Below are 71,253 nucleotides of genomic sequence, written 5' to 3'. Positions count from 1 at the left end.
GCTCTGACAAGCAGCACAGACTGCAGATATTAACACTGACCACAAGAGGGAGCCAGAGCACCACTGCTCTTCATAATTATTCAATCAATCAATCAATTTTTATTTTATATAGCGCCTTTCATAGTGGACCACCATCACAAAGCGCTTTTCAAGACTGTGAGGAACAATGCATAAAACATTAAATACAGTGAAATACAGGGCATAGTACATTAAATACAAACAGTAAAAAACAATGCAAATGCATTAAATACAAGCATATTACATTAAATACAAGGCTAGGATGTGATTTCTAACCCTTTGCAGTCCATTTATTGTGCGGCTGTCAGGCTGGTCAGGTCCAATTAATTTTTATGAACAAAATAAAATTTCAGACCATGTGCAGTTTAAATTGAAATAAAGTGACTTTATTTGCTTAAAACAAGGAATAAGCATTGCAAATCCAAAGGGTACCCTATACAAAGACACCAGTAGCAAAAAACAAAAAACATGTTTTTATTATTTTTATATATATATATATATATATATATATATATATATATATATATATATATATATATATATATATATATATATATATATATATATATATATATCAGGCGAACATTGAAAAAAAAAGTAACAAAATTTCACAAAATTTTTGTTTCTGCTTGATTATAGTACCTTTAGAATAATCAGACAGGTGCAGCACTTTTTACAAATCAATTACACACTATTGCCAAACAAAAAAACAAACAAAAAAAAAACTAAAAACAATTTTTCAACAATTTTATAACTATTTATATCAGGCGAGGTCTGCAAACAAAAAAGCATTTACACTGACAGAAATTATCTGTATGTGTCCATGGTATGGTACCTTTCAAAGCAGTCACCTGGGTGCAACCCTGGCTGCCTTGAGCAGGTTCTGCAGAACCATACAGTCTCTCTCCTCCCCCCTTTTGTCTTTCTGTCACTGCACACTGCACAGTCTTTGGTGCTCTTTCCTTCATATTTTGCGATGAAATGTGGCTTTTCATTCAGTCTTTCCTCTCTGTCTGTGGATGATGGACGATCATGTTTTCTGGAGCCAGGGTTGCGCACATTTCCCACCATTTGTACCAGTAAGTCCTTTCTGAAGGTTTTATGGCGAACAGGTAGCTGTCCTGATTCCACCTTCATCAAATTGAACAGGATAGCACTGTTCACAATTGCTACTTCCAGCAGCCAAAAGAACATCTTCCTCCACCACTTCAGAGATTTCCTTGTAAAAGCATAGCTGGCACAGTAGTGATCCGCCCGGTCCACTGCACCCATCTTGCTGGTGTAATCACAGATCACTGAAGGCTTTCCAGCTCTTGAATTTCTCCTCGCTTGATGGTGCGTTGTACCTTCTCACAGTCACTGCCATGGAAGGTGCTCAACATGAGCACTAGCCGTTTGTCCTTCCATCCTAGCACCATGACATTGTTGTCCTTGCTGAATGAAACCGACTCATTTTTTTCACTTTGAGGCCTTGCTTCACTAGTGCTGGCAATCCTCTTCTATTGGCCATTACTGTTCCAGTAAGATGGATTTTGATTTTGAGCAGTTCCATGGCCAGGTCGTAACCTGTGTAAAACCTGTCTGTAAACAAATGAAAGCCATGTCCATTTGTTGTCTGCAGCAATGTTTCACACAGGTGAAGAACAATCCTTGATGAAAACAGCATGTCTGGTCTCAGCAGGGAGTCTGTTGTTGGGCTGCCAAAGTAAGGAACAATAGCAGAGACATAACCAGTTTCACAGTCAGCTAAAACAAACACACGCATCCCCCACTTGGTAGGCTTCTGAGGATTGTAACATTTGAAGATAATCCTTCCTTTGAAACAAACGGTGCTCTCATCTATGCAAATGTCTCTGCCTGGAATGAATAGCTCACTGCATTTTGCGTCTATGTAGCTGACCACATTCCTCACCTTTTGTCCTCTGCTAACAAAAGCAGTCTGAGGCACCTGGGTGGGGGAGGGGAAAGGTGCAGCATCCAAAAGATCTGCAAGAAACGCGATCTCTTGAATACATCTTTGAAAAACGGCATTCTGTCGGTCCATTCCTCAGAGAAATATTCTTTTATGTCTGTTTTTACATTCAGTCCCATATTCAGCAAAACACCAAAAAATGCCTTCATCTCAGGTAATGTAACAGGCTTCCAGGTGTTCCAAATAGAATTGTGACGCCGCGGTCCTGTTGGCTTTACGCTCGCATGTCTATTCGTCTCATTCACAATTTCAGTAAACAAAATGTCAGTAAAAAAAGTTGAAAAAACTCCAGTGCGGTTCTCAAAGTATTACTACCTTGAAATCCCTTATTTCTCACAGTAAAAGGGATTTTTGTGAAAGCATCTGCCCCTACAGATGCGCGTCTCCATTCGCCCTCCGGTTGTGCGTCTGGTTCTTGGTCACTTTCCTCCGATTCCTGAGATTCATCAGAGTCCTCAGTAAGAGAAAAATGTACTTCCTCGTCACTAGATTCTTCAAAATCATCCTCCAAACTGCTTTCATCTGTACTTTCTTCTTGCTCCATCATCTGTGCAAGCTCTTCAGGCTGCATTGCTTTTCTCTGTCTCCTCTGCGCCATTATCACTTTGTGCGTCTTTTCTCCGTCTGTTCAATTCGGCTTTGTTCAGCCTGTATATAGTCTATTCGGCTGTCTCCGCCTTCTTTCCGATCAAAGACGATTAGGGAACGCCTTGTCTCGGTTTTTTCCGGCTTAAACGCAACACAGGCTGTGTTAGATCATGGTTTTCGGCAATGTCGGACTGAGTCCGACAATGGACTGGAATGGAATTTTCGCGATTTCGGACCAGGTCTGACATAGGACCGCAAAGGTCTAAACATTGTGGATGCATGTGTCATACAGAATTATACAAATATGGTGGAGTGAAAAACCTGAAATAGCAATTTAGACAACAATTAATAACAGATATCAGGCTTGAAGAGCATTGAAAGGCAGAGAGAACATGGGGATGAATAATGTAATAACACAGTAAAAAGACAATTGAAATAGGCAGCAGTTACCTCCCCAGCTCTCCCATTGTTAACACAAGGCTCCTCACACCCAGTCATCTAAACACAACAGCATGGGAAGGGATTTTACTGCAATTCCACAGACCAACAGCTCAGATTGCACTACACTCTGTGACCACAAGAGGGAGAGAGAGAGTAATAAAATGATGCTCTTTAATCCAGAGCAGTGGTTCTTAACCTGGGGTCCTCAGAGACAGTCCAGGGGGTCCACAGGAAAAAAATGGAAACTTTTCACTCAACATTAGCAATGTGCAAAATCAAAATGTTTGCTTCTTGAATGGATTTGATTTCACAAAGTTTATGATGGATATCTTTACCTGCAGCTCAGATTTTAATATTTTACAATTAATAATTATTTATACTGTGTAACAAAGCTACATAATCACAGCTGTGGCTAAGATGAATTGTTTGCGAGAAGGAAGAAGAGAGAGAAATAGCTGTGTTTGTACAAACTCAACACAAAGAAAACTATAAGCTATTTTTTTTTCCGAGTGGCAAATAAACTGCATCAGTTAAATGAGTTTAAACTTAAGAGCACTGCTTGGCTAGAAGTGGCTGCTGTGCCGAGGAAGACAATTTGCATAGAAAAGACACTTTGCATTGGCAGCACATGCTTCAGTGCTCTGGGAGTGTTTATAGCCCTGTGAGTTTAACACTTCATGATTGAGAGCTGCCCTTCATGGCAACAGAATCCACAACAACAATGACTTTTATCAGCATCTTCATCTGGGCACTTGTCATCTGCACTCAGGGTAAGAATCATTTAGAAAATGTATTTTACAAAGAATATATGTTTCTGGGACAATTCTTACATAAGTGTTAAAAGTAAAATTGGTGAAATGAAAAAAAAGGTTTGCAATTTATTGTGTTTCATCATTTAATTAAATATTTTATTATAATATTCTATATTTTTATTTATTATTTTCAGAATCCAGTGGACAGTATACTGTGACTCAGACTCCAGCAGTGAAAACTGTTCTCCCAGGAGACACAGTCGCTCTGAGCTGTAAAGTCAGCAGCGCAGTGTACGGTAACAACGTACTAGCCTGGTACCAACAGAAACCTGGAGAAGCTCCCAAACTCCTGATCTATTTGGCAAGTACCCTTCAGTCTGGGATCCCAACTCGTTTCAGTGGCAGTGGATCTGGGACTGACTTCACTCTGACCATCAGTGGAGTCCAGGCTGAAGATGCAGGAGATTACTACTGTAAAAGTAACCACTACACCAGCAGTAGAAATGTGTTCACACAGTGCAACACACTCGTACAAAAACCTCCCTCAGTAGGACTGCACAGCGACTGCACTACTGCAACTGGGACCTACTGCAGGTGCTGAGGGTGAAGGCAATGAAACGGGACACGGCCTGTGGAGGAGCTCAACTGCACACAAACACACTGAGCTCAATAACAAGGGCTCAAAATAAAAGACAAGATCAATCTGGTAAATATCTTGATTATTCATGTATTCTGATACATTGCAGAGGCTGAAGGGCTGTCATCGGATTTATATTTACTAATTTCCCTTAAAGGAAATAAATAAATAAATAATGCAGAGAATTTGACTCGATGTGATTCTGCGTTCATCCCACTACAGGTAAACGTTTCAAGATTAAATCTCATATTACATGCACCAGTACTAATGTGCTTCACTTGTTGTCATGCCCGTGTGGGAAAGAATATGTTGGGAAAACTTCAACAATTAAAAATTCATCTGAGTGAGCACAAGAGTGCAATTAGACAAAAAGATGAAACTTCACCTGCAGCAAAACATTTCATGGAGAGAAGCCATAACGTCCCTGCTTTCAGATGGATTGGCATTGAAAAAGTGATTGTGAATCGTAGAGGTGGAGACCTACATACAAAATGACTTCAATGGGAGTCTTTTTGGACACACCCCCTGAATACACTGTCACCAATTGGGATGAGCGAAGAACTGGATTTGGCAGCTTTTTATCATTTAGAATTTGGCCTCCTTTATAATTTGGTTGTTTTTTCATTAATGTATGTAATATTTTGTTCAGTTATTTATAATCTATTTCATTAATAGTGATGCATTTAGAATGAGTTACTGATAACCAATGAAAGGCGATTGATGCTTTGTTTAATACAGTATTGATGGCAGTGTTGTTGTATATGTTATGATCCACTAGACAGCATATTAAACAAGAACAGTAAAGCCTGAATCACAATATTGCAGAGATGTGTATTATATACATTTTCAGCCTGATGTTCAAAAGCAGCAAACTAATAATTAAATTACAATGTGATTTCAATGTTTCCATGTCACTTTATTTCGATGTGTTGAAGGTTCACTAAGTGTTTACACGACTCGTTTGATAGAAACCCATTGAAAGCCATAAACTCAGTGCCCCACATCAGCTTTTGGAAATCACTGCGGTACCTAGTTCTTATTTTGCCTCTTTTAAAATCAGGCTGTTTGTGTGTGTGTGGAGTCTGGCTTTATATTTTTGACTGTGCAAAGCCACAGGACTTGTGTGAGCGGGGCCTCCGTTTAGAGGAGCAGCGCACGCCGCCTTCACTGGAACTTTCATTTGGAGTTTCTGGATGTTTTGCTTTGCTTCTTGTACACTGGGCTGTATGTCCTCCATGAGTTCCCATAGCTGGTAGCGTCACGTGAGTGTGTGTGTGAATAAATCCTGAGTGCCTGTGTCTCTGTGCCTCCCTCTCTGCCTCTCACCTGCCTGCCTGCCTGTCTCAACCACTGGGAAACACACACTTCTCACACACTAGATTGAGAGAACTGACTTTTTATCTTGCTTGAAATAAAATGAAAGGAAAGTACATCTGATTGTGCAACCATTCTTTAAATTCAATTGTATATATTAACATGCTATGCACCTCAGATAGATGGAAGATTGAGTTTGTGAGGCTTCTTTATCTAACTCAGGTTTTAACTTATAATAATAAAAATGAAGTTATCTCAATTTAAGACACATTGTTTAAATGAGGAATTAATACATTTCTGAGTGAGTTCTTATTTTTTATTAAGGAGCAGCACATCAGCGTTATTGAAGGCAGTTTATTCTTCATTGTGTTGCCTCCTGTGTCATCCTTGTTACACGCCTGGTTTCCTTCATTCCTTATGTGTGCAGCAGCTCCCTGGCACACATGTCTCAACACTTATGGACCAGTTCATTCTGAACAGGCAGATTTCTAATGCCCGTCCTAGAGAGCAGGAAAGCACTGAGAGGCTAAACATAAAACTACAGGAAGGATAATCTAACTGTACTGTGAGTCACCCAACCCTATCAAGTCCCACCTGTGTTCACAGCTCAGATCTCATAGAACTGTCTGTGACACTTATTGAAACAGAAGTGCAGCGCTTAGAACACATATACAAATAGAACTAATCCACTCTTCTATTAAACTGTGAACTTAGTGTTTGATTGAATCCCTCTCTGTGTTTGTATAGCCTGGAAACAGGCATCAGTGCCCTGCCAAGCTGCACACACTGCCATCATTCACACTGACCACAAGAGGGAGTCAGAGCACCACTGCTGTCCATAATATAATAACAAGGTAATATGACAATTAAAATAGGCAGCAGTTCCCTCCCCAGTCAGCCCAGGTCTCCCATTGTTAACACAAGGCTCCTCACACACAGTCATCTAAACACTACAGTGTGGTCTGTGTCTGGAGGAAGGAGATGCTCTCAGTGATGCATGCTGGGAAACACTGACTCTAATATCTCATATATTCATTTCCCTTTGATTCCAGTAATATGGTTATTACACCAGAACTGTGTAGGCCTACTGAAGGCTTTTCTTAAGTTAAAGTGAGTACTAATCATGGGATTATGAAATAGAGCTTTTGTTAAACAAAGCAAGGACCGCACCAACTAGTGTTGAATAGTTACCCACAACATAGAAATGTTTGTTAATAAGTACACTCGTAAATGCAGCATGGTGGAAAATAAAGCTGCCTCTATTTGGCGAGCTCATTTCAAACAAGAAAACATGACATTGTTTCCAGTTCATTCGTATGCACACACATTTACACAGACACAGCACAAGCACAAACATGAGGCTTCCAAATTAAAACACAGACATAACGAAACACCAACAGTGCTCTGCTTTTGACAACAAACCTGCACCCATCAAATGTTTGTACCATCAATACAGAATTAATAAGGTATGACATTTTACAGGTCTGAGATTCTGACAAACTTCCAACATGTGATGTTTATCGGTACCAAATGTTGAAATGTTGACGGTTGTGTGCAATGAGACATGGTTAAGGCTGGGCGCTCGAAGGGTCGTCAGTAGGGATATTTGATACCTTGGAGTAGGGGGAGTGACACAACGTCCATCTTCCATTACATGGTATAGTGGTTAGCACTCTGAACTCTGAATCCAGAGATCCCAGTTCAAATCTCTGTGGGACCTGAGGTTTTACCTTCTTGAAAAAAATCAAGTGAATTTGCCAGTAATGTTTGTGGAACTGAAGCGTGCGCTTGAACAAATGAAATGAATGCAGATTTCCATGTCTGAGGTGGGATATGCATGTTTTGTTTCATTTGCAGAAATGTCCCGTAGTTCATTTTGGAGTGGTGCATGGTATGGGAAATACATTACCATGGTGAAAGCCTCTGCCGCAGGTTTGAAGTGACGCGGGGCACCGTGGCTTAGATGGGCAAAGTGTAACTGAGCAAAAAATGTATGTTTCTTGATCTCAAACAGTACTACCTAAAGTGAGATTGGCCAAACTAGTGTAGTTTTACCCATGGATAATCCTAGCATGCATATATTCAAGTAAATATGACATTAGAAATAATCAGTAAATAATTTTATTAAAACAGAGACATTTTATTTGGTAACTGACATATCATAAAATTGACATTAACAAAATAAGCCTTGTGAAATAAAGAGGCAATTATACATGTTGAACTGCACAAAATAATGAACAGTGTCTGCTCCTCAAATGTAAGGAAACACTTGACACCACTCCTACTCTACCCTCTACTAGAACCCCAAACATGACGTGCCTGACATAACCAGGTCCAGTAACTGACGTAACCACTGTGAAAAATGCATGGATGTGAACACAGCGCAAGCTGAAGCACTCACACAGTGACGTGTTTGCAGAGTTTGTAATGATTTCTTGAAAGGCATATACTTCCCGGGTATTCACAAGTACTGGAGCATCAATCCTTTTGAGAACAGATGAAGCAAGGCACCACGTTACATCCTTTTGTGTCAGCCACTTCCAGCCCCCTTTGCATGGATGCAAAACACTGAGGAGCTCCTCTGGCAGGGCCGGTATGGTTTCTTCAGCTATGCCAGGGGAACACTTGCCTTCATACATAACAATGCAGTACTCTTTTACTGCCAGTTCAATGCTTTTGAATGGATTCTTTGCCATAGCTGTTGCTTGATCCACAATGCCAAACACACTGACCACTTTCCAGTCAGGCTGAATTTCTTTCACAAATGGACCTACTGTGCTGAGCTCAAGTTCAGTGTTGCTAAGCGTTCTAGCATAGTGAATGCTGTGCGTGTTTGGGGTTTTCTTTGGACAGTTCTGTTCCCACCTGTTTGCCCATTCATCTTGTGCCTTCTTTACCACATGCTTTGTAATATAAATTATGCTCACATTTGGGCATGCTTCTTTTGCCACCTTAGCAAATTCTTCTGCTGTGTTGACAACAGCATGCTTTTGCAGAATGCGCCTCCAAACTGCACGCTTTACTTTACCTGCAACTCCAGCAACTGGCCCTTTGCCGTGTGCTGTGGCAAAAAAGCTCCAATCAACTCGATGCAGACTACAGAGTACACTGCTCAGCATGGTAAGGGTGGACAAGATGAATCTGTTTTTAAATTGGCTCGCAGCACCATCAGAAAAGATGTGCAAGTTAGAGATGTTGACTGAAGTTGAGGCTTCATCAAGAACAGCCCGATTGTAGCAAACAACTGCAAATGTGTCATGTTGCCGTTCATCACGGAGCACAACATAAGAAGTACTAACAGACTGAGCTGTGAGAACTGGTGGAAACAGAGGCACTCCTGTGATCCAGGGAGCTCACATAATTTCAGCTTGCTGCTTTATAGGGAAGTGTTCTGAGAAATCTTCCTGAAGTATAGCTTCACATTCATTTCAATTCATCTTCAGTGTTTTGATTTGGTGAAGTTGCACCTTGGTAATAAAATTGTGGCTCCGCAGAATGGTCCGCTGGGTTTGAGCTCCTCCGTGGCATCGTGTAATGTTGACTCAAGCAGTTCCTTTTTATTGTTAGCCATCTTTTGGTAGTTGTGTACAATTGTATCTTCATTATCATTGCCTTATATTACCTGATTGATAGAACTAGCAAGGTCTTGGCATGTGTCACACTGGCCAAGGCAGCATTTCATCTGCCAGTTGCAAAGTGACCCAATGACCAGGAGATTTCCATTGGGGATATTTTGGCAACCCTTTTACAAACCATCTAGTAGCATCTCTGTGTTCTCATGGTAACGACAGACAGACAGGTTGAACGTGCACAGGGCGCAATGCTGCAGACTTTTTTTGATGTTGTGATTTTTCCATCAGGATATTCATTCTTGAAGAGGCGGTGAGCTTCAAGAACCGTCATCAGGAGCACTTTTTTGTGCATTCTTTTTTTTGTGCATCCTCTCTTCTGATAGTGATGCAGTCTTTTCATCCAGGCAGCTGACGGGACACACAATCAATCTCATAGAATGCACAAACCTGACATTCTGTTTCACTAACTTCAGCTCTTTGTGTGGAAGCGTGCTTATCTACCAGAGCCAAACCAAATTGAGTTGCCAGTTTCTTTCCCACGACACTTTTCTTCCTGGGGCTCTTTGGAAGTGCCCGGTTTACTCCACTTACTGCCTTCCCTAGTGACTGAGCTGAAAAGAGAACTTTTGACGGTGAGTTTGTCAAATGATTCTCATTAAGTTGTGGTTCTGGTTCATGTCATTTTGAAAGATTTCTCCTATACTTTCTCATTGTTTCTTTGCTCTTTTCTGCTTCCCTTTTCTTCCTCCCTATACTCCACTTGCATGCTTTCTGCTGCTCTCTGTTCCTCTGTTTCATCCCTACTCTTTTCTCTTCTCACATCCTTGCATGATATGCACGCATTCTTTCTGCTGCAGGTCCTGGAAGCATTTTCCAACTTTAATCTAGATAAAAGAAAAGCAGAGGGCTGATTCAGCCAATTGAAACACTGAATTCAATACATCTTTTAGAGGATTTTTTCATGATCTTTATTTCAAATATTCACAGTAAGTTGAGACAGCTGATCTTCTAATGGTATGATAATCTTTAGCAGCACAGACTGCACTACAATCTGTGACCACAAGAGGGAGAGAGAGAGAGTAATAAAATGATGCTCTTTAATCCAGAGCAGTGGTTCTTAACCTGGGGTCCTCAGAGACAGTCCAGGGGGTCCAAAGGAAAAAATCTGGAAACTTTTCACTCACCATTAGCAATGTGCAAAATCAAAATGTTTGCTTCTTGAATGGATTTGATTTCACAAAGTTTATTATGGATCTGTTAACCTGCAGGTTTGATTTTAATAATTGACAATTAATAATTATTATACTATGTAACAAAGCTACATAATCACAGCTGTGGCTAAGATGAATTGTTTGAGAGAAGGGAGAAGAGAGCGAAATAGCTGTGTTTGTACAAACTCAACACAAAGAAAACTATAAGCTATTATTTTTCTTTTTGCTTGAAAAATAACTTTTTCCTGTTTTTTTCCTGAAAGCAGAAAAACTGCATCATCTGAAAATGAGTTTAAACTTAAGAGCACTGCTTGGCTAGAAGTGGCTGCTGTGCCAAGGAAGACAATTTGCATAGAAAAGACACTTTGCATTGGCAGCACATGCTTCAGTGCTCTGGGAGTGTTTATAGCCCTGTGAGTTTAACACTTCATGATTGAGAGCTGCCCTTCATGGCAACAGAATCCACAACAACAATGACTTTTATCAGCATCTTCATCTGGGCACTTGTCATCTACACTCAGGGTAAGAATCATTTAGAAAAACACTTTAAAAAAACTATTTATGGGACAATTCTTAATATATAAGTATTAAAAGTAAAACATGCAAACTGGAAAAAAGGCTTGAAATGTAATGTGATTTAATCATTTAATTCAATCATTTACTTTAATTTTCTATTTTATTATTTTCAGAATCCAGTGGACAGTATACTGTGACTCAGACTCCAGCAGTGAAATCTGTTCTCCCAGGAGACACAGTCGCTCTGAGCTGTAAAGTCAGTAGCGCAGTGTACAATAACAACTACCTAGCCTGGTACCAACAGAAACCTGGAGAAGCTCCCAAACTCCTGATCTATGCTGCAAGTACCCTTCAGTCTGGGATCCCAACTCGTTTCAGTGGCAGTGGATCTGGGACTGACTTCACTCTGACCATCAGTGGAGTCCAGGCTGAAGATGCAGGAGATTACTACTGTCAGAGTGAACACTACCCCAGCAGTAGATATGTGTTCACACAGTGCTACACACCCGTACAAAAACCTCCCTCAGCAGGACTGCACAGCGACTGCACTGCTGCAGCTGGGACCTACTGCAGGTGCTGAGGGTGAAGGCAATGAAACGGGACACGGCCTGTGGAGGAGCTCAACTGCACACAAACACACTGAGCTCAATAACAAGGGCTCCAAATAAAAGACAAGATCAATCTGGTAAATATCTTCATTATTCATGTATTCTAATACATTGCAGAGGCTGAAGGGCTGTCATTGGATTTATATTTACTAATTTAGTTTCAAATGAAAATGAAAATATAATTATTGATTTATCTGCAGGATGGAAAAGATAAAGGTACTGAAACTAAAATACAAAGTGAAAATAAAGAAAATCACACACTGTATTTCCCTTAAAGGAAATAAATAAATAAATAATGCAGAGAATTTGACTCGATGTGATTCTGCGTTCATCCCACTACAGGTAAACGTTTCAAGATTAAATCTCGTATTACATGCACCAGTACTAATGTGCTTTACTTGTTGTCATGCCCGTGTGGGAAAGGATATGTGGGGAAAACTTCAACAATTAAAAATGCATCTAAGTGAGCACAAGAGTGCAATTAGACAAAAAGATGAAACTTCACCTGCAGCAAAACATTTCATGGAGAGAAGCCATAACATCCCTGCTTTCAGATGGATTGGCATTGAAAAAGTGATTGTGAATCGTAGAGGTGGAGACCTACATACAAAATGACTTCAATGGGAGTCTTTTTGGACACACCCCCTGAATACACCGTCACCAATTGGGATGAGCAAGGAACTGGATTTGGCAGCTTTTTATCATTTAGAATTTGGCCTCCTTTATAATTTGGTTGTTTTTTCATTAATGTATGTAATATTTTGTTCAGTTATTTATAATCTATTTCACTAATAGTGATGCATTTAGAATGAGTTATTGATAACCAATGAAAGGTGATCGATGCTTTGTTTAATACAGTATTGATGGCAGTGTTGTTGTATATGTTATGATCGACTAGACAACATATTAAACAAGAACAGTAAAGCCTGAATCACAATATTGCAGATATGTGTATTATATACACTTTCAGCCTGATGTTCAAAAGCAGCAAACTAATAATTAAATCACAAAGTGATTTCAATGTTTCCAGATCCCTTTATTTCGATGTGTTGAAGGTTCACTAAGTGTTTACACGACTCGTTTAATAGAAACCCATTGAAAGCCATAAACTCAGTGCCCCACATCAGCTTTTGGAAATCACTGCGGGACCTACTGTAGTTCTTATTGTGCCTCTTTTAAAATCAGTCTGTTTGTGTCTGTGTGGAGTCTTTATATTTTTGACTGTGCAAAGCCACAGGACTTGTGTGAGCGGGGCCTCCGTTTAGAGGAGCAGCGCACGCCGCCTTCACTGGAACTTTGATTTGGAGTTTCTGGATGTTTTGCTTTGCTTTTTGTACACTGTATGTCCTCCATGAGTTCCCATAGCTGGTAGCGTCACGTGAGTGTGTGTGTGAATAAATCCTGAGTGCCTGTGTCTCTGTGCCTCCCTCTCTGCCTCTCACCTGCCTGCCTGCCTGTCTAAACCGCTGTGAAACACACACTTCTCACACACTGGATTGAGAGAACTGACTTTTTATCTTGCTTGAAATAAAATGAAAGGAAAGTACTTCTGATTGTGCAACCATTCTTTAAATTCAATTGTATATATTAACATGGTATGCACCTCAAATAGATGGAAGATTGAGTTTGTGAGGCTTCTTTATCTAACTCAGGTTTTAACTTATTATTATTATTTATTTCTTAGCAGACGCCCTTATCCAGGGCGACTTACAATCGCAAGCAAATACAAATACATTCAAGTGTTACAATATAAGTCATACAATAAGAACAAGAAATACAATAATTCTCAAGTGTGACAAACCACAATTCAATAATACAGCAGATAATAGTGAAAGTTACATCAGGATATGATTAAATAGTGATAGTTACATCAGGATATGATTAAGTACAAAATACTACAGATTAATCACTTGGCAGATTACAATATTCTGAGGTACAGGATTAAATGCAGTAAAATAGGGGGCAGATAAGAGCAAAATAAAGCATATTTAAATGAAGGGTGATAGTGTCCCAGGATACAACAGAGGAGTTCTACAGGTGCTGTTTGAAGAGGTGAGTCTTAAGGAGGCGCCGGAACTTATAATAAATTATAATTAACTTATAATAAAGATAAAGTTATCTCAATTTAAGACACATTTTTTAAATAAGCAATTCATACATTTCTGAGTGAATTCTTATTTTTTATTAAGGAGCAGCACATCAGCGTTATTGAAGGCAGTTTATTGTTCATTGTCTTTCCTCCTGTGTCATCCTTGTTACCCACCTGGTCTCCTTCATTCCTTATGTGTGCAGCAGCTCCCTGGCACACATGTCTCAACACTTATGGGCCAGTTCATTGTGAACAGGCAGATTTCTAATGCCCCTCCTAGACAGCAGGAAAGCACTGAGAGGCTAAACATAAAACTACAGGAAGGATAATCTAACTGTACTGTGAGTCACCCAACCCTATCAAGTCCCACCTGTGTTCACAGCTCACATCTCATAGAACTGTCTTATTGAAACACAAGTGCAGCGCTTAGAACACAGATACAAAGAGAACTAATCCACTCTTCTATTAAACTGTGAACTTAGTGTTTGATTGAATCCCTCTCTGTGTTTGTATAGCCTGGAAACAGGCATCAGTGCCCTGCCAAGCTCACACACTGCCATCATTCACACTGGCCACAAGAGGGAGCCAGAGCACCACTGCTGTCCATAATGTTTACTTGCTCTTATCTACACCCTATTTTACTGCAATTAATTCTGTACTTTTGAGTACTGTAAGATGTCACAAGTGTTATTTAATCTGTAGTATTTTGTATTTAATTATATCCTGATGTAACTATCACTGACACTGTTATCTGCTCCGTTATTGAATCGTATTTTGTCATATACTTGTACTTGCTAGAACCAAAGTCATTGTATTTTTTATCTTGCTCTTAATTGTATTAATACTTGTACTGTGATTCTTGAAATGTATTTTTGTTTACGACTGTAAGTCGCCCTGGATAAGGGCTTCTGCTAAGAAATAAATAATAACAATAATACACACACACACACAGACACACACGCACTGACACACACACACACACTGACACACACACACATACACACATACACACACACACACAAACACTCTGACACACACACACACACTGACACACACACACACACTGACACACACATACACACACACACACACACACGCACGCGTTGGCAGCACGAGAGGGAAGGTAGAGAGAGCGCGCGAGAGGACGAGCAGAGCGAGGGTGCAACACGAGCCGTCATACCGGTGCAGCGTTTGAATTTTTATTGTTGTCAATTCATTTTAATCAAGTCCCAAGTCAAGTCTCAAGTTAATTCATTCACATCTCAAGTCGTCTCAAGTTCACAAAAATGCGACTCGAGTGCACAGCTCTGCCTAAAGGGACCTCGCAGTAGAATCGAGGTTGTTCAGCACAAGAAAGAATATCAAGGCGACGGAACAAGCCTGCTTGCTGCTACAAAAGCGGCGCTATACTAAACTTTACCGATGCGTTAGGAATAGACACCATTCATTTATTCATGCTTTTACATATCAGCTAATTCCATTGCGCATTTACAGAAAATACATGATTATCGTGAACATTTGATAAAATCAAAAAATCAAAAAATTCCACTGACTCACACTGCTTTCACTTTTTACCATTTACTTCTCGCCCTTAGCTTGCGTCTCAATGCGTGATGACGTTTGTTTTGTTGACTCGGTTGCCATAGGAACGTTTAAAACTCTGCGACAAACTTTACTGAAATGCACAGCTGAACAGAACACCCCCCCTCAGACATGTGCTGTCTATTCACGGGAACACACCACTGAACCAGTTAGTTCAGATGAGCGCTGGATACACAAGAAACAATCTGACAATTTCACAAATAAACCCGTTTGTGTTCAAACCTATGAGAGGTGGAATGTAACAAAAATGTTAACTGCAAAAGCCGGAGCGTCAAACATCAACGACAAAGTTCAACATTTGAATTGAAATAACAGCTGTCAAATAGACAAAGCACAACACTCGAATATAATGTGCCAAATTGAAAATGCTCAACACACTAATTGAATTAATTATACATAAAATAATGAATGTAATTAAGCTCAAAAATTGAAATGGGAACTTCAAATCTTAAATAAATTGATTACAATTCAAATTTCCAGCACGCCATCCGATTTGTGTTTAGTCTGTTCTAAATCAATACTGCGCGTTGTATTTCAGGTTAAGCGCTGTGCTTTCCATTTGCCACTTGGTCATTCTATTCCCCGGGACTGCCCCTGTCATGGCAAATCTGACATGCTAAAGAGATGCTTTGCACTGTTTCTTAAATCAAGTGGCCTCAAATAAATTGTCTACATTAATGTCTGCTTAGCCTACCTATCAGTCTGGTGAAATTGTAAAGATGGGTAATTGACTTGTGGATGTTCACATCAGAACTCGAGCTGTCATTCTCGTCCCGTCAAACTGGCGCAGGCAACACATCTGCCTGGATTCCTGCTTGATATAAATGTGTTTCTTCATTTGCGCGGCCTGCTTTTTATTATTCATTGGGGTTTGTTTACTACACGCCTCCATCGCTGAGCCTTTAATCAGACAGTCCTTGTAGGTGACAGTCCAGTTTGATCCGCACGTACTTCTGACGAACTTAAATTCAAAGTACAATCTAAATGGGTTGTAATATAATTTCAAAAGTATTATTTATTTATTTATTTATTTATTTTAATTAACGTACTGATTTAAAATTAGAGGACTAATATGAAAGAGGTGCGCGCATCAATTGCAGCAAATCAGCTCCCATTAACACCTGAACCTCTTTATAAACCCATTGCGCACTAAGGAACACCAAACTCAGCTACTGGCGGTTTTGTTTTTATTATTGTGTCTTTATAACGGAGAAAGAAGTTCACGGTTGGGGCTGCCTTGGATTTAATGATGCCGTGTTGTCTTAGATTTGGGTAATTGTTGATCTTTTCTCTTCTTTAGAAACGTTCATTTTATTGTGTGTTTCTCACTTGCGTGTTTTTTTTTTCAATGCAGAATAACATTGCTGTTAGCAGTGTTAGTCACTGAAGTTTGGACGCAGAACCCCCCTCTAGGTACGATAACGGTCGCTTCAGCAGAGCTGTTCTTTTAGTTTCCTGTTTATTTGCCGGTTGTGTGTTTTCAAGTATCGTTGTCTTCTGCAGGCTCGGTGAGGACAGAATGTCAAGGGAGTGTTATGATGATGATGTTGGAGAAGTCTTTTGTTGGAAAGTATTTTCGCATCAATGTGATTGGTGAGTGATCATCTTTTCTTGAATGGAAAGCTTTTGATGTACAAAGCCTGTTGACTCGTAATGTAATAACCTGAATTAAGTACAGAGCACTCCTGTGCTGTATGACATCAGCCAGGCTTTGTTTTTGTAAGATGCAGGGTATGAAAAGCTCTTGCGTTAGTTTTAGAAGCATGTTGCTGATCACACTAAACAGACCTATGCTGCTACAACCTTAGTCAGATTTGTTGACTGCAAGTGCGCAGAAATAGACATCATTTACTCTAAACCCACTGTTCCAAATGGGCGTATAATTCTACTTGTATGAATCGTTTTTATAAAATTGCATTTAGTAGATGGAATAGTTATGACAATTTCAATAAGTAGATGGAATGGGGCGGTGGGGGTGTTCACTTTGTTATATCTCTACCTTGCTTGATCACGTGTACAGTTTAAGGCCAACTGAATTTCTTTCCATAGACAATAAGGGGGCGCTTGTGTCCCTCTCTCCAAGACTGGCTGCACAGTGTGGATATAGCTTAACCGTTGACTTCTTGGGAAATGCCAAGGTCCTTGCTTCTGTGCTGAGTTGCTTTGCTCAGAACAGTGAGTCCTCATTTTATTTCTTGTGAGCTTGTTTTCTAATGGTGACATGCTGGGACTAACTTTAGCCTTTGTTTCCAGGATGATGAGACCTACAAGCTGACAGTACAAATCAGTGTCTTCTCAAACAGTGCTATGACTTCAGCTTCCTCCTATGTTCAGAGCATGACATGCCGCTATTCTCCATGGGCAGAGAGGGAGATTCTGTGTGAAAGAAACTACATGGAGGTAAGGGCTGTCAGGATGTGATAATGCTGTTCAGTGTAACTTGTTGGGTTGTGTGGGTATTTAATTGTCACTACAGAAGTGCTTCACTCATGACTAATGTGAATTCTCTTTTAGGTTTCTGTGAGAAGAGGTGTGCCACTTATTGAGCCCAACTTTGTTCAAGATGATCCTGATTGGTCCCTTGCATACCCTGAGGTAGAATCATGTGACTTTGCATTTGCTTCATTCATGTCCCCTTGGTCTTGCCTATTGAGGTCTACTCTACTGTCTCATCTAGAGGAAGCAAAATCTAACTGCCCCCTTAACTTTAACCTGTCTCCCATGAGGGTGGCCATATTGGAATTGTGTGACATTAAGGCATTGGCTTTGCATGCATGTATTCTGTGATTGCTTTGGTAAAATTGCTTTGTCCTAAAGTTTGGTACACTGATATATTAATGTCTAGTACAAATGAATGGCTGTAAACTCTGCCTGTATCGGATACAGACCACATGCTTTCACGTAGGTTTTCGTACGCAGTTGCATTTGAGGATTTACTCTGTTCCATTAGAGATGCCCGGTGAACCTAGAACTGTTTCAGTGATACGTTCTTAAACTTTCACCTTTTCAGTTTTAGTTCCTGTTTATTAAAAATGAAATCTGTTATGACAAATCCTTTAGACTGGGGATGCTTTGTGTTCAAACTCCCTAATCTAATGGGATTTTCTTCTGCTAGGCAACTGCTGCTGACAACAGCATCTGGAAAATTGTGTTCCATCTCCCAGCAAATAGAAAGACCACTATGACTGTTGCTCAGGCCATGACAAACGGATATGGCATAAACACTACACCAACTCGAATTCTGGTTAGAGCTGCATACAATTCCACAGAAAGCCAGCCTCAGTTGGTAAGTAGTCTAGGCTTCATTGTTCTCTAGTACAGTATATCCAGACTATGAAGGTAGACTACAGTCTTGCTTTTGTTTTAGTAAAAGTTCCCCCTCCCCTCCAACAGATCCAAACTGTACCAATGGCTGTGCTAAGATCAACCACCTTTTATAAGCAAAGATGGATGGTCATGATGGTGGACACTGCAGTTACATGTCCTACTGGTGAGTAAGCTTATGGAGGGCAACGGTGCTCAAGAACTGTTCTAGGCTGAAGTGTGAATTTTCTATACCAAGTCTATGGTGTTCCTTTCTATCAGATGGAACAGCCTTCACAGAACAGACGATTACATGGAGTGTTCCTCGTGTTCTGCCTCCTCTTGTTCCGACACCACAAATTACTACCCTTGATGTTCAAATGGGAGTTGATGGCCGCAAGCTTGACCCTGCAACGATTCATAATAGAGATTATAAACTGGATGTAGGTCCCCAGCTAATCACTGTAAAAATTCCTGTGGGAGCTGATGGTGGATATTACAAGGTATGTAGAAGTTCATCATCTTCTAAATCCTTCTCATTTTAAAGCTTTCCTCCTAAGATGCTTCTGTGCTTTCAGAGCCATGTATTGGACAACACCTATGTGATCTCTTACTCTATTGAACCAATGCTGGAGCATACCTGGCAAGATGGGCCTGAGAAGACCAAGTACACAGTACTTCATCCAATAACCACTCCTTTCATGCCTCGGCCACCAGTTGTCACAAACAGTATGTAGAACTTGTCCACATGCAGTAAATCAAGGATTTGTTGCAGTGTTCCACTTCATATCCATTTTAACTGCATGCTTTAATTTCAGATACTGTTCCTAAAGCCAGAGTGTTTAATGTGACCCTGGGGACATTCCTGCCTGATGTGCAGCTAGTCAAAATTATAGTTGGACCAGAGACGTTAACTGTGCCAGAAGCCAACCTAAAAGGTTATAATGTCCAGGAGCATGTCTTTCCCAATGGATCCAAGACCTACACCCTCCAGGTGCCATTTGAGGACCCCAATGTGAAGCAAAAGGTAACATCCCACCTGTTCAACCATCCAATTGCCCTTTGAAAACACTTGCTTCCTGTGGACGTGTTGCTTGCTGTCTGACTTTGGGTTTAATCCTACAAACCTTTGCTTTTCTTTCAGGTAACTCCTCCAGACACCAGAACCTACATTCTGCCCCTGACCTACTTGCTGAATATAGTGCCAGAGGATACACCCTTTACTCATCCTGCTGTAGTCGAAGCCATTCTCAAAGACATCAGTAAGTGCCTGACTATTTGTTCTACAACTACCCTTTTCTAACCAATCCAGTCCATTGCCCTGACAACTGCTCTTCCTCTTGCAGTTCCACCTACAGTAACTGGCTACTGTGATGGTGCTGCATTCTATACCATGGTAACATATGGCAACATGGGTCGCAACTGGATTCCTTTTGTGGGCTCAAGAGAGCTTGGTGGAAATCTGCTTGCCCTGTACAAGTATCATGCCAACTCTACCAATTTCTGGATGACTGTCCCATACAATTCAGTTGATGCCACATATGAAGTAAGTGATGGAACTTTAAAATGTGTTTAGCTGTTTTGGGTTCAACACATTACTGACCTGATGTATTGTCTCTGTAGGTGATCAGTTCTTCAGGCATCAGAAGCAGACTTGACTTGACCTTGAAGGATATTGGGACCATGGTTGTGGTGGCTGACTTCTCCCTGTCCTGCAGTTTCCCTACAAAGATGATTGGTAACTCTCCTGCAGACCAAGCATTCTTTAGAATAGCTGCTTTTTGAGATTGGCCAAAGGTTGCATGAATTGGTATTGAAGCTATAATCTGTTTCCTTAACCTGGATCCAAATGCTGTGTTTCAGATTGCTTCACCAATGGAACTATGGCAGCTCTTGCTGTGAAAGTGGAATCTGTCCCCAGCTTGTCTCCAAGTCAACTAACTCTAAGGGATCCAAGTTGCCGACCTCTTCAGTCTGATGCTATCAATGCGGTTTTCTACTTCAATGTCAACTCCTGTGGCACAACTAGAAGGGTTAGTATTGACACATTTAAAACCATATTTTGAGGAGGTTCAACCTAGACAAGTTGGCCACAACACCCCTGGATCATTCTGGGGAACCATGGTGACTGGTGTTTCTCTTGGCTGAATTACTTGCATGAATTGTGGACATCTGAAGGATGCCACCTTTGTATTGAACTGCTTGTCCAGTTGAGAAAGGTGCTGTGACACATGACATGACTCTTGGTTATGGCATTGCATGTGCTGTCTATAGACCTTTTGGGTCAATTGCAGTGAACTGGAAGGAGTGTACTAACTGGGGATGATCCTGTGGTTAGTACGTAGGATGGGACTAACTAGTACATGAGTTAATACCAATTGTAGCTCGAGTCTCCAGCTGTATTAATGTGTATTTGCAACAAATCCAAAATAACTGCTGTTGCCCTCCTACAGGTTACTAAAACAATACGAAATTAGTCTAGCAGTTTCTGTAGACAGACTTGTGGTATCATATTAACTGGAACAAACATGAGCTCCCAAAAATTCATGACCAACGCTTTTTATTTTTAAATTGTGAATTTGATACTAAGTTAGTACACAGCTGGGGATGTTCCTGAGTACCATATTAGCTAGTCTGCAACTTGATATACAGCTCCATACTAAATCTACAAGTTCATTGCAACCTGAGCCTTTGTGATTTCTCTTCCAGTTTGACAACAACCTCCTGACTTACGAGAATGAAGTGCTGTTCACATCTTACCGGTAAGGATTGCAATCAAATTGAGTATCCTTGTGGTTGAGGCTGAAACTCTACTAACCCCCATCTCCTCTTTCCAGGTTGAGAGTTGCCTGTCACTATCTGGTCAATGACACCAAGGTAGTACAGTTCTTGTACCAGAATAATCCTGCACCTGTAGTCCAGCCTGGCTTGGGGGACCTTGCAGTCATCATGCGGCTTGCATTGGGTATGACTTGGCAATTGAAATAATATAGATGCTCTAGCGTGTTTCCACCTATAGAATTCTCCCTTGCATCTCTGCATATTCAACCTACAATGACTTCTATGGAGCTCGGGATTACCCTGTTGTGAAGTACTTGCGAAGACCCTTGTATTTTGAGGTAGAGCTCCTGTACAGCAGGGATCCACAGGCTGAATTGTTTTTGGAGAACTGCTGGGCAACCTATTCTGCTGACAGGAATAGCTCTCCAAAGTGGGATGTTGTTGTGGACAGGTAAGATGCTGGAATATGGTATTGCTGCTACAAAACCTAGGAATTGGAGTTGTGGCTGATGTGCTCCTGACCTACTTTCTCTTTCTAGCTGTGAGAACTCTGCAGATGAGTACTTGACCATCTTTCACCCAGTCTCCAGCAATGCAAGAGTGCTGTTCCCTTCCCATCTGAAGAGGTTTGAAGTGAAAATGTTTTCCTTCACAAGCGGCCGGGATGCACTGAAAGGACAGGTAAAGTGGAGTGTTGGTATGGGGATCTTGTACCACAATGCATGGTTTGGATTGCTTTGCAAGCAGCAAATGGTCACTGTGCTCAAATCTTTAGTGAGTTGGAATGAAAACATATAACTGCACTTTTGCAAGAAACACTTACTATGATGCAATATATTTGTTTTTCAATTCAGTAATCCTCATTGGATGATGGTCCTGCCTGATCTATTGATGCTAGTTTTGCTTGACAAGGTGTGCTGTCTTTCAGATTTACTTCCACTGTAGTGTTGTGATATGTGATTCAAACCGGCCATCAGACAGCCTCTGTAGCAGACGGTGCATTCCAGGGAAACAGAGGCTTGGTAAGAGCTCTGTCTGTTGGGGGGGGGAGGGGGGTACATTTTGCATGCATTTTTGTCCATTTGTTTTGATGGACTCCTAATTCCTCCTGTAGGTCGCAGTGCTGAAGGGATGGATGGTGGTGCAGTAAAGGTGTTTGTGTCTTCTGGCCCAATTGAGCTAAAGAGAGATGGATCCCTTCACTTTATGCCTAGAAGCGGTAATATGCATGATGTGAACACAATTGCAGTTCAAGTAAAATATATAACTATCTCTTTATATTCCACTAACTATTTCTTTCTTCTCTTGCAGGCCAATTCAATGTGTGGTCCCTTCTGGGAGCTGCAATTGGTGTGTGTTCAGTGGTTGTCTTTGTAGCTGGAGTTGTATATTTTTGGAAAATGCCCAAAAGTGTGTGTTCATAAATAAAAATCTTGCTTGTAAAGACTTTTTGGTTTGTATTTATTTTTTTTATTTTTGGTGGGTGCTTGATTAATTCTACATAGATTATATATTGGTGTGTGTCAGAATGGTTATGTTAATGAGATTCTCTCCTCTTTACTGCATTGAATGCTTTGCTTGTTTCCTGATCAGGCCATTCTCAATATGGTGTGTTATTCAGGGACCCTTCATTAATTCATTGTGAACCCGGGGCAAAGACTTTCCTCCTCCATGGAGCTGTAACCCTATTTTTATATTCCTTCTTGCTTTTGATATGCTACCTTCAGTATGCAAAGTTTAGGGTGAAATTATCTATATATATATATATATATATATATATATATTATATATATATATATATATAAATTTATCATGTTCTAGCATCACAGAAAGTGTGTAGACTTATTTGGGTTTTTTTTTCTGTTATGAATGCAAGTTTTCATTTTGTTCACTGCAGTTTATACGTCTCTTACTGGAAGTGGTGAGAGCTCCAACTAAGGTATTAGTTTAACTTTTCAGCTTTTAATACTGTGTGTACAACAGAGTCTTACTTTTATGAGGAATTGGTTAAACAAACCACTACTTGGCAACATCTTCTCTTCATGTTTGTTTTCACTGTGGTTTATAGTCTGTTACTGGTTAAACTCATTTTACAAAACACATTCCATAACAAACCGGTACACCCGATGCAGGGAATCTTTAGATCTGCACACCAGTCCGAACCAGAAGTTCCATTCTTTGAGCTGTTTGGTAAAACAGGAAGACTAGAAATATCTATAGAGAGAGAGCTGAGTTATTAGAGCTGAATTCACTACACCCGCTGGCAACCCCTTGTGTTTATATTATATATAGGACGCGGAGTTTGATGCAAGACTCTCGTTCAGACACATTCATATTATTAAACCTGCTGTCAGACTCTCCGGCGCCGTCACACTGGGTTTGTATTTATATTCATGTTGGGTTAATCAGAGATGACTATCGGCGGCCCGTCTGTAGTACTACCGGAGATTTTAATTGCACAGTTTGTACCACTCTGTGCAGCGCCGTCCCGTTTATAACACGGTACGTGAACTGCATTCTGCTAAACAAAACATCACAGCAGCAGCAGCTCCATCTACTGGACAAAACCCACAATACACTTTGAAAAAATGATCCAGTTCAATATCTACAAAGAATGAACAAAAAACTATTAGAGAAGCCCTGAAAAAGAAAATATTCTACAAAAGTTTAAAATCAAATATTTAATTGTTACTATAACCATTTTTAGTTACTGTAGAACTACTTCTCTCAGTGGATGGTTTCACAAATAAAAATTATTAAACTAAGGTTTAAAGTCTTTATTTGTCAACAACACACTCCTAGGCCCATTTAATAATAGCAATAATACACTCCAGGGTCTGTGTGTTATCATGAGATATATCACCACTTCCTGGGCGGTTGAAGAACTCGACTTCGTCTCGTGCCTCCCAACGCACCCAAGGCGTGGTGATATTACCTCATGATAACACACACACCCTGTCGTGTATTACTGCTTCATTAATGTAGTCATTAGGTTTATATGTCACATTCCTTTGTTGTCACTGTATTGATTTAGATATTCGGGTTGGATACCTCGGAAGCCAGCGGAACTCCAGCGTTTCTCCGACAACCACTGATAACCACTCCCGTGATGATCGGCGCTGCCATGACAACCCATGACATCACCCGCACAAGTTACAACACGGCGAGTCATTTTTTGTAGCACAGTATTAACGTGTTATTGTTTTCACAAAATAACATCAATAAGATTATCAGATCACCTGCTAGTGTGTACTAAACAAAACCTCAAATATCAGTGAATTGATACAGAGACAAGCCGTGGCACCAGCAAGAGGTTAAAATGAAATTAATAAATAAATTATGACATGAAAGAAATACATGTGGGTATATTTTAATCAAAAATCCATGCATCCATAATTCTGATTATAATCCCACAGCTAATTCTTTACAAATGAATAATTTCTATATTTCTCAGAGTGCTAATGTGGTGTTATAGTTTAACATATTAATGGATTTTAGAAATCATCTATGCTAGTCTGCCCCTCAAACAGTTTTAAATATAATTTAGATTTAAATGGCAGGTAGTATATAAATCAATTTCTAAAACAGGTCGCATTTTGTAATTTAAATAGGCCTACGTATGAGCTACCAAAACGTATTTTTGTTTCATGTCGTTATTAATGTATTTACTTATTTATTTGGTTAAACTTGAATCCAGCCTTACATTTTAACTTCTTGAAGTTACCACAGCGTGTCTATGTATGAATTACTGACGAGTAATATTTGTGATTTGATTACTCTAGATGAACTGATAATGTATGGATGTTATTTTGTGAAAACAATACTATATTAAAAAAGAAATACTACAACATTTAATAAATGAATAAATTATACACCAAACTGTAGCACATTTGTTTAGTCTTAATATCATAACAAATATACTTATTATAAATACGCACTTCTTTTTATTTGTTGGAAAACGGTATGGAAGTGAAGTAAAGTGTTTTTTTACAGTGCTATTTCAGTATTTAAAATATGGTTTTCTTCTAAATTTAAAATGCCAGCAACGGTGTGTTAATTTAACGAAGCGCCTAACGCCGCTCGGAACGTTCGCATTTTTAAATCCTAACGGTCTCTGCTCAGCTGAGTGGAATGTTCACGAGCCGGTTGCCTAGCAGCGTCTCCCCCTCCTTCTCTGCCCCGCCCTCTCGCCCTCTCTCGTTGCTCCAGCTAGGAGTTCAAATTTAGCTTCGTTATATTAGCGCAACTCTTTACTAACTTTTACAAATTAGCTTATTAGAAGCTTCGTGTTTTTAAGATGGTTCAGGTGCAGTCCGGACAGACTGACTGGAACATCATTACAGTATACCGCACTGCGCTCAGCTTTGTGTGGCGGCTGATACACAAAATAATGAACAACTGTTAAATAAATCACATGTATTGCTTTTTAATGTTAATATGTATCTGGTATTCTAAGTATTATCAACAATTAATAATTCAGCTATATTCATATTCAGAATGTAATACAGTATTAAGACAGGGTAGGTCCAGTATTAGAAATAAATAAACATGCTTTAAGAGAAACAGCAGTGATGTTTATTGACCAATCCCATACATTCTCTATATGTTTCTACATTGTGGTTGCACAGGGACAAGGGACTCAGTGATGTTAAAAAAGAAAAAAAAAACTAGAGCCCCCAATTAACCAATATAGAAAGGAAGGGGGAAGAAATGTATTGCCTGTTTGCAGTACCTTACACTTTTCTCTATTAAATGTCATTTGCAATGTGTCTGCCCAGTTCTGAATGCTGTCTAGATCATTTTGAATGACCTTTGCTGCTGCAACAGTGTTTGCCACTCCTCCTAATTGGAACTGCAAACACAATTCAAAAAGGAAGTTAGAAAGGCCAAGAGAGATAGATACAAATGAACATTGCTTAGGGGGCTAAAACCAATTCCAAAATGTTTGTCCAATATTATAACAGCAAGAGAACATTCAAAGAGGAGGTTAAATGTCTAAGAGATACAAATGGCAAAATCATAGACAAAGAAAACAAAAATAGCAAATATATGAAATGATCACTTTTCACAAGTTTTTACAAAGGAGGATACGGACAACATTACCATTATTATTATTATTATTATTATTATTATTATTATTATTATTATTATTATTATTATTATTATTATTATTATTATTATTATTATTTATTAGCAGACACCCTTATCCAGGGCGACTTACAATCGTAAGCAAATACATTTCAAGTATCACAGTACAAGTAATAATACTTTTGGTTCAAGCAAGTACAATTGTGACAAAATCCAATTCAATAATACAGCAGATAACAGTGTCAGTGATAGTTACATCAGGATCTGATTAAATACAAAATACTACAGATTAAACACTTGGCAGATTACAGTACTCTGAAATACAGGATTAAATGCAGTAAAATAGGGAGCAAGTAAAGTGCATTTAAGGAAGGGTGATAGTGTCCCAGGCGAAAAACAGAGGAGTTCTACAGGTGCTGTCTGAATAGGTGAGTCTTAAGGAGGCACCGGAATGTGGTAAGGGACTGGGCAGTCCTGACATCTGTAGGAAGGTCATTCCACCACTGCAGGGCGAGGGTGGAGAAGGAGTGGGCTCTGGAGGCAGGGGATCGTAGAGGAGGTAGAGCAAGTCTTCTAGTGCAGGCGGAGCGGAGAGGTCGAGTGGGGGTGTAGGGAGAGATGAGGGTCTGGAGGTAGCTGGGTGCAGTCTGGTCAAGGCATCTGTAGGCTAGTACAAGAGTCTTGAACTGGATGAGAACGGTGATCATGAGCCAATGAAAGTTGGGAAAGTACAGGAGGTCAGATTTAGACAGGTTGAGTTTGAGGTGATGCAGGTGCATCCAGGAGGAGATAACAGACAGACAGGAAGAGATACAGGAGGGGATGGTGGAGTCAGAGGTGGGGAGGAGAGGAAAATCTGAGCATCATCAGCATAGCAATGGTATGAGAAACCATAGGATGCAATGAGGGGACCCAGGGAGCGGGTGTAGAGAGAGAACAGGAGAGGACCCGACTGACCCTTGGGGGACTCCTGTTCAGAGAGGGCGAGGTGTGGATGTTGCTCCACGTCAGGTTACCTGCTAAGTGCGGTTGGAGAGGTAGGAGGAGAACCAGGCCAGAACAGTGCCAGAGATCCCCAGGTTAGCGAGACAGGATAGTAGAATAGTGTGATCAACAGTGTCAAAGGCAGCAGAGAGGTCGAGGAGAATTAGGACAGAGGAGAGAGAGGCAGCTCGGGCAGACTTTAGTGAGTTGGTGACAGACAGGAGGGTGGTTTTAGTGGAGTGAGCAGAGTGGAAGCCATATTGGAGAGGGTCGAGCAGAGAGTGTTTGGACATGAAAGTAGAGAGCTGGCGGTGTACAGTCTGCTAGAGGGTTTTGGAGAGGACGGTAGCTCTGGAGGGAGGTGGGGTTGAGGGAAGGTTTTTTGAGGAGGGAAGTGATAGAGGCTTGTTTGAAGGCAGAGGGAAAGAGACCAGAAAGGAGAGATAAGATGCTGTGTGGTCCAGTGGTTAAAGAAAGGGGCTTGTAACTAGGACGTCCCCAGTTCAACTCCCACCTCAGCCACTGACTCATTGTGTGAACCTGAATAAGTCACTTAACCTCCTTGTGCTCCGTCTTTCGAGTGAGACGTAACTGTAAGTGACTCTGCTGATGCATAGTTCACACACCATAGTCTCTGTAAGTCGCCTTGGATAAAGGTGTCTGCTAAATAAACAAATAATAATAATAATAAAATAATAATGTGTTGAGAAGGGAGGAGATGAAGGGAAGTAGAGCAGGAGCAGCAGCTTGAAAGAGGTGAGTAAGGAGGGGGTCCAGGGCACACGTGGTGGGTTTGTGACCCTGGAGCAGGGAGGAGAGGTCAGAGTCTGAGAGGGGAGAGAAGCTGGAGAAGGAGGGTGAGTTAGTAGAGGATGCAGTTGGTGTAGGGGTTGGAGTAGGAGGGGGTGCGGGGGAGGAAGTGGTGTTAAAGAGTTTGCGGATATCTGAGATTTTAGAAGAGAAGAAAGAGGCAAAGTCATCAGAGGAGATAGAGGAGGGGGAGGGTTTAGGAGGGAGGAGAAGGTAGAGAATAGTTTACTTGGGTTGTTAGTGGAGGCTTGGATTACAGATTGGAAATAAGTACATTTAGCAGAGGAGAGGGTAGAGGAGAAGGAGGAGAGGAGAGTGCGGTAAAGGTCTAGGGCAGCAGGGAGTTGGTTCTCTTCCATTTCTTTTCAGCAGATGTGATTCTTGCTGAGCGGAGCGCAGAGGAGAGCCAGGGTTGGGGAGAGGAGGGGCGAGCAGGTCGGGAGGTGAGGGGACAGAGGGAGTCGAGGGAGGAGGGAGAAGAGGGTGGAGGTAGCAGAGTCTACGGAGAGTTGTGTGAAGGAGTCGATAGGAGGGAGGTGAGAGAGAGCAGTGGAGGCAAGGACACAGGGGGAGAGAGAGCGGAGGTTACAACAAGAGGTGACAGTGGGGGTAGGAGGAGCAGGGAGAGAGGGGAGAGACAGAGAAAAAGAGAGGGTGAGGTCCAGTTGACAGCCAGCTTTGTGGGTAGGGGGGGGTGGAGAGAGACAGAAGTCGAAGGAGTGAAGGAGAGGGAGGAATCCGGCAGAGTGGCTGGGGTTGGAGAGATGGATACTGAAGTCACCTAACAGGACAGTTGGGGTAGACAGAGAGGACAGAGGAGAGTAGATAGTCAAGTTCATCTAGAAAGTGAGCGAGAGGTTCAGTGGGACGGTACAGTACAATTAACAGGAGTTCACAGGGAGAGGTTAGTTGGACAGTATGAAATTCAAAGGTATTAAAAGAGAGTGAGGAGAGGTCGGAGGGGACCGAAAAGAGTAAGGAGGGTGAGAGGAGAAGACCAGTCCCACCTCCCTGTCCAGTGACAGTATGGGACAGGACGTAGAGAGAGGACAGGGCAGCAGGAGTTACAGTGTTATCAGGGGACAGCCAGTTTTCAGTGAGAGCAAGGAAATCGAGAGAGACAGGTGGGAGGCAAAGGCAGAGATGAAATCAGCTTTGTTAGCAGAAGAGTGACAGTTCCAGAGTGCACCAGAGAGTGTGCGGGAGGGGGGGGAGAGGCAGAGGGATGAGGTTAGAGGGGTTGGAGGAGCATCGGCGGAGAGAGGGCAGAGGACGAGGACGAGAGGACAGAACAGGGATGTGAGAGACAGTCACAGCAGGACAGGTAAGACAAATAGGCACAGTGGGAGCGGTGGGGTGGAGGGTACAGACCTGACTAGTAGATGGCTTCTTCCAGAGCGCTGTTAGGTTCGGATCTATTCGAACAGCATCTCAGCGCAGGCCTCCCCTCGCTGCATTCCCACAGCTAGACTCCCACAGCTAGACTCCCACAGCTAGACTCCCAGCTCTTTTGTTGAGGCTCTTCTGTTTGCTGGCACTTCTTGCTGGCGTGGAAATAGGCTGCCTAATATATATATATATATATATATATATATATATATATATATATATATATATATACACTACCGGTCAAATGTTTTAGAACACCCCCATTTTTCCAGTTTTTATTGAAATTTAAGCAGTTCAAGTCCAGTGAATAACCTGAAATGGTACAAAGGTAAGCGGTAAACTGCCAGAGGTTAAAAAAAAAAAGTTTAGGTTACCAAAAACTGAAAAATAATGTACATTTCAGAGTTATACAAAAAGGCCTTTTTCAGGGAACAAGTAATGGGTTAACAACTTACTGCTGTTCTGCAGCAATGGAAGTAAATTAAGCCTTGAAAGTTGATGCTAACAATTCCTACAGGTGTCCCAACTTTTGTTGATTACTTACAAACCCTCTGTCTGTATAAAAGCAGTGTTGGAACAGACTGTGTTACTACACCCTCTTAAGCATTATTTGGACAGTATTGTACTGCAGGAAGTAGTATACTTCAGACAGACCATTATAACCCTTAAAATTGTAGGTCTTTCCTTTAGAGAAATTGCAAAGAAAGCCAAGGTGTCAGTGAGTACAGTTTCCTACACCATCAAAAGGCACTTGGAAACTGGAGGAAACTCTGACAGGAAGAGGTCTGGCAGACCCAAAGCCACAACAGAATCAGAAGACAAGTTTCTGAGAGTCAACAGCTTGCGTGATAGGCGGCTCACAGGACAACAGCTTCAAGCACAGCTTGACAGGTCGAGTGGCAGTAAGAAAGCCATTGCTAAGATGGCAAAATAAGAAAAGAGGCTTGCCTGGGCCATGAAGCACCGCCAGTGGACTACTGGGCAGCAGTGTGGAGTAGTGGTTAGGGTTCTGGACTCTAGACCGGAGGGTTGTGGGTTCAATCCCCAGTGGGGGACACTGCTGTTGTACCCTTGAGCAAGGTACTTTACCTAGATTGCTCCAGTAAAAACCCAACTGTATAAATGGGTAATTGTATATAAAATAATGTGATATCTGTATAATGTGAAATAATGTATAATGTGATATCTTGTAACAATTGTAAGTCGCCCTGGATAAGGGCGTCTGCTAAGAAATAAATAATAATAATATTGAAGACTGGAAGATGGTCTTATGTACCGATGAATCAAAATTTGAAATCTTCGGTTCATCATGCAGGGTTTTTTGTACGCCGTCGAGTAGGCGAAAGGATGGTTCCGCGGTGTGTGACACCAACTGTCAAACATGGAGGAGGAAGTGTGATGGTCTGGGGCTCTTGTGCTGGATCCAGAGTCGGCGACTTGCACAGAGTGAGTGGCACCCTGAACCAAAACTGCTACCACAGCATTTTGCAGCGCCATGCAATACCCTCTGGTATACGCCTAGTTGGTCAGGGGTTCATCCTACAGCAAGATAATGACCCAAAACATACCTCCAGGCTATATCAGAACTACCTTAGAAGAAAAGAACAAGACGGTAGGCTTCAAATCATGGAATGGCCAGCACAGTCTCCAGACTTAAACCCCATCGAGCTGGTTTGAGATGAACTGGACAGAAGGGTGAAAGCAAAGCAACCTACAAGTGCAACACATTTGTGGGAACTTCTGCAACAGTGTTGGGAAGAACTTTCCGAACAATATTTGATTTCCATTGTAGAAAGAATGCCACGAGTGTGTTCGGCTGTTATATCTGCAAAAGGTGGCTACTTTGATGAGTCAAAAATTTAGATTAAATTTTGTTAAACAAAACGATTCCATGATTTCTTTGTTATTTCCAATTGCTTATTTGTTCTATGCTTTAATTTCAGAGTACATTGAGACATTAAACTGCGTAAATTTCAATAAAAACTGGAAAAATTGAGGTGTTCTAAAACTTTTGACCGGTAGTATATATATATATATATATATATATATATATATATATATATATATATATATATATATATATATATAACAACTGCGTGGCAAAAGAACCAACTAAACTGTGTGGAAACCAATCAAATAGCAAATCAACTTCTAATCAATTTAACCACTCACCTGGTACTAATCACACACTAACTCAGCTAATTCAAACACCACCTTATAATGGAACTGAATGGAGTTAATTTAAAAATTACTTGAAGCAGGAACTTACCTATCTGCCTCGGTCCCTGGTTCCTGTAGACTAAATACATGTAATTCGATTTTTGTATTGGTATTATTTGTATTGAGGCAGGGAGGCTGCAGTTGTTTCTAAGCGACAATGAATCTGGAATAACATTCTTAGGGTTCGTGTCATACGACTTTGTGTCATCAAAGCTGTTTCTGGTGACGTTCAGTGGATTATATTTGGAATCTGTTTTCAGTATTCTGAGACGACAAATTAATAGCTCAGTTGGTTAGAGTGAAAGAATTTGCCATCAGTCAGCCTGGCTAGCTCAGTCAGTAGTGCGTGAGACTCTCAAGCTCAGGGTAGTTGGTTCGAGCCCCACGTTGGGCATCCTTTTTAAACACAAATTGTAGAAGTTTCTTCGAGGCAACTGATCAATGTCTGATTCTGTTCACATTGTATACAGGATTGCAACAAAATTAGTTATTGGTCACTGTCATATAGCAATTGCTATTGTAAAATGAGTGCATCATTTACACCTATAACGATATTGAAATAAATAATCTTACTTTTTTGGGTTGGCTCAATCCGTCTCTTTTTTTACAATTGTCATTACATCTTTCATGGAGCAACAGTTTGTATGTGCGTAATAAACCCAATTGGGCCTTGATACAATAGACAACCCTAGACTGTGCTGAAATAAATAATGCGGTTTTCTACTGTAACAAACGCAGCTTGTCAGGATTCTATTATGGTGTTGCTGAGCTGTTGAACGTTTCTCATAATACACAGGTTTACTGGACTGACAAAAAGGCGATCGACAAAAAGAATGCTATCTCGAAACACTAGCTTTGTCAAGTCGAAATAGCGCAGTTGGCACCGCGTAAAACTGAAGATCTAAAGGTCCCTGGTTCAATCCCGGGTTTTGGCAAACAGCAAAACTGTTTTTATTTTGAACTAACAAACAAAGCATATTTTTTTCTTCAGTGTAAATGGAAGAAATAACAACTTATCAGAATGCCATTTTCTAATGTGATTAAGAAATACAGACAGCACCATCCCTGGGTGGGCTTGAACCACCAACCTTCCGGTTAACAGCCGAACGCGCTAACCGATTGCGCCACAGAGACCACCCTGTTAAGCCGCCAAAGCATACGGTAGGGATCATCCTAGCATGTTAAACGAGGGGATTTCTCCTGTAAGCTGCGTCTAGTAATAGATTGTTTATACTGTTCTCAATGGTTCGCATCCCAGCCTGAGACCACGATCCAGTGGTAGACGATGTTTTTCAAGTAATATGTTATTTGGAATATTAAAACAATCAAGTTAAATAACATGTTTGGACACAAAATATTTTCAGTGAGGTTAACAAGTAGTCTGTTTACAACAAAAATGCAATTTGTGTTAGGAACACTATTTTATTCGGATTTAAAATGGAAATTAAAATGGTATTGAGTGCTGACAACAGTTTGGTATCAGCTGTTGATTTCCTTAAAACAATCTTTTCTAGTAAAATAAAGAAATGTATTCTATTTAAAAATACGTAAAATTGAACTGTCAAAAGTGGGATTTGAAACCACGCCTCCATTCAGAGACCAGAACACAAAATTCTTTGGAAAGACAGAGTCCTTGAATCTGGCGCCTTAGACCACTCGGCATTCTGATAAGCTGCATTTGTTAATGTAGAAAACCGCATTATTTATTTCAGCACACACTAGGGTTCTAGTATCAAGGCCCGATTGGGTTTACGCACATACCAACTGTTGCTCCATAAATGATGTTAAGACAATTGTAAAAAAAAGAATCGGATTGAAGTCAACCCAAAAAGTTAGATTATTTATTTCAATATCGTTATAGCAATAGTTATATGACAATGACCAATGAGTAATTTTGTTGCAATACTGTATACAATGTGAACAGAATCAGACATTGCTCCATCTTCAATTTGTATTTAAAAAGGACGCCCAACGTGGGGCTCGAACCCACGACCCTGAGATTAAGAGTCTCATGCTCTACCGACTGAGCTAGCCGGGCTGACTGGTGCATGGTACTTTCACTGTAACCAACTGAGCTATTAATTTGTCATCTTATTTGAGAATATACTGAATGACAGAACCAAAGATTCCAAATATAATCCACTGAACTCTAGCTTTATTATCATAATGAAAACAGATTACACATGACCACAGTTCTGTATCAAAATTAAGTCGTAAGTATATGGTTTCCATTGTAGCTATTTACACACACTGCTCTGTTGTCTCCCAGGGTGTTATCTAACAAAACGACATATGCTGTGCTGCCTTAAAGGATTACATAGACTTTCCTGCCCCATCTTGCTTTCATCTTAGATGTGATCTCAGGTTCTGCTGTGTTCTGCTCCCTCGATCACGTTCTGCAGCATCTCGCCTTGCTAATCACTCCCGTATGCTTTGGCGGCTTAACAGGTTGGTCTCTGTGGCGCAATCGGTTAGCGCGTTCGGCTGTTAACTGAAAGGTTGGTGGTTCGAGCCCACACAGGGACGATGCTTTTTGCATTTCTTAATCACATTAGAAAATGGCACTCTGATACGCTGTTATTTCATCCAATTACGCTGAAGGATAAATGTGCTCTTTTTTTGTAGTTCAAAATAATACAAAACAAATATCGTCTTGTTGTTTGCCGAAACCCGGGATCGAACCAGGGACCTTTAGATCTTCAGTCTAACGCTCTCCCAACTGAGCTATTTCGGCTTGACAAGGCAAGTGTTTCGAGGTAGCATTCTTTTTGGCAATCCAGTAAACCTGTAATGAGAAACGTTCAACAGCTCGGCAACACCATAATAGAATCCGATGCCTTTACAAATGCGTTTCGAAACTGTTGTTTTCTCCCAAATGCGGTTCTCAACAAATGTTTTTTTTTTTTTTTGTATTCCTTCCAGAGTAAGTCCAAAAGGCAAACACTGGAACTGGCTGCCTGAAAGTGCAGCGCTTGAACTGCCTCAACAAACGCTGAGCTCTAAAACGTGTACATTGAAAGTCGTTGTTAATTCTTAAAGGTCTGTTAAGCTTAAAGGTACCAATCATTACTTGCTGTACTTTAAATTTCTTCAAAACTAGTATTTCTATAGCTATGTTCTCTATCTCATGCAAGGAAGTGTTAATATAACTTTATTACCTAACTGTGTCAATGAAGACTGGTCAACAGTAATTTCGGATTCACTTTAGTTTATTGTGCTGTATCAAATGAAACATAAAAATGAATCGCAATACAATAAATCTCTGTTTGATCGCTATACAATCAATATGTTGTGTAGGCTAAATTGTATAAATAAATGTCCGGAAACAGTCAAATTCAAACACGTTAAAAAATGAAATAGTGCAGAATAAAAACAAAGGCGTCTTTGACCTTGACGTGATTTGAACACGCAACCTTCTGATCTGGAGTCAGACGCGCTACCGTTGCGCCACGAAGTCCTGGTGTAATGCCAGCTTATTATGCAATGCTAGAGTGTACAGCAAGCATGCCAAACACATGGTAATGCCGACGCTGATACTAGGAAAACACTCGGTATCACCAGGGTCATGGGAAACAGCCGACTCAATATGTGTTCGTAGCCAGCAGGGCTATTAAGTTGTCGGAAGTGTGTTTGATTCTCAGCTTTAAAAGTAAAGAAAACATAAAACAATGCGATTTGCTTTTATAAATTTCATTATTTGAAACGTGGGCATAAACACAGTTGTACTGGCTGGGAATCGTCTCTGGTCAATTACTTGGAAAGCAGCTATGCTGACCAATATATCACCAATAGGGAAAAGCTGGCAGTACTGAGTGACACAGAAGACGGATTCTCTCAGCGCGTCTCCTCTGAATGCGCACTGGCACAAAGGGGCTTTTCTCATCTAATGTTTGCACTGTGTTGATTGCTATTTGTCTATTTTGTTTGGTGCACGGGTGAAACGGAGTTCGTAATTAAAGTATCTTTTTGTTTTGTTTATCACAAGCACGGTGCACACGGACCTCAGGTCCCGCCCCAAACAATTGCAGGTACCTGTACACACCTGGAATTAAAAGGGCTTTGAGGTATTAAAAGGGTGAGGAACTAAGAGACTGGGAGCATGGAACGAGGAGATACCGGAATAGGAAAGAGAGAGAAGCCGAGGGAAGTAAACGAAAATAAAGAGGACGAGATTAGACAGCGAGTGGTTGGGGTTTTTTTTTTGTGCACGGACAGTGTCAGTTTCGTTTTGTTATTTTTTTTCGTGGACTCACTCTGGGAGGACTGCGGAACTTGGTGATTGAAGACATTTGAAAAGAGGTACTGACAAGAACCTTTGCGTTCGTGGTTTATGTCAGGATATCAGGATCTCTCCTGAGGCCTTCAGCTGAAGCGCAGCACCCTATGGAGAGGGCTGTCCAAACAGGCGTCTGGACAGGAGCCCTAAGAGGAGGTCTGGACCAGAGAGTGTATGACGTATGGTTAAGTGAACAAATACACATTAAAATGCATCTAACGCTCAAAAATTAAACAATAATTCAAATAAACAAACTATGCAAAAAAAGGAAAACCAATCCAATTAAAATTCAAAAATCATAAGTGATAATACTGAATAAAATAATAATCAACACATTCGACACCCGTGACATTACCACCACTGCGATCTTGAAAATGTTTGTATGCCACAAAATAATGAACAGTCGTTCATTATTTTGTGTATCAGCCGCCACACAAAGCTGAGCGCAGTGCGGTATACTGTAATGATGTTCCAGTCAGTCTGCCCGGACTGCACTTGAACCATCTTAAAAACACGAAGCCCCTAATAAGCTAATTTGTAAAAGTTAGTAAAGAGTTGCGCTAATATAACGAAGCTAAATTTGAACTCCTAGCTGGAGCAACGAGAGAGGGCGAGAGGGCGGTGCAGAGAAGGAGGGGGAGACGCTGCTAGGCAACCGGCTCGTGAACATTCCACTCAGCTGAGCAGAGACCGTTAGGATTTAAAAATGCGAACGTTCCGAGCGGCGTTAGGCGCTTCGTTAAATTAACACACCGTTGCTGGCATTTGAATGTAACCATATTTTAAATACTCAAATAGGACTGTATTAAAAAAATATATTATGTTTTTCAAAGTAATATGTTATGTGGAATATTAAAACAATCAAACTAAATAACACATGTTTGGACACAAAATATTTTTCTTCCTCATAACGTGTTAGAAAATGTAAACAGCAGTTGGAGAATGCCGAAGTCGATCATCCTAGCATGTTAAACGAGGGCATTTCTCCTGTAAGCTGCGTCTAGTAATAGATTGTTTATACTGTTCTCAATGGTTCGCATCCCAGCCTGAGACCACAATCCAGTGGTAGACGATGTTTTTCAAGTAATATGTTATTTGGAATATAAAAACAATCAAGTTAAATAACATGTTTGGACACAAAATATTTTCAGTGAGGTTAACAAGTAGTCTGTTTACAACAAAAAAGCAATTTGTGTTAGGAACACTATTTTATTCGGATTTAAAATGGAAATTAAAATGGTATTGAGTGCTGACAACAGTTTGGTATCAGCTGTTGATTTCCTTAAAACAATCTTTTCTAGTAAAATAAAGAAATGTATTCTATTTAAAAATACGTAAAATTGAACTGTCAAAAGTGGGATTTGAACCCACGCCTCCATTCAGAGACCAGAACACAAAATTCTTTGGAAAGACAGTCCTTGAATCTGGCGCCTTAGACCACTCGGCATTCTGATAAGCTGCATTTGTTAATGTAGAAAACCGCATTATTTATTTCAGCACACACTAGGGTTCTCGTATCAAGGCCCGATTGGGTTTACGCACATACCAACTGTTGCTCCATGAATGATGTTAAGACAATTGTAAAAAAAAGAATCGGATTGAAGTCAACCCAAAAAGTTAGATTATTTATTTCAATATCGTTATAGCTATAAACGATGCATGCATTTTACAATAGCAATTGCTATTTGACAATGACCAATAAGTAATTTTGTTGCAATACTGTATACAATGTGAACAGAATCAGACATTGCTCCGTTGTCTCGAAGAAACATCTTCAATTTGTATTTAAAAAGGACGCCCAACGTGGGGCTCGAACCCACGACCCTGAGATTAAGAGTCTCATGCTCTAACGACTGAGCTAGCCGGGCTGACTGGTGCATGGTACTTTCACTGTAACCAACTGAGCTATTAATTTGTCATCTTATTTGAGAATATACTGAAAGACAGAACCAAACATTCCAAATATAATCCACTGAACTCTAGCTTTATTATCATAATGAAAACAGATTACACATGACCACAGTTCTGTATCAAAATTAAGTCGTAAGTATATGGTTTCCATTGTAGCTATTTACACACACTGCTCTGTTGTCTCCCAGGCTGTTATCTAACAAAACGACATATGCTGTGCTGCCATAAAGGATTACATAGACTTTCCTGCCCCATCTTGCTTTCATCTTAGATGTGATCTCAGGTTCTGCTGTGTTCTGCTCCCTCGATCACGTTCTGCAGCATCTCGCCTTGCTAATCACGCCCGTATGCTTTGGCGGCTTAACAGGTTGGTCTCTGTGGCGCAATCGGTTAGCGCGTTCGGCTGTTAACCGAAAGGTTGGTGGTTCAAGCCCACCCAGGGACGATGCTTTTTGCATTTCTTAATCACATTAGAAAATGGCACTCTGATACGCTGTTATTTCATCCAATTACGCTGAAGGATAAATGTGCTCTTTTTTTGTAGTTCAAAATAATACAAAACAAATATCGTCTTGTTGTTTGCCGAAACCCGGGATCGAACCAGGGACCTTTAGATCTTCAGTCTAACGCTCTCCCAACTGAGCTATTTCGGCTTGACAAGGCAAGTGTTTCGAGGTAGCATTCTTTTTGGCAATCCAGTAAACCTGTAATGAGAAACGTTCAACAGCTCGGCAACACCATAATAGAATCCGATGCCTTTACAAATGCGTTTCGAAACTGTTGTTTTCTCCCAAATGCGGTTCTCAACAAATGTTTTTTTTTTTTTTTTTTGTATTCCTTCCAGAGTAAGTCCAAAAGGCAAATACTGGAACTGGCTGCCTGAAAGTGCAGCGCTTGAACTGCCTCAACAAACGCTGAGCTCTAAAACGTGTACATTGAAAGTCGTTGTTAATTCTTAAAGGTCTGTTAAGCTTAAAGGTACCAATCATTACTTGCTGTACTTTAAATTTCTTCAAAACTAGTATTTCTATAGCTATGTTCTCTATCTCATGCAAGGAAGTGTTAATATGACTTTATTACCCAACTGTGTCAATGAAGACTGGTCAACAGTAATTTCGGATTCACTTTAATTTATTGTGCAGTATCAAATGAAACATAAAAATGAATCGCAATACAATAAATCTCTGTTTGATCGCTATACAATCAATATGTTGTGTAGGCTAAATTGTATAAATAAATGTCCGGAAACAGTCAAATTCAAACACGTTAAAAAATGAAATAGTGCAGAATAAAAACAAAGGCGTCTTTGAACTCGACGTGATTTGAAAACGCAACCTTCTGATCTGGAGTCAGACGCGCTACCGTTGCGCCACGAAGTCCTGGTGTAATGCCAGCTTATTATGCAATGCTAGAGTGTACAGCAAGCATGCCAAACACATGGTAATGCCGACGCTGATACTAGGAAAACACTCGGTATCACCAGGGTCATGGGAAACAGCCGACTCAATACCTGTTCGTAGCCAGCAGGGCTATTAAGTTGTCGGAAGTGTGTTTGATTCTCAGCTTTAAAAGTAAAGAAAACATAAAACAATGCGATTTGCTTTTATAAATTTCATTATTTGAAACGTGGGCATAAACACAGTTGTACTGGCTGGGAATCGTCTCTGGTCAATTACTTGGAAAGCAGCTATGCTGACCAATATATCACCAATAGGGAAAAGCTGGCAGTACTGAGTGACACAGAAGACGGATTCTCTCAGCGCGTCTCCTCTGAATGCGCACTGGCACAAAGGGGCTTTTCTCATCTAATGTTTGCACTGTGTTTTTTGCTGTGTTGATTGCTATTTGTCTATTTTGTTTGGTGCACGTGTGAAACGGAGTTCGTAATTAAAGTATTTTTTTGTTTTGTTTATCACAAGCACGGTGCACACGGACCTCAGGTCCCGCCCCAAACAATTGCAGGTACCTGTACACACCTGGAATTAAAAGGGCTTTGAGGTATTAAAAGGGTGAGGAACTAAGAGACTGGGAGCATGGAACGAGGAGATACAGGAATAGGAAAGAGAGAGAAGCCGAGGGAAGTAAACGAAAATAAAGAGGACGAGATTAGACAGCGAGTGGTTGGGTTTTTTTTTTGTGCACGGACAGTGTCAGTTTCGTTTTGTTATTTTTTTTCGTGGACTCACTCTGGGAGGACTGCGGAACTTGGTGATTGAAGACATTTGAAAAGAGGTACTGTCAAGAACCTTTGCGTTCGTGGTTTATGTCAGGATATCAGGATCTCTCCTGAGGCCTTCAGCTGAAGCGCAGCACCCTATGGAGAGGGCTGTCCAAACAGGCGTCTGGACAGGAGCCCTAAGAGGAGGTCTGGACCAGAGAGTGGATGACGTATGGTTAAGTGAACAAATACACATTAAAATGCATCTAATGCTCAAAAATAAAACAATAATTCAAATAAACAAACTGTGCAAAAAAAGGAAAACCAATCCAATTAAAATTCAAAAATCATAAGTGATAATACTGAATAAAATAATAATCAACACATTCGACACCCGTGACATTACCACCACTGCGATCTTGAAAATGTTTGTATGCCACAAAATAATGAACAGTCGTTCATTATTTTGTGTATCAGCCGCCACACAAAGCTGAGCGCAGTGCGGTATACTGTAATGATGTTCCAGTCAGTCTGCCCGGACTGCACTTGAACCATCTTAAAAACACGAAGCCCCTAATAAGCTAATTTGTAAAAGTTAGTAAAGAGTTGCGCTAATATAACGAAGCTAAATTTGAACTCCTAGCTGGAGCAACGAGAGAGGGCGAGAGGGCGGTGCAGAGAAGGAGGGGGAGACGCTGCTAGGCAACCGGCTCGTGAACATTCCACTCAGCTGAGCAGAGACCGTTAGGATTTAAAAATGCGAACGTTCCGAGCGGCGTTAGGCGCTTCGTTAAATTAACACACCGTTGCTGGCATTTGAATGTAACCATATTTTAAATACTCAAATAGGACTGTATTAAAAAAATATATTATGTTTTTCAAAGTAATATGTTATGTGGAATATTAAAACAATCAAACTAAATAACACATGTTTGGACACAAAATATTTTTCTTCCTCATAACGTGTTAGAAAATGTAAACAGCAGTTGGAGAATGCCGAAGTCGATCATCCTAGCATGTTAAACGAGGGCATTTCTCCTGTAAGCTGCGTCTAGTAATAGATTGTTTATACTGTTCTCAATGGTTCGCATCCCAGCCTGAGACCACAATCCAGTGGTAGACGATGTTTTTCAAGTAATATGTTATTTGGAATATAAAAACAATCAAGTTAAATAACATGTTTGGACACAAAATATTTTCAGTGAGGTTAACAAGTAGTCTGTTTACAACAAAAAAGCAATTTGTGTTAGGAACACTATTTTATTCGGATTTAAAATGGAAATTAAAATGGTATTGAGTGCTGACAACAGTTTGGTATCAGCTGTTGATTTCCTTAAAACAATCTTTTCTAGTAAAATAAAGAAATGTATTCTATTTAAAAATACGTAAAATTGAACTGTCAAAAGTGGGATTTGAACCCACGCCTCCATTCAGAGACCAGAACACAAAATTCTTTGGAAAGACAGTCCTTGAATCTGGCGCCTTAGACCACTCGGCATTCTGATAAGCTGCATTTGTTAATGTAGAAAACCGCATTATTTATTTCAGCACACACTAGGGTTCTCGTATCAAGGCCCGATTGGGTTTACGCACATACCAACTGTTGCTCCATGAATGATGTTAAGACAATTGTAAAAAAAAGAATCGGATTGAAGTCAACCCAAAAAGTTAGATTATTTATTTCAATATCGTTATAGCTATAAACGATGCATGCATTTTACAATAGCAATTGCTATTTGACAATGACCAATAAGTAATTTTGTTGCAATACTGTATACAATGTGAACAGAATCAGACATTGCTCCGTTGTCTCGAAGAAACATCTTCAATTTGTATTTAAAAAGGACGCCCAACGTGGGGCTCGAACCCACGACCCTGAGATTAAGAGTCTCATGCTCTAACGACTGAGCTAGCCGGGCTGACTGGTGCATGGTACTTTCACTGTAACCAACTGAGCTATTAATTTGTCATCTTATTTGAGAATATACTGAAAGACAGAACCAAACATTCCAAATATAATCCACTGAACTCTAGCTTTATTATCATAATGAAAACAGATTACACATGACCACAGTTCTGTATCAAAATTAAGTCGTAAGTATATGGTTTCCATTGTAGCTATTTACACACACTGCTCTGTTGTCTCCCAGGCTGTTATCTAACAAAACGACATATGCTGTGCTGCCATAAAGGATTACATAGACTTTCCTGCCCCATCTTGCTTTCATCTTAGATGTGATCTCAGGTTCTGCTGTGTTCTGCTCCCTCGATCACGTTCTGCAGCATCTCGCCTTGCTAATCACGCCCGTATGCTTTGGCGGCTTAACAGGTTGGTCTCTGTGGCGCAATCGGTTAGCGCGTTCGGCTGTTAACCGAAAGGTTGGTGGTTCAAGCCCACCCAGGGACGATGCTTTTTGCATTTCTTAATCACATTAGAAAATGGCACTCTGATACGCTGTTATTTCATCCAATTACGCTGAAGGATAAATGTGCTCTTTTTTTGTAGTTCAAAATAATACAAAACAAATATCGTCTTGTTGTTTGCCGAAACCCGGGATCGAACCAGGGACCTTTAGATCTTCAGTCTAACGCTCTCCCAACTGAGCTATTTCGGCTTGACAAGGCAAGTGTTTCGAGGTAGCATTCTTTTTGGCAATCCAGTAAACCTGTAATGAGAAACGTTCAACAGCTCGGCAACACCATAATAGAATCCGATGCCTTTACAAATGCGTTTCGAAACTGTTGTTTTCTCCCAAATGCGGTTCTCAACAAATGTTTTTTTTTTTTTTTTTTGTATTCCTTCCAGAGTAAGTCCAAAAGGCAAATACTGGAACTGGCTGCCTGAAAGTGCAGCGCTTGAACTGCCTCAACAAACGCTGAGCTCTAAAACGTGTACATTGAAAGTCGTTGTTAATTCTTAAAGGTCTGTTAAGCTTAAAGGTACCAATCATTACTTGCTGTACTTTAAATTTCTTCAAAACTAGTATTTCTATAGCTATGTTCTCTATCTCATGCAAGGAAGTGTTAATATGACTTTATTACCCAACTGTGTCAATGAAGACTGGTCAACAGTAATTTCGGATTCACTTTAATTTATTGTGCAGTATCAAATGAAACATAAAAATGAATCGCAATACAATAAATCTCTGTTTGATCGCTATACAATCAATATGTTGTGTAGGCTAAATTGTATAAATAAATGTCCGGAAACAGTCAAATTCAAACACGTTAAAAAATGAAATAGTGCAGAATAAAAACAAAGGCGTCTTTGAACTCGACGTGATTTGAAAACGCAACCTTCTGATCTGGAGTCAGACGCGCTACCGTTGCGCCACGAAGTCCTGGTGTAATGCCAGCTTATTATGCAATGCTAGAGTGTACAGCAAGCATGCCAAACACATGGTAATGCCGACGCTGATACTAGGAAAACACTCGGTATCACCAGGGTCATGGGAAACAGCCGACTCAATACCTGTTCGTAGCCAGCAGGGCTATTAAGTTGTCGGAAGTGTGTTTGATTCTCAGCTTTAAAAGTAAAGAAAACATAAAACAATGCGATTTGCTTTTATAAATTTCATTATTTGAAACGTGGGCATAAACACAGTTGTACTGGCTGGGAATCGTCTCTGGTCAATTACTTGGAAAGCAGCTATGCTGACCAATATATCACCAATAGGGAAAAGCTGGCAGTACTGAGTGACACAGAAGACGGATTCTCTCAGCGCGTCTCCTCTGAATGCGCACTGGCACAAAGGGGCTTTTCTCATCTAATGTTTGCACTGTGTTTTTTGCTGTGTTGATTGCTATTTGTCTATTTTGTTTGGTGCACGTGTGAAACGGAGTTCGTAATTAAAGTATTTTTTTGTTTTGTTTATCACAAGCACGGTGCACACGGACCTCAGGTCCCGCCCCAAACAATTGCAGGTACCTGTACACACCTGGAATTAAAAGGGCTTTGAGGTATTAAAAGGGTGAGGAACTAAGAGACTGGGAGCATGGAACGAGGAGATACAGGAATAGGAAAGAGAGAGAAGCCGAGGGAAGTAAACGAAAATAAAGAGGACGAGATTAGACAGCGAGTGGTTGGGTTTTTTTTTTGTGCACGGACAGTGTCAGTTTCGTTTTGTTATTTTTTTTCGTGGACTCACTCTGGGAGGACTGCGGAACTTGGTGATTGAAGACATTTGAAAAGAGGTACTGTCAAGAACCTTTGCGTTCGTGGTTTATGTCAGGATATCAGGATCTCTCCTGAGGCCTTCAGCTGAAGCGCAGCACCCTATGGAGAGGGCTGTCCAAACAGGCGTCTGGACAGGAGCCCTAAGAGGAGGTCTGGACCAGAGAGTGGATGACGTATGGTTAAGTGAACAAGTACACATTAAAATGCATCTAACGCTCAAAAATTAAACAATAATTCAAATAAACAAACTATGCAAAAAAAGGAAAACCAATCCAATTAAAATTCAAAAATCATAAGTGATAATACTGAATAAAATAATAATCAACACATTCGACACCCGTGACATTACCACCACTGCGATCTTGAAAATGTTTGTATGCCACAAAATAATGAACAGTCGTTCATTATTTTGTGTATCAGCCGCCACACAAAGCTGAGCGCAGTGCGGTATACTGTAATGATGTTCCAGTCAGTCTGCCCGGACTGCACTTGAACCATCTTAAAAACACGAAGCCCCTAATAAGCTAATTTGTAAAAGTTAGTAAAGAGTTGCGCTAATATAACGAAGCTAAATTTGAACTCCTAGCTGGAGCAACGAGAGAGGGCGAGAGGGCGGGGCAGAGAAGGAGGGGGAGACGCTGCTAGGCAACCGGCTCGTGAACATTCCACTCAGCTGAGCAGAGACCGTTAGGATTTAAAAATGCGAACGTTCCGAGCGGCGTTAGGCGCTTCGTTAAATTAACACACCGTTGCTGGCATTTGAATATAACCATATTTTAAATACTCAAATAGGACTGTATTAAAAAATATATTATGTTTTTCAAAGTAATATGTTATGTGGAATATTAAAACAATCAAACTAAATAACACGTTTGGACACAAAATATTTTTCTTCCTCATAACGTGTTAGAAAATGTAAACAGCAGTTGGAGAATGCCGAAGTCGATCATCCTAGCATGTTAAACGAGGGCATTTCTCCTGTAAGCTGCGTCTAGTAATAGATTGTTTATACTGTTCTCAATGGTTCGCATCCCAGCCTGAGACCACGATCCAGTGGTAGATGATGTTTTTCAAGTAATATGTTATTTGGAATATTAAAACAATCAAGTTAAATAACATGTTTGGACACAAAATATTTTCAGTGAGGTTAACAAGTAGTCTGTTTACAACAAAAATGCAATTTGTGTTAGGAACACTATTTTATTCGGATTTAAAATGGAAATTAAAATGGTATTGAGTGCTGACAACAGTTTGGTATCAGCTGTTGATTTCCTTAAAACAATCTTTTCTAGTAAAATAAAGAAATGTATTCTATTTAAAAATACGTAAAATTGAACTGTCAAAAGTGGGATTTGAACCCACGCCTCCCCACACAGCCATACGATGCCGGGCCGGATCCGGCTGCATAGCGGCACAGTCGGCTCGCAGTCGCAGCGGCAAGTAGCAGTTGGGCCAGTTCTGGCACGATGTCACTGACCATCGTATTTAGAAGGAGAGAAAACTACAACACCGGCCCAGTGCTGGCCCAATGTCGGAAAAAATATTATTTTTTATATGTACATACATTTACTAGGATTAGCTAAAAATAAAAATCAATCATATTTTTGTGTTCAGTATGTGAACCTGTAGTAACAGTGAATATTATAATAGTTTTATAATAATAAAACAATCAGATCTTTATCCCTTAGAATTTCCTGTTATTGCATTAAGTGTTTATTTTATTATTTATTACTCAACACAATTTGCTGATTTGTTACATTTGTGAAGTGTCTTTATGGGCGCTATATAAAAAATAAGAAATGAAGTAGAAAACTAACCTACATAAAAAAAAAAAAAAATACCAGTAAGAAATGTACGAGTGTTCGATTTAAAAAACATTCACGCGCACAAGCAGACTGAGCGAGTTTAAACCAAGAAACTGCTCGAGCTGAGTCACAGAAGTTGGAGACAGTTGAACGAAGGCAAGAAAACATTAGATAAATTGATAAATTTGACAAATAATTGTATATAAATAATAAATAATTGTATATAGTGAGAGTTAGTTATAGTTATTTATTTTTTTACTTCATTTGAAGCAGCCCTTTTAACAAGGTAAGGTTATTTAATTTAATCGACTGTATAGCTAGGCTATATCATTTGAAAACTAAACGATAAGTGTAGCTATACATGCCAAGTACAAGTATTTAATTATTATTTTTAATTATTTATTTATTTTTTTGTCAAGGTTGTCAGTGTAAGGGATTTTTCAACATCGACTTTATTATAAAAAAAACAAAAAAACATACACGCTTATGGTATACTTTTCTATCACATTTATCATTTGACCTATATTATGTTTACAATAAGATAAAATACCGGCAGAAAAAAAGTTAGTTACCTTGAAAAAGATACTGCTATATGGTTCTCATGTTATTATGAAACTCAATACCAATCGGGGATGAGGCAGAATTAAGCCCCCCAAATATGGGAATAGTTTCCTAATGGTGGATAGAGATTTTACTTACCTGCCTATATTTATATATTTTTGTAAATACTGCTTTTTTATTATTATTTTAATCAACATAATACATACCAAAAATGATACATTTGGCAGAATTTTGTGTTTTGTGGTATCAGTTATATACGTATTTTCGAGGTTTTGAAAGGTCCCAGTGGTGTTGTGGCTCCCCATAAGCACCGCCCTGTAGTGTATGTGGCTAACAAATACCAGAACATAACCAAAACAGAGAACACTGACAAAAACAAACAAAGCACATAATAAACACTAAAAGAAAATATATTACGAATAAATATTGTTTATTTATGTAGGATAAGTATTGCATGTAATTACAACGTTTTCAGTTCGTCGCAGCAGTTACCCAGCAAACAGGTAACGTAACCGTAATGTTACTTGTAGGTTGTCTTTTGGTTAGGTTATTACAGAACGTTCTGCAAACCTTCGGCCAACGTTATTAGTATATTCACCTTGCCAACAGAAATGTGTTTCATTGTCATTATAATGTTGATTTGCAATTAATTAGAGTTGAATGATGAAGAGTGAAAACGTAATCTTGGAAAAAAAGTTAGCAGATAATGTTCTTATAATGTTCCTGCAACATTACTAAAAACTGGTCTTGGATGCGAAAGGTTATTTTGAGTGACGTTTTTCAGATAATGCATAACACCAACTTTTAGAAAACTGTTTTGCGGTGTATTTGTTGGATCGGCACAGCCGACAGTCACACGTCACAACAGCTGGATTGTACCATGATAGCGAACTCGGGAAAAGACGGTAACTTGGTTTATTATTCCAATACTGCTGGCCGTAGTCTACGCCAAAATAATACATCTGACAGCACTCTATCACCAACAGGCTTTCTTGCTGGGGTTTTCAGACAGTTGTATTCACTCAGCAATTTGACTGCACTGCCCCTGGCAGCTACAGTCCCCCCATATTTATCATTTTAAGCCAGCCCACCCGGCCAGCTAACCGTCTTTCGCGCTCTTTAGCGGCTATGACCCCCAGAAGAACACTGTAACCCAGCGCGACTATAACAATTTCAGGTCTAGGTCATCCGAGAGATCAGTTGTGAGGTCTGGCAGATCAGATACGCCAAGATCACCTTGCAGACCAGATGAAAGGTCAAGATCAATTCGCAGATGGGATGAGAGGACCCCTACAAGGTCAAGTTGCAGGGGAAGACCCGTGCCGTTCTCTCATTGCAGTATGTTTTCATTTTATTAACTTATTTTATTCAAACAATAGCATTTTGATTTTAACAACCAATCCATATGCTTGTTTATTTACTACTTTTACTGTCTCTTACGTTTCTGTAACAGCAAACCCTTCCATCTCTACAGAGAATGCCACCAGAAGACCTCCGACTGAGTAAGTTGATCATTCATCTTTCTATCTTTAAAATCTTTGTTTAATTTAATTTCCAAATGCTCCAGCTGTTTTCTGTAGTAATTGGTATTTTGTTTGGAACCAGAGATTTAAATTGTTTCTAGCAATTCTGTTGATTTTTGTACACCCAATTTTTCTTATAGCTCATATGATTGTTGCATGATCTTGCAGTTAATTACATGGTCTTTGCTTTAAAAAAAGTCTTGTTAGTTGTTTTGGTTAAATCAACAGATGTAATAAAATGTCTGCAAAAAGAAAGTTCATCACTGCAGAACATTACTGCATTGCATCTCTGAATTATCACCTAATTGCTATAAATGTCTGTTCTAATAGATTTTCAGAGGAGTGTCCTCATGAAGCTTGACAGCATTCTTGAGAAGAAGCAGGAAGGCTTTGTCCTATTGCAGAGGGTGGTTTCTTCCCTTGGCAGCAGTGTGGAGGACATTGACGATGTGTTTCCTCGACCCTGGCAGACCATAGAAGAAATGGGAAATATGTGCACCCATCTGGATAAAGATGCTGACTTGAGGAAAAAAATGGTATGAAGTTTTCACTATTAGGACTAAACTTATATCAAGTGGGGATAATGATTGATTTTTGGTAGATTTAATGGTATGTGTAACATTGTACATAGTTGAAATCTGCAATATATATATATATATATATATATATATATATATATATATATATATATATATATATATATATATATATATATATATATATATATATATACACAGTGCCTTGCAAAAGTATTCAGACCCCTGACCAATTCTCTCATATTACTGAATTACAAATGGTACATTGAAATTTCGTTCTGTTTGATTTTTTTATTTTAAAACACTGAAACTCAAAATCAATTATTGTAAGGTGACATTGGTTTTATGTTGGGAAATATTTTTAAGAAAAATAAAAAACTGAAATATCTTGCTTTCATAAGTATTCAACCCCTGTGCTGTGGAAGCTCCCAGTTTGCACCGATGAAAGAAATTGCCCTAACAAGGACACAATTACCTTACCATTGGCCTCCACCTGTGAACCATTAAAGTTGCTGTCACATTTTCTGGATAAAAACCCCACTGTTGAAGGATCATTGGTCAGGCTGTGAATCTGAAGGAAAATGAAGACCAAAGAGCATTCTACAGAAGTTAGAGACAAAGTAATAAGGAGAAGGAGACTTGTGAGAGAAGCCACAGAGAGGCCAACAATCACTGTGAAGGAGACACAGTTCAGTGGCTGGGAGTGGAGTAATGGTGCACCAGTCAACCATATCAAGAGCTCTGCATAACACTGGCCTGTATGGGAGGGTGGCAAGAAAGAAGCCGTTACTCAAAAAGTACCATCTGAAAGCACGTCTGGAGTTTGCCAGAAAGCATGAGTGACCCAGCTGCGATGTGGGAAAAGGTTCTGTGGTCACATGAGACCAAGATAGAGCTTTTTGGCCAAAACTCAATGCGTTATGTGTGGTGCAAACCTAACACTGCCCATGCCTCAAGACACACCATCCCTACAGTGTATGGTGGTGGCAGCATCATGCTGTGGGGATGCGTCTCATCAGCAGGGACTGGGCATCTTGTTAAAATTGAAGGAAGAATGGATGGAGCAAAATACAGGGAAATACTGCAAGAGAACCTGCTTCAGTCCACTAAAAAACTGAAGCTTGGGGGGAAATTCACCTTTCAGCAGGACCATGATCCCAAGCACAAGGCCAAAGTAACATTGGAGTGGCTCAAGAACAAAAAGGTGAATGTCCTACAGTGCCCAGTCAAAGTCCTGATCTCAATCCCATTGAGAATCTGTGGCACTATTTGAAAATTGCGGTCCACAAGCGTCGTCCAACCAAACTGAACAACCTGGAGCAAATCTGCCAGAGGATTGGTCCAAAATCTGTGTGCAAAGCTGGTACATACTTACCCAAAAAGACTTAAAGCTGTTATTGCAGTGAAAGGTGGTTCTACCAAATATTAATGTGTGGGGGTTGAATACTTATGCAAGCAAGATATTTCAGTTTTTTATTTTTCTTAAAAATATTTCCCAACATAAAACCAATGTCATCTTACAATAATTGATTTTGAGTTTCAGTGTTTTAAAATAAAATATCAAACAGAACGAAATTTCAATGTACCATTTGTAATTCAGTAATATGAGAGAATTGGTCAGGGGTCTGAATACTTTGCAAGGCACTGTATATATATATTATCTAAATAGTTTGTAACTACATCAGTTTTTAATATGGACTATTCCTTAGATCCTGTACCTGAGTTCCATTGGAGGGACTGACCTGGGAGACACAGTGCCGAAAATTATACACAAGCTGTTTACAAACAAGCTTATGTCGCGCTACAACATGAAGGCCAGAAATGGAAAGCTGAGGTTCCATTAAAGGTAACCAATGATTCTAAATTTGATGCTAAACACCTCTGGGTTACGTAAACTGAGGCAGAAGCGATTTTAAGGGGAAATTCCATTTATTTTCCCCTTTAAACACATCTTAACAGGAAAGATAACAATTAAACCACTGCAGACGCCGTGGAAATGTGTTAATTGCAAGACTACATCCCCTGCTTTCCCAATCTACACGTTGTTTCAGTAGCAATGATGGTTCGGGGGAAAAAAAGTGTATTCTGACAATCAGAAACTTAACTCATCACAAGGAAGGCTGTCACCATTTCCCCTAAACGTGATTGATGCTAACCGGGCTGATTTGTGCACGGCTGTTCTGTGGCTGTAGGAACTGAATCTCCATATTTCAATATTGAGACAAAAATGGTTTATTCCACAGAATAAAATAATACATGTAAACAAATAGCAAATAAATGAACCTGTAACAATGTGCTGTGGAGTTGCTGTCTGATTCAGACTGTTGGAAGACGCTTTTCTTCTCACCCATCATAGTATTGAAATAATGTTAGATTGAAAAACAAGGGGACGGGACTGTAATCTTGCGATTAACGCATTTCCACAGCTTCTGCATTTTTAATTGTTATCTCTCGTGTTAAGAGGTGTTTACAGGGGAGAATAAACGGAAATCCCTTTAAATTCTCTTCTGCCTTCCCTTACGAGCTGCCTCTGATGGGTGGTCTAAACCAAGTTGTAGGGAAATTGATTACACAAGTGGTGGCCTTGGCATAATGGCTTCAAGCTGTTGTAACCTTTGTAAGGAGACTGATAATGTCTTAATTGTGGTAATTTAAGGATTTTTTTGTATTGCTTAATGGTAAATTATAGCAAAGCCAGTAAAGTGGTTGCAAAGTCTCACAGATGTGAAGCATGGCAATAGAGTGCATATTATTTTATTGTTTTGCGTAATGTTTAGTGACAGGACACTTCATAAGCCAAAATAATACTAATTCACATAAATGTATTATATATATATATATATATATATATATATATATATATTGTAACAAACTGGAGGGGTACCCTGCGGGATACTCCTCTCCACGGCTTCCACCGACGAGCACAGACACGTAGAGATTGCAGGCAAGTAACTTTTATTTACAATATTCAAACACAAGAGACTCTTTAAATCACTGAATGCCCTGTACGGGACACTAACTGTCTCACTTCTTCGCCCCTCTCTATCTAGTATAGAATACCAAGTCCCTACAGGTCGGAGCCTGTAGAAGTCCGCTACCTCTGCTGGGGTAATCCTGCAACACGGGTAAGTATCCACGGACTCCTCGCTCGCTGCAGGCTCCCTGGCCCAGAGGTAAGAACCGCACCGACTCCCTCTGCTGGAGTCTCGCTGCAGCACAGGCAAGGACAGCGCCGACTCCCTCTGCTGGAGCCTCGCTGCAACACAGGAACAGGTAAGGACAGCGCCAACTCCCTCTGCTGGAATCTCGCTGTAACACAGGTAACAGGTAAGTACCGCCGACTCCCTCTGCTGGAATCTCGCTGTAACACAGGTAACAGGTAAGTACAGCGCCGACTCCCTCTGCTGGAATCTCGCTGTAACACAGGTCACAAGTACCGGGAAGACTCTTGGTTGGAGTATGTAATGGGGCCCTGAATAAGAGCTCCTGGATGAACACTCCTGTGCCCCGCCTCCTAAGCAAGACGTGCCCAACGGCGTTGATGACTGTATCCAGACTGTGGGGACGAACCCCGGCAGCCAGTGTCCTGGGTGGTTCCAGAGCACCCCTGTGTACAACGTGCTTATTTTCCTGTTACAATAAAACGTGTCCTGCAAACCAAACTGTTGTTTTCGTCCGCTTTCTTTTCCCTTTTATCTCTACTCGCTGCTCCTGCAGCGCGTACTCATACAGTCTCTTTTCAAGTCCCGGATACCTCACACAGACACACAGTCGGCCGCCGTGACGGTCCTCAACCGACACGGAAGCTGCGGAACTGTTTTACTTAATACTGACGAGCGGCGTCCACACAACCATTTAAATAAAACAAATTATACTAGCAAAACAAAAGGCTACCTCACCAAGAGGGAAACCGCTCACAATTTACACAAAACAAAACTCTTGTTCACAAAACAAAACCCGTTCGCTTTACCTTGCGAAGTTTTAACAACACTCTCTGTTCTCTGGGTATTTCCTGCAGGACAATCCGGCGGTGCTCCCCACGATCACCCCCGTCCTGTCCTCCCCTACTTCCTTATATACCCCAGGAACCCCGCCCTAACAATTAGTGCTCCGGTTCCTGGGTGCTGTTTGCTTCATTTTCTGTAGTAACGCCGCCATTCCTTAAAGGCGACGTTACTTCTTTCTTACAATATATATATATATATATATATATATATATATATATATATATATATATATATATATATATATATATATATAATTTTTTTTGTAGAAACAACCAAATGGAACCACAAGGTGACCAGGACAGAGGTGGAGTTGAAAGTAGGGGAGACTCTGAAACTGGCACCACATCGACAGAAACAAAATCAGGTATGCAGCCATGACTCCTCCTTCACTTTCCTTCCATTTAGGTAACCAAGTAAGAGATTATGCCATATTTGGTCAAATCGGCCATAATACATTATGGACTGGATTTAATAGGAACGAGCTGTTCTCTATCAACAAGTGGATATGTACATCATGTACATTGAGAACTAATGTGTATCTGTATATTACTAAACAACTTAAGTGACTACAATTAAACTTGAATTAAATACATACTGTTTTCCCTTTTAGGAAAGGCTGAACAAGTCCAAGGAAAGGGCAGAAGATGAGGTGGCCAGCGGACTAATGATGAATTGATTTAAAATTATATATATATATATATATATATATATATATATATATATATATATATATATATATATATATAAAGATCATAAATAAAGAACATGTTGATGAAAATGAATAGTTGTTGCTTCTTTTATTTGCTCAAATTTATTGTTCACAAAGGTTCTCAGAAGGTTATTAAATAACGTTAGGAAGTAACGTTCTATGAACAAATAGAGAACTTTCCATATTAACGTTTTCTAACGTTACTTGGTAACGTTCTTGTAACATTCCGATAACGTTAAATTGTTTGCTGGGTAGTTACGATTCTTTTTTTTACGTATATGGCTAAAAGTAAATAATTTAAATGTAAAATACAATGTGTTTAGTTAAGCATAAGTTACTATATAAATGCTATTCAAATTTTTAAAGATGTATAATAAAATGACTACCTATAATTGTTGGTGACTTTAAAACATAGGTAGTGGTGTTCTTAAAACCTCAGCGCATCTTTTTTTAAATTATTTTTTAGGTTTCTGTTGTTTATTATGACATATCAAGTTGGATATATCTGCTTTTATTTCTTAATATTATTTTTAAGTTGTTCATTTCTCTTTAAGTGAGTCTCTACTAGTACATTTGCAGTAGTTTAATTTCATTTAATAGCTATAATATGGTTAGGGCTAATTCATTTATGCAACAGTATTTTTAAAAGTTAGCTGTGGACCAGTTCGAACCCCAGCTACCAGTGAAGGACTGCAATTTTAGGAATATAATTGTTAATTTTCCAAAACCGGGCCAAATGTGTATCGTATGGCTTCAAGCCGGTTGCCGCATTTGGGCCGTAAGTGGTCCAGTTGCACCATGCGTATGCCAGATTAGGGCCGAGAGTGGGCCAAATGTGCTTCATATGGCTCTAAGCCGCTTGCCGCATTTGGGCCAATACATACGGGCCAACATCGGCCCGAGGTGCAAAAAGACACCGGGCCAATACTGGCACCCGAACCTGGGCCAGTTTGGCAGCCGGAACTGGGCCAGTGTTGGGCCAAAATAGTTTGGTTGTCTGGGCTCCATTCAGAGACCAGAACACAAAATTCTTTGGAAAGACAGAGTCCTTGAATCTGGCGCCTTAGACCACTCGGCATTCTGATAAGCTGCATTTGTTAATGTAGAAAACCGCATTATTTATTTCAGCACACACTAGGGTTCTCGTATCAAGGCCCGATTGGGTTTACGCACATACCAACTGTTGCTCCATGAATGATGTTAAGACAATTGTAAGAAAAAGAATCGGATTGAAGTCAACCCAAAAAGTTAGATTATTTATTTCAATATCGTTATAGCTATAAACGATGCATGCATTTTACAATAGCAATTGCTATTTGACAATGACCAATAAGTAATTTTGTTGCAATACTGTATACAATGTGAACAGAATCAGACATTGCTCCGTTGTCTCGAAGAAACATCTTCAATTTGTATTTAAAAAGGACGCCCAACGTGGGGCTCGAACCCACGACCCTGAGATTAAGAGTCTCATGCTCTACCGACTGAGCTAGCCGGGCTGACTGGTGCATGGTACTTTCACTGTAACCAACTGAGCTATTAATTTGTCATCTTATTTGAGAATATACTGAATGACAGAACCAAAGATTCCAAATATAATCCACTGAACTCTAGCTTTATTATCATAATGAAAACAGATTACACATGACCACAGTTCTGTATCAAAATTAAGTCGTAAGTATATGGTTTCCATTGTAGCTATTTACACACACTGCTCTGTTGTCTCCCAGGGTGTTATCTAACAAAACGACATATGCTGTGCTGCCATAAAAGATTACATAGACTTTCCTGCCCCATCTTGCTTTCATCTTAGATGTGATCTCAGGTTCTGCTGTGTTCTGCTCCCTCGATCACGTTCTGCAGCATCTCGCCTTGCTAATCACTCCCGTATGCTTTGGTGGTTTAACAGGTTGGTCTCTGTGGCGCAATCGGTTAGCGCGTTCGGCTGTTAACCGAAAGGTTGGTGGTTCAAGCCCACCCAGGGACGATGCTTTTTGCATTTCTTAATCACATTAGAAAATGGCACTCTGATACGCTGTTATTTCATCCAATTACGCTCAAGGATAAATGTGCTCTTTTTTTGTAGTTCAAAATAATACAAAACAAATATCGTCTTGTTGTTTGCCGAAACCCGGGATCGAACCAGGGACCTTTAAATCTTCAGTCTAACGCTCTCCCAACTGAGCTATTTCGGCTTGACAAGGCAAGTGTTTCGAGGTAGCATTCTTTTTGGCAATCCAGTAAACCTGTAATGAGAAACGTTCAACAGCTCGGCAACACCATAATAGAATCCGATGCCTTTACAAATGCGTTTCGAAACTGTTGTTTTCTCCCAAATGCGGTTCTCAACAAATGTTTTTTTTTTTTTTTGGTATTCCTTCCAGAGTAAGTCCAAAAGGCAAACACTGGAACTGGCTGCCTGAAAGTGCAGCGCTTGAACTGCCTCAACAAACGCTGAGCTCTAAAACGTGTACATTGAAAGTCGTTGTTAATTCTTAAAGGTCTGTTAAGCTTAAAGGTACCAATCATTACTTGCTGTACTTTAAATTTCTTCAAAACTAGTATTTCTATAGCTATGTTCTCTATCTCATGCAAGGAAGTGTTAATATAACTTCATTACCTAACTGTGTCAATGAAGACTGGTCAACAGTAATTTCGGATTCACTTTAATTTATTGTGCTGTATCAAATGAAACATAAAAATGAATCGCAATACAATAAATCTCTGTTTGATCGCTATACAATCAATATGTTGTGTAGGCTAAATTGTATAAATAAATGTCCGGAAACAGTCAAATTCAAACACGTTAAAAAATGAAATAGTGCAGAATAAAAACAAAGGCGTCTTTGAACTCGACGTGATTTGAACACGCAACCTTCTGATCTGGAGTCAGATGCGCTACCGTTGCGCCACGAAGTCCTGGTGTAATGCCAGCTTATTATGCAATGCTAGAGTGTACAGCAAGCATGCCAAACACATGGTAATGCCGACGCTGATACTAGGAAAACACTCGGTATCACCAGGGTCATGGGAAACAGCCGACTCAATACGTGTTCGTAGCCAGCAGGGCTATTAAGTTGTCGGAAGTGTGTTTGATTCTCAGCTTTAAAAGTAAAGAAAACATAAAACAATGCGATTTGCTTTTATAAATTTCATTATTTGAAACGTGGGCATAAACACAGTTGTACTGGCTGGGAATCGTCTCTGGTCAATTACTTGGAAAGCAGCTATGTTGACCAATATATCACCAATAGGGAAAAGCTGGCAGTACTGAGTGACACAGAAGACGGATTCTCTCAGCGCGTCTCCTCTGAATGCGCACTGGCACAAAGGGGCTTTTCTCATCTAATGTTTGCACTGTGTTTTTTGCTGTGTTGATTGCTATTTGTCTATTTTGTTTGGTGCACGGGTGAAACGGAGTTCGTAATTAAAGTATTTTTTTGTTTTGTTTATCACAAGCACGGTGCACACGGACCTCAGGTCCCGCCCCAAACAATTGCAGGTACCTGTACACACCTGGAATTAAAAGGGCTTTGAGGTATTAAAAGGGTGAGGAACTAAGAGACTGGGAGCATGGAACGAGGAGATACCGGAATAGGAAAGAGAGAGAAGCCGAGGGAAGTAAACGAAAATAAAGAGGACGAGATTAGACAGCGAGTGGTTGGGTTTTTTTTTTGTGCACGGACAGTGTCAGTTTCGTTTTGTTATTTTTTTTCGTGGACTCACTCTGGGAGGACTGCGGAACTTGGTGATTGAAGACATTTGAAAAGAAGTACTGACAAGAACCTTTGCGTTCGTGGTTTATGTCAGGATATCAGGATCTCTCCTGAGGCCTTCAGCTGAAGCGCAGCACCCTATGGAGAGGGCTGTCCAAACAGGCGTCTGGACAGGAGCCCTAAGAGGAGGTCTGGACCAGAGAGTGGATGACGTATGGTTAAGTGAACAAATACACATTAAAATGCATCTAACGCTCAAAAATTAAACAATAATTCAAATAAACAAACTATGCAAAAAAAGGAAAACCAATCCAATTAAAATTCAAAAATCATAAGTGATAATACTGAATAAAATAATAATCAACACATTCGACACCCGTGACATTACCACCACTGCGATCTTGAAAATGTTTGTATGCCACAAAATAATGAACAGTCGCCACACAAAGCTGAGCGCAGTGCGGTATACTGTAATGATGTTCCAGTCAGTCTGCCCGGACTGCACTTGAACCATCTTAAAAACACGAAGCCCCTAATAAGCTAATTTGTAAAAGTTAGTAAAGAGTTGCGCTAATATAACGAAGCTAAATTTGAACTCCTAGCTGGAGCAACGAGAGAGGGCGAGAGGGCGGGGCAGAGAAGGAGGGGGAGACGCTGCTAGGCAACCGGCTCGTGAACATTCCACTCAGCTGAGCAGAGACCGTTAGGATTTAAAAATGCGAACGTTCCGAGCGGCGTTAGGCGCTTCGTTAAATTAGCACACCGTTGCTGGCATTTGAATATAACCATATTTTAAATACTCAAATAGGACTGTATTAAAAAAATATATTATGTTTTTCAAAGTAATATGTTATGTGGAATATTAAAACAATCAAACTAAATAACACGTTTGGACACAAAATATTTTTCTTCCTCATAACGTGTTAGAAAATGTAAACAGCAGTTGGAGAATGCCGAAGTCGATCATCCTAGCATGTTAAACGAGGGCATTTCTCCTGTAAGCTGCGTCTAGTAATAGATCGTTTATACTGTTCTCAATGGTCCGCATCCCAGCCTGAGACCACAATCCAGTGGTAGACGATGTTTTTCAAGTAATATGTTATTTGGAATATTAAAACAATCAAGTTAAATAACATGTTTGGACACAAAATATTTTCAGTGAGGTTAACAAGTAGTCTGTTTACAACAAAAATGCAATTTATGTTAGGAACACTATTTTATTCGGATTTAAAATGGAAATTAAAATGGTATTGAGTGCTGACAACAGTTTGGTATCAGCTGTTGATTTCCTTAAAACAATCTTTTCTAGTAAAATAAAGAAATGTATTCTATTTAAAAATACGTAAAATTGAACTGTCAAAAGTGGGATTTGAACCCACGCCTCCATTCAGAGACCAGAACACAAAATTCTTTGGAAAGACAGAGTCCTTGAATCTGGCGCCTTAGACCACTCGGCATTCTGATAAGCTGCATTTGTTAATGTAGAAAACCGCATTATTTATTTCAGCACACACTAGGGTTCTCGTATCAAGGCCCGATTGGGTTTACGCACATACCAACTGTTGCTCCATGAAAGATGTTATGACAAGGGTAAAAAAGAAACGGATTGAAGGCAACCCAAAAAGGTAATATTATTTATTTCAATATCGTTGTAGCTACAAACGATGCACGCATTTTACAATAGCAACTGCTATTTGACAATGACCAATAAGTAATTTTGTTGCAATTGAGAGGAACGGTAGTTCCTCGCACAAGTTAGAAAATCTTGTTTGAAACTACCGAGAGTCTCCATACAGCTCAAAGAGTTTAGCTGTTTTTACCATGTTGCAGCGGCAAAACTAAATCACTTAGAATTACCATCTGTATCACAATCAAAAGACTGAAACTTTCTTACCTCAAATGTGAAAAAAATGTACATACCTCTTATACACAATGAGGTATAAGTCGTCAAACTAAGGTGACATTTTTATTCTCCTCCTCCTCCTTCCTCTTCCGTCTGGTTTTTAAGGGTGTGTAGCGACTATTCAAACAGAATGGGAGTGGTAAGTTGCCATGGCGACCAGGCAGCTTTAACAGGCAATGCGAGCCTGTGCCTCACGACTGCAATCTTCTGGCTCCTGATGCTGCGCTTTTGCAACGAGAGCTTCAACTCGCCGAATTGTGACATCTAAATATTGCAGGCTCCTCTTCCATACTTAATTACTTACTTACTTACTTATATTATCACTAACTGTTATAAAGCAAATGTTTTATACATAGACGAGGATTTTAATCGCATTAACAAAATATATGCTACCCTGCTTCACTGAAGCCTATAGTTTCAATTCCAATCGCAACCACTAGATGGCAGCATAACACCACAAGCTCTACATAATTTAAGCTGATTTGCTATCGCTGCGAATCTCACACACTCCAAACTTTCTATCACAATTTAGTCATATGTCCGCTCATCCTCTCAGATACTACAAGCTTTAATACATGGTACGAGACTGGTAATGTGTTTGATTTATGAATTAAGGAGTTCCACTATTAGGAGAATGACTGACTGGAGTTGTGAAACTCAAACCTCTGATCAAAAGTTCATCTTTTCCATTCCAAACAGACCGCCGATCAATCCCGTATTAACTAACAGGATGGTCGGCATCTCATCTCTCTGCCTTCTTCTAGTATAACACTTGTTCATAGTAATGTTAATAATTGCCAATGCGTTTCAAACACAAAATTCACATAATGAAATAACCACTCAATTAAAGTATAATGTAAAAAAGAAAAGTAATACCCAGGGTGCACCTCTCTATGAATAATTTAAAGAAACAACCAATCACCAATCTCTCTAGCCGGGAGAGGTTTCAGTCCCCGCCCACCTGCATAGTATTCAGGAGGAGGAAGGCTCTGGTCATTTCAAGGGTTTTGTTGCAAATGTGTTTCTTACCCTTTAGGTGCCATTGTCCTAATCCGAGGCTACTTTGTCATTTTTGGCGCATTTTTAACTGGCATCTTATTTAAATGTTCTTTTAACTCTATTGTTATGATAACTTACTCTAATTGTGTTAACCGTAACAGTTAAGTCTAGATGTAACGTATCAGATTACATAAACACACCTTGTGTTCAGTTTTTTTTTTTTTTAAATGTATGGGTCCTCTATGGGTAGAGACAGATAAGCTGCGTACCTGCTGTTTCTACACATTAACATTTACGAAATACACACACTAAATTGAAATGTAACATTTTAGAAAATCTACTTTGCCAACAGAAGAAAAACAAGCTAGCAGAGGATGGTTTCGATCCATCGACCTCTGGGTTATGGGCCCAGCACGCTTCCGCTGCGCCACTCTGCTATGCCGCTCTGCTACAGCTGCTGCAGTTATGATCCGTTTTCTTTTCTCCCAAATACGGTATGCAAAGTATGCAACCTGCCCACTGATCACAAGTAGTTTTATCCCCCAGTTTCGGCTGCCAATTCCAATATTCAGTCTGTAAAGCATCTTAAATCGTGGAAAGCGCTCTTTGTTTAAAATTACACTGAAGACTTATTTTGTTCGACCAGGCTAATAATTGCAACACCAACGTCTGCTGTTCAACTAAACACAACACTCTCCAGTCTTCTGCAATCTGCTCATCACTACATGGCCACCCCCTTAGCCCCAGCGACCAAATCTTCATTTACCACTGGATGGAAAACATTTACAACTTTCTGCACTCAAAACAAAATACATCCCATTCCGATTTAATGAACAGCGGATTGTAGCCTCCATCGCCCATGCAAGGGATTCTCTTCACTTAGCCCCCACTACCGTTAAAGCCTACATCTCTGGAATTCAGTATTTCTGCCGCCTCATCTCCGTCCCTTCTCCAACACTCCTATCCATCCCATCAGTTTGCTGACACTCAGAGAGATCCTCAAGAGCCCCCCCTCCCTGCTGCTCCCTCCTGGCTCCCTATATCAATAGACATCCTTCACTCTTTAATCTCTACCCTCAGAAAAGGCTGCTCTGTCTATTCAATGACCTGACCATGGAAGTACTATGTTTAACTGCTCTTGTGAAGCACTTCTTCTGCAGGACTTACCATGACAGCATCACTGATTTACCGACTTAAAAAAAAGGCAACAGTTACCAGGACATCAAGGGAAATACAATGAATAGACTCGGAGTGTTAAGCCATTTCAACCATGAGGTCTTGTGAACCATTCAGTGCACCCAGATACTGGCCAGCTGTAGTAATTTTACTACAGAATACTACACCTTGAAGTAAAAAAAAAAAAGTTAACCATGCCCAGTGTTAAACATGGTGGAGGTTGTGTGATGGTCCACAAGTTTCACAGCCCGGTCCCAGAAGCAGACCCCAACCCGCGGCAAGTTCCTCCTTTCAATCAGCTGGTGTTCCATTAAACTCCACACTCTTTAGCCTCCCCGAGTCGGCCTGCAGCTTCAGGGAGCATTGCCTTCGCCCCTTCCACTTGCTCTTCTTATTCTACTGCCTGGTCTTTCTTCACCACATTCTGTGCCCAGATTCGTATCTCTCTCACCTCCTATAATCTTCAGCACCTCCTTGTCTTTATGACAGACCTCAGGCTATCCCTTAACCTGGCCCCTTCCTCCATCAGGAATTATCTCTCAGGTATACAGCACCAGTTCCTCCTCCGTTCCCCACCCAGCAGTCGGAGGATGCTGCCTGACCCAGCAGAAAGTGTTTATATCTAATCCTTTGCTCTTCTTGTGTCTCCCTCTCTACATCACCTAGCGGCCAGAGCATGCTGCCTGACCCGACGAGAAGGGAAAACTCTTCGTCCCCCTATCTTGTCCTGCTATCAGTATCTAACCTCAATGTTACTAAGCACCATTCCCAAACTCCAGCCCTCAATCTCGCCATCCCTCTCAAACTCCTCTCACTCTTAAACTCTCAAATGTCTCGCCCCTCTCAAGCCTTCTAAGCAACCGGAGAAATCATTCTTAATATCTCACTCCCAATTTTCGCCTCTCAAGCCCCTCGTAGGCAACCAGTGAAATATTAGTCAAGGCCTATTTAAAATGTTCTTATGTTCTCTAGAAATGACCCTTTCAAATATAGTCATAACTTTTATTGGCAGACCGTCGCCCCCAACTGGCAAGCTCTACTTCATATGATACAATGACTGGGCAACAACGAGGTGTTCCATTAACAATACAAACTAACTTGAGGCAGCCAAGCCGTTAAAGCAGACCTTAAGTTTGTCATGTGATACAAAAGCAAGTTTTGGCATTTTTGCATTGCCTGCCTCGTCAAACAAGCTCGAGCCACAGCACACAGCGCTGCTGCATCGGGACAGAGGTGGATTTTAAAGTGACTGAATCAACGAGCTGAGACTACTTTTTGAAGAAATTGAAAACATACCTGTAGTCGAAATATCTGCTATTTAGTTAATTAATTTATTTTTTGAATTTGCAAATGGCAGACTACATTGCCAATGAGACAATCTGAATTGGTCATATTAAACTGCGATGTAGCCTATGAGAATCACAGGCATGATTCAAGGGGAATTAGCTCAAATGGTAGAGCGCTCGCTTAGCATGCGAGAAGTAGCGGGATCGATGCCCGCATTCTCCAAATAGTTTTAATGTATCTGCGTATTTAGTCCCAATGCATTATGGAGATAATTACAAATTGTGACAATTCTTTTTAACAGAGTCGCTTGCCCTACATGTGTATTTAAAAGCAAAGTCTCCTAATTTGTAATATTCCCCAGGCTGACAAACTGCAGTGCGCCCTCCATCGTATGCCTTCCGAGAAGCGGAGATTTTTCATATTTTTTGTAGCAATGAAAGAATTTGTGTTATTTGTGAATAAATATAAATGGCTTGGTTTGCTTGCATTGGTTTGAATACATGTAATTGTGATTACAGACTTTCCTGCCCAGTGTTGCTTTCTTCTTAGATGTGGTCTCAGTGTCGGCTGAGCAGGATGGTCTCTGTGGTGCAATCGGTTAGCGCGTTCGGCTGTTAACTGAAAGGTTGGTGGTTCAAGCTCACCCACGGACGGTGCTTTATGCATTTCTTAATCACATTAGAAAATGGCACTCTGCTATGTTATTATTTCCTACAATTACACTGAAGAAGAAAATGTGTTCTGTTTTTTAGTTCAAAATAATACAAACCAAAAATATTCTTGCTGTTTGCTGAAACCCGGGATCGAACCAGGGACCTTTAGCTCTTCAGTCTAACGCTCTCCCAGGTGAGCTATTTTGACTTGACAAGCCTCCTTTCTCGAGATAACATTCTTTTTTAGAAAAGTTGTAATATAATTAAGTACATTTCTAAACAGTCCGATAGTAACATATATAATCTCAAAGCGCTATAATTTATTTCAACTCTTATGAAAGACAAGTATCCTTGCGCATTACATCATCCTTGATTGCGAAATGTAATATTAATTAATTGTGTATTTGTAATTAAGAAATGCAGCTACCTTATAATTATTTATGAAAGATTAAAAAAATCAAACACTGCTACCAACTCCTGTTTGGAATTTCAGAGAAAATTGCGATAATAATTTAGAACCTTTATTCCTACATTTTTAATGGTAATACTGACAATCCTTTAACAAGTTCACTGTACCTGTGTATTTGCATTGTCCAGTATAAGAAGGTATGATTTTTCTGGAGTTCTTGGTTCCTCAGTTCAACACCAGTCATCAGAGCTGAAAAACAACAGCAATAGGTACCTGGTATGGTAACTGGACCACATATCATTTATATCAACTGACTGTTTTCCTCCAAATATAATAATGCCAGTATTTGATATGTGTATACTAAAACATTCATTATATAGCACCCAAGTTCAAATCACACCATCAGTTATAAAAATGCATTGTAATAGATAATGAAATTAGCACTGAAAGGGAGACCTGTAAAGTAGTTATAATGTGAAGATCATTATTTTTATAAGCATTGATTCAAATTCGAACTTACATGGTTGAACCTTCTGGGGCGATACCAGCTTATGGATCACTTTGTATCAGTCAGGTTGAGCTGCCATCAGCCTTTCTTCTAAACAAGGGATCCATCTGAACCTGAAAAAAGAGCATTTGTGACAGAATAGCAAGGTTGCAGTTAAACAAAAGACTTCAATTAAACAAATAGCCTAAACACAAAATAGTCACAATGGCCAAATAAAAGGTTTCTACACAAAACAACAAGAAATCAAAAAGGGGTTCACTGGGTGAAAACAAATAAACACTACTATACAATGAAAAAGAGAGATTATCTTTTTTAAAAAGCATGGAGTACCCATGTTCACGTTTTTTAAGTATTGCTTTCAAAACAAGATCATTTTTCAATGAAACTAAATTAAAAACCTGAAGTTAAATACAGTACTATAACGTTCATGGATACATAATTAAAAACAAATGATAGAAAAACACAATGTATCCTATACTATCAATGTACAATGCACTATTCTGGTACTATAATGCAGTACCACCATGATAATACGATTGTACTTTTTATTTCTAAGAAGTATCCTGGTATCTACAGTATAATGCAACACTACACCACGGTACTATATGGTACTATTTATTTTACCATGGTACGATTTCTGTTGTCCCGGATACAAGTATTACAGCACCATTATAACGGACAAATATATTAAATATAATTGCGCTTTGGATAAAACAGTCCCTCAAACAAGTTTCTAGCTGTTGTAAATATTACATGTTATAACACTCAGAACTGACACCTATTGTAAAAATGTCAATCGTGTATTTTTATTGATAATATTACAAAACATAGAGTTTACTATCCGCGCATTTCTACAGCTGACATTTGTAATACGAACATATATTATTATTGGCATTTTTTTAATTTTTGGTGACTATACGTACAGTACTAGTGACAATTAAAATAATAGTGTAATAAAATTCTTCCCTTCAGATGATTGTATTTCGAAATAAACCAAAAGTCTTCACGATTCAATAATCTCCCGCCGTTGAGAACGCGCAGGATTCTTGGGAGTTCTACGAGATCTGATTGGATAATTCCGTCACTTCATTCTTGCAGATCGGGTGGGAGGGAGAGCTGGCCGGGCTGGGGGGCGCACAGAAATGCACAGCTGAACAGAACACCCCCCCTCAGACATGTGCTGTCTATTCACGGGAACACACCACTGAACCAGTTAGTTCAGATGAGCGCTGGATACACAAGAAACAATCTGACAATTTCACAAATAAACCCGTTTGTGTTCAAACCTATGAGAGGTGGAATGTAACAAAAATGTGAACTGCAAAAGCCAGAGCGTCAAACATCAACGACAAAGTTCAACATTTGAATTGAAATAACAGCTGTCAAATAGACAAAGCACAAAACTCAAAGATAATATGCCGAATTGAAAATGCTCAACACACTAATTGAATTAATTATACATAAAATAATGAATGTAATTACGCTCAATAATTGAAATGGGAACTTCAAATCTTAAATAAATTGATTACAAATTTCCAGCACGCCATCCGATTTGTGTTTAGTCTGTTCTAAATCAATACTGCGCGTTGTATTTCAGGTTAAGCGCTGTGCTTTCCATTTGCCACTTGGTCATTCTATTCCCCGGGACTGCCCCTGTCATGGCAAATCTGACATGCGAAAGAGATGCTTTGCACTGTTTCTTAAATCAAGTGGCCTCAAATAAATTGTCTACATTAATGTCTGCTTAGTCTACCTATCAGTCTGGTGAAATTGTAAAAATGTGTAATTGACTTGTGGATGTTCACATCAGAACTCGAGCTGTCATTCTCGTCCCCTCAAACTGGCGCAGGCAACACATCTGCCTGGATTCCTGCATGATATAAATGTGTTTCTTCATTTGCGCGGCCTGCTTTTTATTATTCATTGGGGTTTGTTTACTACACGCCTCCATAGCTGAGCCTTTAATCAGACAGTCCTTGTAGGTGACAGTGCAGTTTGATCCGCACGTACTTCTGCCAAACTTAAATTCAAAGTACAATCTTCTAAATGGGTTGTAATATAATTTCAAAAGTTTTATTTATTTATTTATTTATTTTAATTAACGTACTGACTGACAATCAGAGGACTAATATGAAAGAGGTGCGCGCATCAATTGCAGCTAAGTAGCTCCCATTAGCACCTGAAACTCTTTATAAACCCATTGCGCACTAAGGAACACCAAACTCAGCTACTGACGGTTTTGTTTTTATTATTGTTTCTTTATAACGGAGAAAGAAGTTCACGGTCGGGGCTGCCTTGGATTTAATGATGCCGTGTTGTCTTAGATTTGGGTAATTGTTGATCTTTTCTCTTCTTTAGAAACGTTCATTTTATTGTGTGTTTCTCACTTGCGTGTTTTTTTTTCAATGCAGAATAACATTGCTGTTGGCAGTGTTAGTCACTGAAGTTTGGACGCAGAACCCCCCTCTAGGTACGATAACGGTCGCTTCAGCAGAGCTGTCTGTTTAGCTTCCTGTTTATTTGCCGGTTGTGTGTTTTCAAGTATCGTTGTCTTCTGCAGGCTCGGTGAGGACAGAATGTCAAGGGAGTGTTATGATGATGATGTTGGATAAGTCTTTTGTTGGAAAGTATTTTCGCATCAATGTGATTGGTGAGTGATAATTTTTCTTGAATGGAAAGCTTTTGATGTGCAAAGCCTGTTGACTCGTAATGTAATAATTCGAATTAAGTACAGAGCACTCCTGCGCTGTATTGCAGCAATCAGGCTTTGTTTATTTTTTCAAATGCAGGGTATGAAACTCTTGCGTTAGTTTTAAAAGCATGTTGCTGATCGCACTAAATAGACCTGTGCTGCTACAACCTTAGTCAGATTTGTTGACTGCAAGTGTGCAGAAAAAAAAATCATTTACTCTAAACCTACTGTTCCGAATGGGCGTCTAATTCTACTAATATAAATAGTTTTTAAAGAATTGCAATAAGTAGATGGAATGGGGCGGTGGGGGTGTTCACTTTGTTATATCTCTACCTTGCTTGATCATGTGTACAGTTTCTTAAAGCCAACTGAATTTCTTTCCATAGACAATAAGGGGGCGCTTGTGTCCCTCTCTCCAAGACTGGCTGCACAGTGTGGATATAGCTTAACCGTTGACTTCTTGGGAAATGCCAAGTTCCTTGCTTCTGTGCTGAGTTGCTTTGCTCAGAACAGTGAGTCTTCATTTTATTTCTTGTAAGCTTGTTTCTAATGGTGACATGCTGGGACTAACTTTAGCATTTGTTTCCAGAATGATGAGACCTATAAGCTGACAGTACAAATCAGTGTCTTCTCAAACAGTGCTATGACTTCAGCTTCCTCCTATGTTCAGAGCATGACATGCCACTATTCTCCATGGGCAGAGAGGGAGATTCTGTGTGAAAGAAACTACATGGAGGTAAGGGCTGTCAGGATGTGATAATGCTGTTCAGTATAACTTGTTGGGTTGTGTGGGTATTTTAATTGTCACTACAGAAGTGCTTCACTCATGACTAATGTGAATTCTCTTTAGGTTTCTGTGAGAAGAGGTGTGCCACTTATTGAGCCAAACTTTGTTCAAGATGATCCTGATTGGTCCCTTGCATACCCTGAGGTAGAATCATGTGACTTTGCATTTGCTTCATTCATGTGCCCTTGGTCTTGCCTATTGAGGTCTACTCTACTGTCTTGTCTAGAGGAAGCAAAATCGAACGGCCCCTTAACTTTAACCTGTCTCCCAAGAGGGTGGCCATATCGGAATTGTGTGACATTTAAGGCATTTGCTTTGCATGCATGTATTCTGTGATTGCTTTGATAGAAATTGATTGGAGAAATTAACCCTTGTCGGTGTAAGCCATGTATTTCAACCACTGAGGTAGTGGCTTCATATGTGCAGAGCTATAAATCCTTCATGATAAATGTGTCCTGATTTACTTTTTTGAGGACTGCTGCATAGGAGCAATTTAGGTGTCCTAAAGTTTGGTACACTGATGTATTAAGGTCCAGTACAAATGAATGGCTGTAAACTCTGCCTGTATCGGATCCAGACAACATGCTTTCACATAGGCTTTCGTACGCAGTTGTATTTGAGGATTCTCTGTTTCCCTTAGATGCCCGCTGAACCTAGAACGGTTTCAGTGATGTGTCATTAAACTTTCAACTTTCAGTTTTAGTTCTTGTTTATTAAACATGACATCTGTTATGACAAATCCTTTTAGACCTGGGGATGCTTTGTGTTCAAACTCCCTAATCTAATGAGATTTTCTTCTGCTAGGCAACTGCTGCTGACAACGGCATCTGGAAAATTGTGTTCCATCTCCCAGCAAATAGAAAGGCAACCATGACTGTTGCTCAGGCCATGACAAATGGCTATGGCATAAACACTACACCAACTCGAATTCTGGTTGGAGCTGCATACAACTCCACAGAAAGCCAGCCTCAGTTGGTAAGTAGTCTAGGCTTCATTGTTCTCTAGTAGAGTATATCCAGACTATGAAAGTAGACTACAGTCTTGCTTTTGTTTTAGTAAAAGTTCCCCCTCCCCTCCAACAGATCCAAACTGTACCAATGGCTGTGCTGAGATCAACCACCTTTTATAAGCAAAGATGGATGGTCATGATGGTGGACACTGCAGTTACATGTCCTACTGGTGAGTAAGCTTATGGACTGAAATAGTGCTCAAGAACTGCTCTAGGCTGAAGTGTGAGTTTTCTATACCAAGTCTATGGTGTTCCTTTCTGTCAGATGGAACGGCCTTCACAGAACAGATGATTACATGGAATGTTCCCCGTGTTCTGCCTCCTTGTTCCGACACCACAAATTACTACCCTTGATGTTCAAATGGGAGTTGATGGCCGCAAGCTTGACCCTGCAACAATTCATAATAGAGATTATAAACTGGATGTCGGTCCCCAGCTAATCACTGTAAGAATTCCTGTGGGAGCTGTTGGTGGATATTACAAGGTATGTAGAAGTTCAACATCTTCTAAATCCTTCTCATTTTAAAGCTTGCTTCCTAAGATGCTTCTGTGCTTTCAGAGCCATGTATTGGACAACACCTATGTGATCTCTTACTCTATTGAACCAATGCTGGAGCATACCTGGCAAGATGGGCCTGAGAAGACCAAGTACACAGTACTTCATCCAATAACCACTCCTTTCATGCCTCGGCCACCAGTTGTCACAAACAGTATGTAGAACTTGTCCACATGCAGTAAATCAAAGGGATTTGTTGCAGTGCTCCACTTCATATCCTTCATTTTAACTGCATGCTTTAATTTCAGACACTGTTCCTAAAGCCAGAGTGTTCAATGTGACCCTGGGGACATTCCTGCCTGATGTGGAGCTGGTCAAAATTATAGTTGGACCACAGACGTTAACTGTGCCAGAAGCCAACCTAAAAGGTTATAATGTCCAGGAGCATGTCTTTCCCAATGGATCCAAGACCTACACCCTCCAGGTGCCATTTGAGGACCCCAATGTGAAGCAAAAGGTAACATCCCACCTGTTCAACCATCCAATTGCCCTTTGAAAACACTTGCTTCCTGTGGACGTGTTGCTTGCTGTCTGACTTTGGGTTTAATCCTACAAACCCTTGCTCTTTCAGGTAACTCCTCCAGACACCAGAACCTACATTCTGCCCCTGACCTACTTGCTGAATATAGTGCCAGAGAATACACCCTTTACTCATCCTGCTGTAGTCGAAGCCATTCTCAAAGACATCAGTAAGTGCCTGACCATTTGTTCTACAACTACCTTTTTCTAACCAATCCAGTCCATTGCTCTGACAACTGCTCTTCCTCTTGCAGTTCCACCTACAGTAACTGGCTACTGTGATGGTGCTGCATTCTATACCATGGTAACATATGGTAACATGGGTCGCAACTGGATTCCTTTTGTGGGCTCAAGAGAACTTGGTGGAAATCTGCTTGCCCTGTACAAGTATAATGCCAACTCTACCAATTTCTGGATGACTGTCCCATACAATTCAGTTGATGCCACATATGAAGTAAGTGATGGAACTTTAAAATGAGTTTAGCTGTCTTGGGTTCTACAAATTACTGACCTGATGTATTGTCTCTGTAGGTGATCAGTTCTTCAGGCATCAGAAGCAGACTTGACTTGACCTTGAAGGATATTGGGACCATGGTTGTGGTGGCTGACTTCTCCCTGTCCTGCAGTTTCCCTACAAAGATGATTGGTAACTCTCCTGCAAACAAAGCATTCTTTAGAATAGCTGCTTTTGAGATTGGCACAAGGCTGCATGAAGTGGTATTGGAGCTATAATCTGATTCCTTAACCCGGCTCCAAATGCTGTGTTTCAGATTGCTTCACCAATGGAACTATGGCAGCTCTTGCTGTGAAAGTGGAATCTGTCCCCAGCTTGTCTCCAAGTCAACTAACTTTAAGGGATCCAAGTTGCCGGCCTCTTCAGTCTGATGCTATCAATGCTGTTTTCTACTTCAATGTCAACTCCTGTGGCACAACTAGAAGGGTTGGTATTGACCACATTTAAAACCATATTTTGAGGAGGTTCAACATATTGACAAGGTGGCCACAACACCCCTGGATCAATCTGTGGAGCCATGGTGACCTGTGTTTCTATCCGCTGAATTAGTTACATGAATTGTGGACATCTGAAGACTGCCACCTTTGTATTGAACTGCTTGTCCAGTTGACAAAGGTGTTGACACTTGACATGGCTATTGGTTATGGCATTGCATGTGCTGCCTATAGACCTTTTGGGTCAATTGCAGTGAAGTGGAAGGAGCGTACTTACTGGGGATAATCCCGTGGTGAGGCTGGGACTAAACTAATACATGAGTTAATACCAATTGCAGCTCAAGAGTCACCAGCTGTGTATTTGCAACAAATCCAAAATAACTGCTGTTGCCCTCCTAGAGGTTACTAAAACAATACCATATTAGTCTAGCAGTTTCTGTAGACAGACTTGTGGTATCATACTAACTGTAACAATCATGAGGTCCCAAAAGTGTTCAATTATGAAATTGCAGTATTCATTACCAATTTTTTTT

At 40.1% G+C, this 71,253-nt stretch overlaps 1 protein-coding gene, 2 long non-coding RNA genes, 13 other non-coding genes and 1 gene segment (V, D, J or C); 7 read left to right on the top strand and 10 right to left on the bottom strand.

Annotated features, from left to right (window-relative positions):
• The first annotated feature begins 10,917 nt into the window (after positions 1 to 10,917).
• On the top strand, positions 10,918 to 11,679 carry LOC131703146 (Ig kappa chain V region K29-213-like). The segment is given in 2 exon segments: positions 10,918 to 11,027; positions 11,195 to 11,679. Coding segments are annotated over 2 exon segments (480 nt in total).
• Positions 11,680 to 16,506: 4,827 nt separating this feature from the next.
• On the top strand, positions 16,507 to 17,489 carry LOC131703287 (uncharacterized). Its single transcript, XR_009309759.1, has 4 exons — positions 16,507 to 16,592; positions 16,675 to 16,733; positions 16,824 to 16,913; positions 17,370 to 17,489. It is a non-coding gene; the product is annotated as an uncharacterized LOC131703287 (long non-coding RNA).
• Positions 17,490 to 17,579: 90 nt separating this feature from the next.
• LOC117415474 (uncharacterized) lies at positions 17,580 to 23,342 on the top strand. The gene is made up of 15 exons (XM_059005932.1): positions 17,580 to 17,720; positions 17,835 to 17,915; positions 18,436 to 18,606; positions 18,714 to 18,810; positions 18,906 to 19,126; positions 19,202 to 19,352; positions 19,442 to 19,650; positions 19,768 to 19,885; positions 19,970 to 20,108; positions 21,673 to 21,855; positions 21,944 to 22,085; positions 22,333 to 22,426; positions 22,519 to 22,623; positions 22,716 to 22,763; positions 23,302 to 23,342. The coding sequence occupies exons 1-15, from the start codon at positions 17,628 to 17,630 to the stop codon at positions 23,340 to 23,342; spliced, it is 1,893 nt and encodes a 630-aa protein (XP_058861915.1). The 5' UTR covers positions 17,580 to 17,627.
• A 10,518-nt stretch (positions 23,343 to 33,860) lies between these two features.
• On the bottom strand, positions 33,861 to 33,933 carry trnak-cuu (transfer RNA lysine (anticodon CUU)). Its single transcript has one exon. It is a non-coding gene; the product is annotated as a tRNA-Lys (tRNA).
• A 623-nt stretch (positions 33,934 to 34,556) lies between these two features.
• trnaf-gaa (transfer RNA phenylalanine (anticodon GAA)) lies at positions 34,557 to 34,629 on the bottom strand. Its single transcript has one exon. It is a non-coding gene; the product is annotated as a tRNA-Phe (tRNA).
• A 651-nt stretch (positions 34,630 to 35,280) lies between these two features.
• Positions 35,281 to 35,352, bottom strand: trnaw-cca (transfer RNA tryptophan (anticodon CCA)). Its single transcript has one exon. It is a non-coding gene; the product is annotated as a tRNA-Trp (tRNA).
• Positions 35,353 to 37,966: 2,614 nt separating this feature from the next.
• On the bottom strand, positions 37,967 to 38,039 carry trnak-cuu (transfer RNA lysine (anticodon CUU)). Its single transcript has one exon. It is a non-coding gene; the product is annotated as a tRNA-Lys (tRNA).
• Positions 38,040 to 38,453: 414 nt separating this feature from the next.
• trnan-guu (transfer RNA asparagine (anticodon GUU)) lies at positions 38,454 to 38,527 on the top strand. Its single transcript has one exon. It is a non-coding gene; the product is annotated as a tRNA-Asn (tRNA).
• A 135-nt stretch (positions 38,528 to 38,662) lies between these two features.
• trnaf-gaa (transfer RNA phenylalanine (anticodon GAA)) lies at positions 38,663 to 38,735 on the bottom strand. Its single transcript has one exon. It is a non-coding gene; the product is annotated as a tRNA-Phe (tRNA).
• Positions 38,736 to 42,086: 3,351 nt separating this feature from the next.
• trnak-cuu (transfer RNA lysine (anticodon CUU)) lies at positions 42,087 to 42,159 on the bottom strand. Its single transcript has one exon. It is a non-coding gene; the product is annotated as a tRNA-Lys (tRNA).
• Positions 42,160 to 42,573: 414 nt separating this feature from the next.
• On the top strand, positions 42,574 to 42,647 carry trnan-guu (transfer RNA asparagine (anticodon GUU)). Its single transcript has one exon. It is a non-coding gene; the product is annotated as a tRNA-Asn (tRNA).
• Positions 42,648 to 42,782: 135 nt separating this feature from the next.
• On the bottom strand, positions 42,783 to 42,855 carry trnaf-gaa (transfer RNA phenylalanine (anticodon GAA)). The gene has a single exon. It is a non-coding gene; the product is annotated as a tRNA-Phe (tRNA).
• A 5,065-nt stretch (positions 42,856 to 47,920) lies between these two features.
• On the top strand, positions 47,921 to 53,511 carry LOC131703151 (uncharacterized). Its single transcript, XR_009309692.1, has 6 exons — positions 47,921 to 48,121; positions 48,237 to 48,285; positions 48,637 to 48,842; positions 50,552 to 50,688; positions 53,116 to 53,213; positions 53,460 to 53,511. It is a non-coding gene; the product is annotated as an uncharacterized LOC131703151 (long non-coding RNA).
• A 1,473-nt stretch (positions 53,512 to 54,984) lies between these two features.
• On the bottom strand, positions 54,985 to 55,057 carry trnak-cuu (transfer RNA lysine (anticodon CUU)). Its single transcript has one exon. It is a non-coding gene; the product is annotated as a tRNA-Lys (tRNA).
• A 414-nt stretch (positions 55,058 to 55,471) lies between these two features.
• On the top strand, positions 55,472 to 55,545 carry trnan-guu (transfer RNA asparagine (anticodon GUU)). The gene has a single exon. It is a non-coding gene; the product is annotated as a tRNA-Asn (tRNA).
• A 135-nt stretch (positions 55,546 to 55,680) lies between these two features.
• trnaf-gaa (transfer RNA phenylalanine (anticodon GAA)) lies at positions 55,681 to 55,753 on the bottom strand. The gene has a single exon. It is a non-coding gene; the product is annotated as a tRNA-Phe (tRNA).
• Positions 55,754 to 56,405: 652 nt separating this feature from the next.
• trnaw-cca (transfer RNA tryptophan (anticodon CCA)) lies at positions 56,406 to 56,478 on the bottom strand. The gene has a single exon. It is a non-coding gene; the product is annotated as a tRNA-Trp (tRNA).
• Between the last annotated feature and the right edge of the window lie 14,775 nt (positions 56,479 to 71,253).

This window comes from Acipenser ruthenus, chromosome 32 (genome assembly GCF_902713425.1).
Source record: "Acipenser ruthenus chromosome 32, fAciRut3.2 maternal haplotype, whole genome shotgun sequence".
NCBI classification, from domain to species: domain Eukaryota; kingdom Metazoa; phylum Chordata; class Actinopteri; order Acipenseriformes; family Acipenseridae; genus Acipenser; species Acipenser ruthenus.
The sequence above is the reverse complement of the archived record's forward strand: the minus strand, read 5'-3'. Positions and strand labels throughout refer to the sequence as shown.

What these genes read in the sequence shown, in the direction of transcription:
- LOC117415474 (XM_059005932.1), top strand. Translation starts at nt 17,628, where the DNA reads ATGACTTCAGCTTCCTCCTATGTTCAGAGCATGACATGCCGCTATTCT. An exon ending in GGTCCCTTGCATACCCTGAG is followed by an intron (nt 17,916 to 18,435) that starts GTAGAATCATGT and finishes TTCTTCTGCTAG; the next exon opens with GCAACTGCTGCTGACAACAG. An exon ending in AGCCATTCTCAAAGACATCA is followed by an intron (nt 19,886 to 19,969) that starts GTAAGTGCCTGA and finishes TTCCTCTTGCAG; the next exon opens with TTCCACCTACAGTAACTGGC.